We start from the raw sequence: 72,089 nt of genomic DNA on the forward strand, positions 1-72,089 counted from the left end.
GGAACACCATCCTGGGCCTTGAAAAGCAAGTCCTGTGGCGACATGGCACCCCAGAAAGAATTGAGTCAGACAACGGGACTCATTTCCGAAACAACCTCATAGACACCTGGGCCAAAGAGTACGGCATTGAGTGGGTATATCACATCCCTTACCATGCACCAGCCTCCGGGAAAATTGAGCGATACAATGGATTGTTAAAGACTACCCTGAGAGCAATGGGTGGTGGGACGTTTAAACATTGGGATACGCATTTAGCAAAAGCCACCTGGTTAGTCAACACCAGGAGATCTGCCAATCGAGCTGGCCCTGCCCAATCAAAACTTTTACGTACTGTAGAAGGAGATAAAGTTCCTGTAGTGCACATGAAAAATATGCTGGGGAAGACAGTCTGGGTTACTTCCCCCTCTGGCAAAGGCAAACCCATTCGTGGGATTGCTTTTGCTCAAGGACCTGGGTGCACTTGGTGGGTGATGCGAAAGGATGGGGAAGCCCAATGTGTACCTCAAGGGAATTTGATTTTGGGTGAAAATAGCCAATGAACTGAATTGTATAATATTAATTGCTTTATAATACTGTATGTTATCTCTTAACTATATGTTATCTCTTAACTGCATGTTAATATAATAATATAGTAGGTTAATATTAAGTATATAATACTATATATTATGATTGCTATATGCCGCATCAATGGTATTGCAGTAAGAATTGCCCAGCTTAATGAAAATGAACTTTGATGAAACCATGTTGGAATGAGAACTGACTTCAGCATGCAACAGTCCAACACTGCACACCACCTCTCCTGCTCTGAAAGACTGTGGTGACAGATGGAACCCAAAGTCATGGGCTAAATGAACTCAATGGACATTTTAGAGGGATGGGCCATAGACAAAGGGAATGATATCTGTGTGTATATCAAGATAGGGAAAGCGGTGGTGATTAATTAGAACACATTAGAAAGGGGAGGGCCTGTGCATGACGTAGATGGTATAGAATAAGGGGTGGATACGGTCCTGGTTTCGGCTGGGATAGAGTTAATTTTCTTCCTAGCAGCAGGCATAGTGCTGTGTTTTGGATTTAGTAGGAGAAGAATGTTGATAACATGCTGATGTTTTTAGTTGTTGCTGAGTACTGCTTATGCTAGTCAAGGACTTTTTCAGCTTCCCATGCTCTGCCAGGCACACAAGAAACTGGGAGGGGGCACAGCCAGAATAGTTGATCCAAACTGACCAAAGGGCTATTCCATACCATATGACGTCATGCTCAGTATAGAAACTGGGGGGGGGGGGTGGCCAGGGAGCAGCGATCGCTGCTCGGGAACTGTCTGGGTATCGGTCGGCGGGTGGTGAGCAATTGCATTGTGCATCACTTGCTTCGTGTATCATTATTATACTGTTACTATTAGCATTACTATTTTACATTAAACTGTTCTTATCTCAACCCAGGAGTGTTTCTCACTCTTACTCCTCCGATTCTCTCCCCCATCCCATCGGGGTAGGGGGAGTGAGCGAGCGGCTGCGTGGTGCTTAGTTGCTGGCTGGGGCTAAACCACGACAGTTTGAGGCTTTTCTCATTTCTGCACTGGGTAACAGGAGGTACAAGGGCCCCCAAACACAAGCAGCATGACAAAAGTGAAATTAATATAACTCAATGAAAACAAGTTATTTCTAGAAGCACAGAATAGTTTGTAAGTCACAGTGTGAGAACTCTGTTTTGTCTCATTTACAGATGGTCAAGTAGGCCCCCAGGTAGCGACCTCTAATTGTAAGAACGTAAGAGCACCAGCTCTCCCCTGTGTTTAGGAGAACACCAAGACATACAGGAGGTAGCAGGGCAGCTGGCAACAGCTAAAGCTAATAGCAAGCTGGACAGTGCACCAAGCTTCTTGCAAGACTACAGTGCTCTTCTGAAGAGCTTCCAAAAGCTCAGCAGCAGAACAAGAGGTGCCCAGCTGACATCTATAGCTTGCTGATTGTGTGCTGTTGTTACAGTACTGTTGAAGTCTACCTACTGCTCTTGCCTAATTGAAGCAGTCTTTTCCATTTTGTGTCCTTGTGTTCTCAGTTTCCCGTGTACTTGCATTGCAGCCAACCTCTTCATACCTCTCTTAAAAGGTTCATAACTCTTCTGCTATCGAGATGAAGTAAGTCTGCTCACTCGTTCATTTTAGGCAACATTCCTGTGACATTGAAAATTCCTGGATCTTTTTTAAGTTTTACACATAAACACAAAACATGCACTACAAGTTTTCAAATCTTTCACCTGAAACAGGGCCTGCAGAATATGAAAGGGAATCCACATCTGCTTTTTAGGAGTTGCTAATCGTCAACAAATATTGCTATATAAAATGCAATTAACCATTGGGCCTAGAAGAATGAACAGACTCATCCTTGAAACCAGTGAAAAGAGGATATGTCTTGCAGAAAAACACTACTTCTTACTCCAAAACTTTAAAAAATTATAGGAAAAGACAAGTCTCAGTTATCTTAGAAAGGTTAAGACTAGCTTAAGGCTTTCTATCTAAATCTTACCTAAACAATTCTTTAAAACCTTTCTGCTTACCTCTCTTTATTGCTTCCCTCTGCACTTACTAACATACCTTCACCTTGTAGTTGCGGAGAGCGTATCTATAACAAAGCTAGGTTAAAATTGAACTTTTGTGAAAAGTAAACAGCATGCCACCCCATAAATTGACGGTTGTCTTGACAAACACTAAAATGACAAATACTGAAAGAGATTATCTTCATGTAGGCCTTCATTGAATGTACTAAACAAAACCAACAATTAATAATTTCCATTTATTTTTCTTCCTAATAAATGCAGCTGAATGTTTTGTTCATAGTGTTGTGTCTTTGTAATAGGCAGGAAATGAAGCATACTGTAGTGGTAGTAGTTTGGTGCAGTACTATTGAAGACCTGGACTTTGTTTCCACAGACTTAAACTAAAGGCCAAACAATCAGATCACTATTCATTAAGCAGCCATCCTGAGCAGTTTTATGTTAATAATTATTGTGCTTTCCTGCTAAAGTTATTTTTCCTCCTAAGCAGCTAGTATTTTGCTTCACTGACTGGAGTTATCCTGTCTTCCCAGTTATTCACCACTACTGCCCATAAGCTGAAATTTATTTCTTGTAGAACAGAAGTCCTCAGGAGACATCACTAATTCAAAAGACTAATATGTAGATTAATTTAATACCCTTGGTTAAATTTCATTCTTCCTGGTGATGTTATTAATGAAATTTTGCAAATGACAGAAAGAAATCACCTTGTTTGTTTCTTAAATGGAATGCCCTCTTTGTAACTACCAGAATACCAGAGCACGGAAAGGATTCAATTGTAGCTGCAGACCTGTGGAAGCACCAGATCCTTCCTAGCAGTTCTACATTATGCAGCAGTGCATTTTGTTTCTTGCTTGGTGAGGAAAAAAAGTGCTTGTGCGGCTCTAAAGACTATACAGCTTCCTCATACTTCTTCATTCCAGCTCCTAAATGACCAGTTCCCATTATGATTACCCACTTTCACATACCATCAAGCCAAGCAAAATTGGGTCAAAAGGACACATATAAACAGGAGTATTTTAATTAAAACAACATGGATTAAGGCCAATGGAAGACAGAACATTGTGGGTTTGGGTACCCCCCTCCCCTTATCTCCAAGTGTGTAAGAAGCCATTAAGGCAGAGTACCTATGATTAATCCTTGATGAAATTTTAAAGTTTAAGGTCTCCTTAGAAAGAGACACTAGGCCTTTTATTATAAAGTCACCATGCAGCCAGGCAAGAACAGTAATAAAGTAATAGTCCTAAGCATAAGACACGCCTAAGCTAGGGACTGTATAAGACAGCATTAAAAGTGCTGTAAACCTTGACAGCGTTAAGCTTTTCTATTTTTAAACAGCAGAGTAGGTAAAATGGTATCCCACTAAAATAAATACTGCAGGTGTTTAGGTGTTGCTGCAGAAAAGTATCAACTGTTTATCAGCAAAGTTTTAAAGACAAATTTTGAAAAAAATATTTGGGCAATGTAAGCCAGCATTTACCATACTTGAGGGGGTTTTAATAAAAAAATTAAATACTGCACTTTCACGGTCTACATCTTTTCCATTCTGAGCTGTCCATAAGTTTGAAGAAATCAGGATACCACTCTACTACAATGAAGAATGGGTCTGAGTCAGCTTTTCTGATACTGGTTTTGTAGTCTGCAGGAAAACCTGGCCATTAAAGTGAGTATTTGAACTTTTACTTACTTTGTAATTCATGCTTAAACATAAGAGTTGACTAAAAGGACTTAAGGTGCAGAATCACCCTCCATTCCCCCAGATGAAGACCGGCATCTCCCACTTTCCTTTAAGAGAGTCATTTCATGTGTAACTTAGATAAAGCAAGGGTTTTGAAAGTTACTGGAAGTTGTATGTCACAAACCACCTTCCTTCATTCTCAAACATGAAGACCACTCGTTCACTGTCTTCATGGCATCTTCATAAATCACCTACACAAAAGGTACTACAACCATCTTTTGAGATCATTTGGCACAGATGGAAAAACAGGTGGACAGCCAACCTGATGTGAACAGCCCCATCACTGGTTCAGTGGGCTGATGGTATCTCTCTGCAATGTACATGTAGTGACTTTGAAAAGTGGGCCTCATTTCACTAAAGGTGAAAAGGACAAAATATAAAATGTACTTTCCATTACTGAAGCGGCATTATTGACAGGAATAGTTGTTAGGGGACAAACATCTGCGTACCCAAGGCAAGAGGAAGAAAACAAACCCACTGAGATGTAGTTATTCTACATCCACAACAGGCAGCTCAACCACATTCTCCTACCTTTTGATCAAAACAACAAAAGACAACAGATTTTTTTTAAAAAGGTCAGCTTGTATTGAAAATATCTCTGTAAAAACACCTGTAATACTACAAGGTAGTACCCATACAAAACAGATCAATATTAACTTTCTTTAAACTGTTAAACTTTATTATAAATTAAAATTTCTTTACAAAAAATTGCACATAATTGACCACTCTTAGGTTCTGATGCACTGGCATTTGCAATAGTTTCTTTAATCTTCAAGTTTAATAGTCTCTGCCGTGAGTCCAATGCAGAAAAGGGCAGTAAGCAACCCTCTTAGAGCCTTCAAGTGCAAGAAGCATACTTGTGGCCACGGCAGTTACACTTTCCTTAAGAGCGGCTGCTTTTGTTTTAAATCCTGTAATGAAAAAGTCTCAAAAAAGGTTTAAAAAAGGAAAAACCCAAAATGGACTATTTGCTTTTTACTGTAAACACAGCCCAGTAAATTAATCCCAAACACAGATCTCTCAGGCATCAGCGAGAGTGTCAAGTGAATCAGGAACAGCAAAACAAAGAAAACAGAAAATAAAAACAAAACATAGAAAAATAATGTCTGTCATTTTGATTAACTATACTTACGTAGATGATGTTATGAGAATCTGGCAGGGCCCAGAAGCAAGGCCAGACAGGGAAGTTCATTTTTCCAGAGGAGGGTCATGTTAATTGTTTCCAGGTTCAAGGAAAGCAGACTGGAGACTTGATATGCTCAGCAATACTCATCTGCCTTACACAGATCTTAGGCATGGATCAGCCTGAAGAATCATTCAACTGATTTTGGCATTTAATAGGACTTATGGCTGACCGTACCCAGCGTTCAGTGATTCTTGCTTTCTGTTCTGTAAGTGTTTAAATTTAAAAGCTCATCTAGGCTGACTCCAACCTCTTGGCACTTGGAAACTAGTTTTCTCAGGTTATCAGTTTTACCTCCTCCTGATGCTTCAAACAAGAGTTGCTGTAAGAGATGGGGAAGCAGACATAAGATTTAGCCAGAGCTTGAGCATCACCACATCTATGGATATGGGATATGCAGAAAATTTATATGAAACCTCAAACTGAATCATAAGGAGAAAACATTACATCTTTCCACAGTGTTGCACATAGAGGTAACTTCTGAAGGGCTCTCTGATATAAATGATGGACCTGTAAAATAAAAACAAGTATTAAAAGTCAGCACAATTTCCTGCACTGAAAATGAGTGATTTGAAGCATAAAAATCTCTTGCAGTGACTTTTAAAACCTGTTTTTAAAAAAAGTTTCAAAGTCAAGCATTGAATTGCTACTAAAAGCAAAGGCAAGTTTATGTCTGACCTTAATTCTGACCCTTGTATGCACATGATTAATTACATGAGGACATTCTATTTTTCTTCACAGGACTCTTGCCTCATTCATTGCACAGGACGGAACACGCTCAGGGAGTGAAGAAGCTTACTGAGTATTTCTCTTTCACCACTCAATATGTAGTCTCAAGGTCTTGCTTATTGCATACCATCCCAACACTGCAATGAAAATAACTGTTTCATAGACTTTTTTCCTTCAGCATCTATCTGTCTGTGCTTTAACAATCAGTATGTGTCTTTGCAACTGCCTAAAAAAAAAATGGTTTTACCATTTTATGGTTGGAAATAGAGGACCAAAATTTTTAATGCAAGCATTTAGTCAAGTATTTTTCAACTACTGGTATCTAGAGTACAAACTTTAATCAGAGAGTCATTAGGGGAAGTATTTGTTGGCATTTTAAATACTCACACTCACTTTTATATTCTTTTAACAAACCTTTACATGCCCTGCTGAAGGGACTAAGTGACAGGTTCTCCAGGAACAGGCGATCCAGAATCTGAATCACAATTCAATTTTAAAACAATACCCTACTTGTTTACTAGAAAATCCAGTTATCTGGAACGGTCACTGATTTGTGTAAGCAGTCATAAGTGCTCACTACATCCCAAACTAAGCACCCCCCCAAAAAACCCAACTGCACTGTGTGTGCTTACTTCAGTGATTTTACTCCACACCGTATAGTTAGTCAGGTGGTTGCAGAAGAAAACAACAAGATTTCTTCTGGGTGTAATACAGCTACAATATTTTACATATACCTTCATTCTAATTGGTTCATTTTCTTTAAGAACCCTCTTTTTGATTCTAACTTTCTAACCAAAGCAAGCAGGGATTTTTTTAAGTCACCAGCCTCACTATAGGCAGTGCCTTACAATATAGTCCATCTAATACAATGACTGAAGCAGGGCTCTGTGACTAATTACAGATTACACCAAACCATCAACATGGAGACAGAATTAAGGTTGAATAGGCAACCATGCCTTTGATATCTCCTGACTTTGAACTATTTGATCTTACAAACCAAGTAACTGTCTGCTTGGGGGGGTGTTCTTTTTAAACATTCTAGAAGACAGTAAAAAAGTAAAGAAAAGATTTTGTACTTGAGTCTAATAATAGCTATGCTACCCATTATGGATCAGTTAAAGCTTTAATACTGTTTCAAAAAAAAAAAAAAAAAAAAGACTACTGACAGAAAAGGATGCTGAGAATCAGCCACTACAAGAATGACACAAAACAAGATACAGCAGAGAATTAGCTCAGAAACACCACAAGCAAGTGGTGAGTCACAAACCCAGGGCCTCAAGATTCCCCCAATGCACAGCATCTTTCCACAGGCAGAAGAATATTTTGAAGGTGACAGCAACAATACCAGGAAGATCCATTCTGTTTGAACTGAAAAGTGACTCGGTTGCTGTGCCAAAAACCTCCTGTATTTGTACAGAGTGATAAAAAGATTTCCGTCCCCAAAGTACCAATGAGTAAACTTGCTATTTATGAAGAAAAAGAACTCATGTCTTTGGTGGGGTCGGGAACTACTCAAATTCTCTACATATATTGGCTTGGCAGACCCACCCTTCCAACTGCTAGTAAAGGTAGTCGTTAGCATCTTCCAGCACAATCCTTCCTTCCCTCTACTGTATTTTAAGTGCTAGCAATCTCCTCCAGGTAAAAAAAAAACAAACACAAAACCAAACCAAAAAAAAAAAAAACCAAACCAGAAGTGGGAGAATATAGACACCCCCCTACCCCGGTAAGGGCAAGATACACACAAACAGTATGCACAAATACTCATGATATAATCCATTCCACCGTGACTGCCAAAAGATATTTCTCACACTTGAGGCAAATGCTTCGGTGTTTATATGGAGTATTTCAACTATCTAGAAATCTTGGGTTTAAGAGACGACCATTGCTTTGGATAAAGCCAATGTATGAAAAGATTTACAGAATTTTATAATTACTCATTTTAGTAAGCTGTGTTGACTTACTTCTCTTTGTCCCATTAGAAAGCATTCGGCAGCAATGGCTCTGAGGAAAAGAAATATATAAAAATATTTATTCTTGAATGATTTTAAACGCCATTAGTGGCAGAATACTGACTATGAAATGGAATTACAAACTCCTTGAGAAGAAACTGAATAACTTCCAATGACGTTAATCTACAGTGAAAAGATAAAAATAGCCATTTTTTAAAAACAACCTTACATGAGCAAGACATTTCAGTGGTTCCCCATTATGAACAAACACTGAAGAAAAAGATCAGTTCAGCATCACTGGATAATGGAGATTACTGCTATTGTGATATATAAAGGGGAGGGTAGAGAGGGGGAGACAGAAGTCAATAGTTGAATTAAAAAGGCAACTTGTAAATACATCATTCATATTTATCTGCATAATGTCTGTTCACATAAGTTTCCCCAAGAGGGAAATTCCATTTCTCATTTTAAAGAGGTGACAGTACCTCTGTCTGTTGTACCAAACAGTTACTGTTTAAATAATAAACTAATGAAAGAGAGACTTCCAGTACAAGCCCAATCGGAAGGACATTTCAGATTTACCTTTGTGATGTAAACCTTATAAACAAAAGCAATATCTATGAAAACAGATGTATGACTGTTGCATTACATTTTCCAGATGGCCAGGCATGTTGGGATATTATATGTAAACATCTTGGCTTGCAGTTTCAGAATTTGAACATTGCTCTCCTCCCAGTATTGCAGAAGCAGTCTGTAAAAGGCATTCATGAGAAAGGAACACTGTTCTAATGACTGGGAACAGAAAAGTAATCCAAAGATACAAACACATTACACAAAATATATTATACTTAATCTGAGCCAAGAGTTGCAAGTAGGAAAAAAAACCCAAGCCACCATACACAATACTGACTGAACATGCTCTCAGAACAAAAGAAAACAAAAAAGTTAAGATACACTTTCAGAGAATGACTAAGAAGTGTGAAATCAGAGAGGAAAATATGATCTCAGCACATTACAAGATCCATTTTTAGCATGGACAAGCTAACTGTATATTTGAAAAGGAGACTAATTAGTTTTATAGTCATGTGGCTAGGAGACACTGTTCAGTTGGTTCTGCTCACCCATTTCATGTAGTATCAACACTGTCTAAGGAAGCTGCAAGTTCCATCTAGACAGAATCTCAACTTGGTTTAAAATGCAGCCATTGAACTTCATGTGCCAAAGGAAGGTGTGTCATAGTCTCCCCACATCCCCAACCACACATACATTTCAAGTCTTGCTTTGAATTCTTTGGGGTCACTGTTGGTGACGAACAGGAAGTGTTTGGGAACTTTTCAAAACTATTTAATCAAATGTTCATGAGTTCACTGCAGCTGAATACAGTAAAACATGGACTCTCTAATCCTGGAAGAGTACACTTTGAAATCCTGTTCAAGTAAGAATCAGTGCAATGCTTACATTAACTGTTTTTGCTTCCCGTAAGATTTTTTTCAAAATCAAGAATGGTTTATCATTGCTAAACAAATGTCAAGTTAAGCCTTAAGGTAGCGCTGTTATACATTGGTGTATCCATTTTTATTTGTTCTATGCTGGATCTATACTTTTAATAGATCATTAAGTAACAGTAAGATTTTAATACATATATAACATTTCTCTACACACTTGAAATTTTGACCATTTGTACTCATCATACACAATGCAGAGTTAATTCCTGTATAATTTAACCTTTCTGTAGACAGAACAGGACCCTGTCAAACACAAGAAAGATTGAGATGATATCAGAAGGCACAATATGCCTCAAGCAACATGCAGTAACAGAGGAAGTTTTACTTTTGTAGTAGAAAGCAAATCATGCATGTCTTGCACAAAAAAACCCCAGTAGTTATGTTACCAACAGCCGTTTGTCTTGATTACAAGTATTTTTACATACCTCAGTGCAAGTCCAGGATTACCAGGCATGGTAGAACAAAACCGTTCCAAGGTTTTGGAATGCTGAGATTTTGGAATGCAGCTCAAATAAAAAAGAATTACCTGTAGAATTTGAATTATAAACATTAATCCACTTTATAGCTGTCTAATTTTGCTAAGAACAATGCAATGACAAAACTATGAACATTGTGACTAAAGTGAGTTACCACCTACAAACCTTATCAACTACAAACCTTATCCCTCAAGGGTACAGAAATCAATTTGTGTAATAAATAGTTAGTGTCAAGTTGCTAACACCACATATTTTAGTCCTTCTATCCTGCATTTAGTGAGTAAAGAGAAATGCACTGGATGTTAGCAAAATGGGACCCAGAATCTCTATAAGCTTTATTCTGTCTAAGTGCTCAACCTGTTTTTACTCCTACTTCTGCTTTATTTCTTCTGTTTCTCAACCACTGTAATTTCTATGATCAAAACTGACAGCTTAAATACTGTTTCCATCTGCCAGTGTTACAGCTCTGCAGACCCTTCTTGCTCAACCATCTCTTCCCTCCATTACACATTTTCTCTTTTCTCTAGGAAAGAATAGTTTGTCCCTAACAGCTGTATTCACAGTATTAAAGCATACCATAATAAAGTTTCTCTTTGCCTTACACACCCTTTATTCAAAAGCTCACTACTAGATAGTCTTCTGCTCAGAACACTACTCTCCTCAGATGCCTGTTTCTTTTTCTACTAATTCCTAGCTCTCAGTGTTCATATACTACCTGCTAAAAGGTCATCAGTTTTTTGGTTTTTTTTTTAAATTAAAACTGTCCACAGACACATTTTTACCTTATTATGAAACTCATAATTGGTCCAGTAATCAGCAGTACTAAAAGGAATTGGGTATCGTGTGGGGACTGTAACCAGACATCTGTTCACTAGGTCAGTAAAAAGCTTGAATTCTTGAAGTTTGTTGTTGGATCCAACAACTTTGCTATTGATAAAAACAAGGTAACTGGAAGAAAAAAAAAAAAAAAAAAAGAAAAAAATATGGTTCTGGTAGCCTTCACTTAATAGTTTTGAGACTAATTTACTTTCCTGCCTTAAGAACTTACTCCAGCCAGATGTTCTGAACGGTTTCCTGCTGCATCACTGCCCCCAGAGCTGCTTCATAAGCATCCAGTGCTTCACCAACACTTGCATGAAGAGACTGGCACAAACTGTTTATATTAAAAGTTAAGAAGTGTTGTAGGTCATAAACAATTCATGTTCTTACATATTAAAGGATACAAAACAATGAAGAACTTCCTATTCCAAGATGCAAGAAAAAAACAGTGTTTTCAGCTTAGCAGTGTTATGGACTAATTTATCAGTCAACTTATTTAAAACAGGTAAGTCTCAACTGCAGATAATAAGGAATAATACAGAAACCGTGCAGTTTAAAATGCAACTCTTAAATAGAAATGAAATATTATGAATTGTCTTCTACTCTTGTAAAGTACCCTTTTACTAATCCTTTTAATAGGTATGCTCTGACTGCTACAGAATGGAGACAAGTCTTGAGTTTCTGTTTGGAAAGCTCCAGAAGAGTAAGTTTCAAAGTTGGATTAAAACCACTTGAGAAATGGTATCAGACTGTGGCAACAAAATTAGTGTTCTGAAACAACTACTACTGGGGATCCGGGGTAGAAATATGCTGATCATGTCAGGGGAAAAAAAAACCCTGACAAGAATAGTCAAAAAACCCCTTAATTTTGTTCCACAGCTCCTCAACGAAACGTATGGTCAGACCAAGATATAGGACCTCACCAAAGACAAAAGTAGACACATCTTTTGACCAAGATTCAGTGAACAATCCTTATTTCAAAGTGTAAAGTAACAGTAAAAAAAAAAAGGTAAGACTTTCAGTAAGTCATAAGAGGGAAAAAAACCACAACCTCATGAAGAGGAAGACTACAGAAATGCAAAATAAGATAGGGCTGATGATGCCACCTTGCTACAGAACCCTCCTAACTAGGGTCACATAATCAGAGTGCCTGATTCTACTCCTGCTTTCCCCAAGAACTACCAACTAAATCACCAATTTGCTAGTCTTTCTAAAAAAGTGTGTGCATATGTTTGTGCACACATACACATGTGTACAGACACACAATCATCTTTCCAAGTAAAACATTGTTCCTTGAGCTTTGAGGCTTTGCTCATTTCAATCTATTTTCACTCGGTAAAAGTGAACTTTTATGTCCTTTGTCCTCTGTACCTGAAAAAAAGGAGACAGATACATAGGCCCAAATACCTAGGCACTTACTGTAGCAAAACTCAACCACAGAAACACTCAATTATTAGCTCTGAAAGTAATTCAGGCACTTATTTCAAGAGCACTAATTTTCCTCTTAGAAGTAGGTACTAAAATACAGGAACATCTGAGCTTAAGTTAAGGTCCCTAATGACTAGACTAAGCAGTGACCTCAAGTGTCTTCCTAACAATGTTTCTACTGTGCAAATACCAAACTTAAAATTGAACTTGTGAAGAAGTATTTTCTAAAAATAAATAAATAAATAAATAAAAAATTTAAATTGGTATTTAATGGGCAATATAAAAAGAAAACATTAAGATACCTTAATCTAAACCTTATATAAAGATTTTTCTTGAAAACCATACATTTTGCCTGGTTATAAGTTGTCCACCAATTAAAAACCATAAGCAACAGTGCTGAAGGAATTCTAAGGAGTCCTCTCTCAGTATCTGAAGCGTTATCATCTTTGCCCCTTTACTTATCTGAAAAGCCAAATAGCTACTTGAAGATTGACAAACCCAGACCATGAAGTGGTAAACTTCTTAAACAGCCTAAGTCAACATCTCAGTAACCACAGCTATACTAGTATAAGTTATAGATGGCTAATATTTTGGTGCTTGCCAATCTTGGATATTGCTGCTATCAAATGGAAAGGTGGAAGAAACAAAAAAAAAGATGATCTTGTATACATGACAAAGGTCTGTCACCTTTGCAATGTTTTGCAGAGGAAAAGGTCATTTTGCTATATTACTTTCCTATAGAGGGGCGTCTATGGCTAGTTTGAACTTTTATGGTCTGTTGATAGTAGCTCCATAAACAGCTGAAACAGTGGGCCAAGAAAGGTGGAGAGACCAGGGCTAAATGAAGTTAAACAGAGTAGGGGAAACTACTGTAAAATAAAAGGGAGACAAGCCAGAAGAAAGAACACTACTAGCAGTAGCACCCTAAAACAAAAATTATTTTGTGGTATGAACACACCTGTTACTGTTCCCACAGGGCAGAATTTCTGAAAGATTTCTCAAGTGGAGAATTTAAGTTGATGTGCAATTCACTGTTCCATAAAATTGTCTCTGTTGTGCAGCAGGCAGGTAGGTTCTCTAAGGACTAGCAGATCATTTATTGAAAGAAGACAATTCCCTAAGTGATATACCCTTAGGCAAATAATGAATGTTCTGCTTTTGAAAAATGCAATTTAGTCAGACCCAATAGCTGTTTCTCAGAAATACTTTAGAAAGTCTCACCAGTAGATCTGCCACAGATATGGGATTTGCTGGTTTACAACATCATCTGTAAGATGTTCTTTATAGAGAGGTGATGTAAATTCAATTGGCATTGGAAAATTCAAGAGATATCTACAAAAGAAACAGTAGGAGCAAATGAGAATATCCCTCTACATGGAAGAGTCCTATGTGGATGTAACATTTAGTTCTGAAATCCAGTTTGTGGGACATACTAAAAAAAGATGCACTTTTCCTAGATTTTAGTTTAACTCTATACAGATAGAATTTACACAGAAAGCATTACACGGAAATATAGAAAGAGTTAATATAGAAAGTACCTACTCCCTCATTATATACAAGGTTAAATGTTGCTTTGTATCTCAGACTTCCCCCTACCCACATAAAATACATCAAGTAAGATACAATCATCTACATACCGTCAGCTAAGCTGCATTGAGAATACTAAATTCAATGTAGACAAATCTAAACAGGAATAAAATCTAACACCTAACTTGGAGATAAAAACATTTCAAAGCCTCATCCGCATAAGCATTAGCGCAGAAGGTCTTCCTTTAAAGGCTTTCAAGAGGCATCTATTTTGACTACAGGGAACTTGCATATTTCAAAACTTTTTAAAGTGTCTCAATTAGGTACTAAAATTCAAGTGGCAAATCAGCAGGCTAGATATGAACCTGTGCCTTTTCAGCAATAATAATCTGCTGATTAATAGCATTCTGGACCTCTAGATTGAAGTCTTTTGCAAGTGCCCAAATATAGTATTTTAGGCTCCTAGCTTTGGGGGGCGACCCAAACAAAAAAAAGCCACACCACAACTTTGGCATACATATGATTGATTTTCACTCCCCAACTCCAGACATTAAACTTGTTGTCTGTTTCATCTTTAAATGTTGCGGTTTTACAATTTAGTATATATGCACAAACAACAAGTATAAACCTTATAAACTACCAAATTATAATTCACTGAAGTTTTAGCAAAACATGCCAAGCTAAAAATAGAGGAGTTCAAAAGTTCTAGACTATCTTGTTTTTCAAGAAAATGGCAATATTACCAAAATTTAAATAGAAAAAAATTTTCTAGATGTACCTTAAGAGATCCATGGGACCATGCTGTTGGCACGTATTCTCAAAGAAAGCTGCCACAAAATCTTGTAACAGTGGAAGAATACTGCTCGACCGTTCCTGGTTTGGGGTTTTATTTTTTTAAAAACAAAAAAATTAAAATCAGACATCAACCTGAAAATGGCAAGAACAATTTGAGCACAATAAATAACAAGTGGTGTGTCTATCTCTGCAATGCTTCGTTGTCTTCGTTCTCTCAAGAATGAAGCCTAACTAGGTCAGTCAGCAGGTAGCAGAAAAAAGCTGAAAACATATTACAGGGTTTACTGTTAATGTCTATTATTCTTGCTTAAGGATATTTAACACTGGATTACAACAATCCAAACTGTAAATTTATGATTTTATGTAATTCCTTTGATTATCTTTAATCACGTCACTAATCTTGCCAATTCTATTTTTGCCATCTATATAAAGGAGTACTAGACATTACAAAAATACCATAAAGATTAATCAATTTGCTAAGTGTTTGAAACAACACACAAAACCCATATTTCATAAAGCCAGCAGACCAACAAAATGAGTTTTGGAGTGGAGTATTACCTGTGAAACAAGGAATTTGCACAACTGATAAAAAATTTCTGCATTCTGAGGATTCTTCTCAAAAGCTCCAATCCACACTTTGTAGGCATCGTCACTCTGCTCCATCTGCAAATACAAGGTGGCCAAACTCTCCAAGAGCTGACAGTTGTTAGGGCAGAGCTCCAATAAAGATCTACAAAGTTCTGCAGCAGACTCCCACCTTAAATAAAAGTACAGGTAAGTTTTAAAAAAAAGCAGTTGCATACTGCAATTAAAAATGTCTTGAAACAACTTACCTTTCAAGAAGTTTCAGCAAAGCTATCATGTTTCTGTAGAGAGGAAAGCAGATAGCTATTCTTTTGTCAGCCTCAAGGCTTTCATCAGTACATGTTTTGACCGCATCTTCAAAACAAAAGTATAAAATCAAATCTTTAGACCTCAAGCAATGTCAAAGTTATTTGAAGCCATAACAAAATAAAAAGTCTCATCTAACATACTGAAAATATGCAAGTGTGGAAAGATATTTCTGAGAGTGCTGCTTTTGCAAATTATTAAAAGGAAAGTTACCATCTTTGGAAAAGCTTTCTTAACACTTATCATCACAATGCAAAGACAAAACTCTTTCAGAAATTTCGTCCCTTGTTCATTTAAAAAACAGGAAACATCCCACCAATGAAATGTTAAAGCCACATTACAGATAGCAGTGTATCACTACATTTAAAACTACATTCCAGGATTTCCAATATAGCTGCTGAAAGCTATTGACACAAAAGCTAGTATAGGATATTATTTTTCTTGTCAGCATAATAAAAAGTTACCCAACAATGAACCGCCCATAATGAACGCCCCATTATCATGGCTAGACTGCCTTCACTCCCACAGTTGGGCTACTCAATCTATCCTTGAGTATTTCCACACTGCATTACCACCTGCAGTATAGATATATTCTCAATGGCAATTCAATATTGCTGCTGGCTATCATGCCAAGTACTGACAATGATACAATGCTATTACAAGGTCTACCTCTGGCAGCACCACAAGTCAAGAATTCAATTTCTTCTAGTATCTTCATTTTACATCTTTAGAAAAATTATTCAGTTCACTTAAACTTTGAAGACAAACACATGCATTGCTCTGCCTCTTCTAAGGAAACACGCTGATCTTCCAGGAATGTAACTTTCCAATAGACACATCCCATTGAGGGGAGGGAGGGCAAGAGGGAGATCAACAACAGAAGCTTGGCTTTATGCTTGCATAAGCCCAAGAGAACTAGCAATGTCATACTGTCATAAGCCACTGGTCTTTATCTTGCTAGAATATCATAGTTCAGAGAAAAAGCTATGGCTTTGAACCATAGATGAAAAAACTCAGTGTGTGTGTGTTAAGTACCCAAGAACATGGACTTTCCTCACAGCTCTGTTCAAATCAAGATGAAATACTCACTAGATTAATCCCAATGGCTTAACATGGTCATCAGTAATATTGCACTGCCTTGAAATTACAAAGTTGGATAATATTTCTTGATTTACAACAAGTGAGTAATGTATTAAGTAGTTTACCTCCTTAATCTTACCTTCAAACATAGCTAACAGCATATCAGGATCGGTCTTCACATCTTGAACTGTTTGCCATGGTATTAAAAATGGCTCTTTGTTCATGATCCTTGAAGGATTGACATTAGCTGGATCATAGAACTTGACTGGGAGAATGCCAAATTCAGTTAGATGTATGTAAGCCAGCCAAGCCAAGCAACGGTCACTTACAGTAAGGCGTTCCGATATTATCTTCTCATTTGCTGATTTTAAAGCATTCTGTAAAGGTTAAAAGAAATACATTTCAACCATGAAATCTTTAAGATCTAAGAATAAGAAAAGGAAACAGGAAGAATAAGGTTTAATCTCAAATCTTCTCCATAGAAAAGACAGGAACTAATTCTTTGTCAATCATGATTATATTTGGCTTATGTAAATGTGTAACTGTATTCAAATCACATGCATAATTTCTAGTAGCAGGTTTAGAAAAACTGCAGAAAATTGTTATTTTGAAAACTGAAGAGAGAAAGACTTTGAAAACATGCATCTCCCAGCATGTGTGCCGTTTTTCTGCTTAATTCTTGGACAATTACTTCCAGTTGCATAGAAATAATACATTAGTGACAACTCATCTACAAGTTGGATTCAGCTTGCTATATCCTACTAGGTTTTGGGGTTTTGGGGTTTTTTTGTTTGCTGGGTTTTGGTTTGTTTTTTTTTTTTTTAAATTAAGTTCTAGTTATACAGCTACTAAGTTACAGCTATCCAAGTCTACTGAAAGCATCACCATCTCTAGGCATATTGTTTAAAAAAATGTGTTGGAAACATTACTGAGAACAAGCACATTGCTTCAACTTTTCCTACCAGTCATATGCAAAACTAGAATAGCCCAGTTAAATTGGCAGATCCCAAATAAAATCATTAAAGCATGCAATTAGACAAAGTCTAAACACAATTGCTCCTAAAACAGAACCTCAGGGCCGGTGATGTGCCAACATTTTTCTGGATAAATGCAGTACAATCAAAGAATGCACTTTCAAGGGAATGAAAGTACTTGTATATTTAGGCAAAATTCAGCAGGACACTTGTCCTGTAATAGGTGAAAACCGAAGTTTCAAAAACATTTCACTTATTCACCCTTCATACTATTTACTTCAGAAAATTTGCTTTCAGGTTTTCAAAGAGATACATTGCTACATACTCTGAAGTAGCATTTACTTAGAAACTATCTTCTTTTAAATATGGTTAAATAATCTCTCCCCAATACATTCTTTTCAACTACACAGTTCAGATGAATATAAAAAAACAAAAAAAGTTTGATTTTGTGATGGTGCTTTGGGGAAAGGTAAGGGAAACCAACCCATGTAATTCTCCCCTACACACTGGATTTCTATGTCAATGCGACACAAACTGATTTTTTTCCTCCCTCTGTTCTTTTTGTTCATTCAGTCAAACATTCAGAATTACATTTATCAGTACTGCTGTGTTTAGAATAGCTTTTGGACGAAGTCAACACAGCATTACACTCTTCTATTTAAACTGGAGCTAGAAAAAAGCATTATGGCCTTGAACCACACAATTGAGAAAAATGCTTTACGGTGTGGCAAGCAACAGGTGCCACCTGCTGGTAGGAATGAAACAACTTGCAATTGAAACTACAGCAGCGCCCACTTTTATAGCAGCTGCTGTCAGCACTCAATTTCTTACCTTCGTCCACCACTTCTATTGTCTACAGAACCGTAGGAGTGACCTAAATTCTTTCCACAGTCACAGTAAAAGCCTGAGATAACTCCATGACTTTGGAGTTCATGGGATCAATAAAGTCTGATTTCACAGTCTCCAAATTTTGGAGCAGAGCAATACTGTTAGATAACATCATACTATGTTCTTTCCCAAGAACTACTGGCTTGATAATTTCTGTAGCAATAAACATTTGAGTGCCTGAGGCGATACATTACTCACAGGCCCTTCACTGCAGAAAAATGTTCTACAGCTTACCAGAAATCAGGTAAAGCTATTCCCTGGGAATTATTTTGAGACGTAGCGGCCTAGGCTATTAGCTACACAAGCAAAGCTTGTGTAAAAGGTAAAGTTTAAAAATGGTAAAAAAGAAAGGTAAAAAAAGGTAAAGTTTAGGTAAAAAAACCCCAAAGGTATATCTAAATTTTACGATGGCATCATATCTCAAAACAAAAGTCTCTAGGAGAATTCCTGCAGTAAATACAGGAAGGAACAGTTCTTCTAAAGTTGACACTATCAGAGTCACAGGCATTATAAAGGTGAAGGTGTGAAGACAGTTCCTGGGGTGGTAACCTGGAAGTTACCTGCAGCAGAACAAGAGCATTCTGATGTCTTCCTGTAAACAGGCTTAAGTGAACCCTGTACAGGAGAGTCTCCAGCAGCTGAAAGGACACAAGATTTGGATTTTCTTCTCCCCCTGTCACTTCCATTAGGAACTGTAGCATCCTCCCACATACATAGTCTTTCCCATCAAAGGAATTCTCCAAATTCAAAAACTAGAGAGAAATAATTCATATTAATAATAATCAGAATACTAGTAAAGCTTCTAGGTTAAAGTTTAAAATCATATGAATCACAAACTTCAGATAATGTCTTTCACCACCTTATGAACTATATTTCCCTCCCTCACACCGAATTTTCACATTAAACCTCAGAAAATGCTTTTTAAATATTAAATATAAAATAGTCCAAGTTAAATTTTGCAAGCTTAAGTAACACAAAAAGTGTAACATCTTGATTTTAAATAACTTTTATTACCTGAAGAAAAGTGATTATTTCTACAAATATCCTGCAAACAAAACTTCGAATCACTTTCTGAGCAACTACTGAGTTTTCAAAAAACTAGTTGTTTTCGTTTCACACTTTCCCTGTCATATGTACTGGTTTTCTACAGTAGAAAATGCACTTACATGAACATTTCACATATACTTTTTTTTTTTTTTAAACTTACTGTCCACCAGATTTGATAAGAGGGAGCGTATTCCACTGCTGTTTCACACATTTCCTGTATCTCCTCCTTGGTTCCTCTTTTTGAGAAGAGTTTGAGATAATGACACCAAATTTCAGGATTTTCTTTGTTGTTCTCAAGGGCTCGAGCCAAAACATTTAAAGTAGAATCTAAACACTCAGATGATGAACTGTAAAAATTAAAAAATGAAAAAAGCACTCACATCAGCTGTGTTAGTATTGACTTCCACAGTATCAAATATGAAAATGGATGCTTTTAAGAAGAATGGAAGTGACACGCAGCCATCTTTTTTTTCAAGATGTGCTGTCCTTTACTATGAAAGTTTCAGTTTCAGTAAGTTTCCACCCTTTGAATGCTATTATTAGGTGCCATTATCATAGTGCATGGAAAAATAAGTTTTCTAGGAAAAGAGTGCCATTCAAATAAGAGTCCAATTTAATTGAAAATGGGTAGGATTCATCTGTAAGCAGACGTGTCAAGCTGCAATCATATAAAGGCATTTATATCATATAGACTTAAAAGCTTAAGTAGACATTTCAAAGGCTTAGTAAAGCAAGTTAGAATATTTTTGTTACATATTTAATTTACTTTCAACAGTCAAATATAAGCCTTTATGTCATGTCATGCAGGTTTTCTCTGCCTCTAAACCAACAAAAGAGAAGGAGATTTACTTTTTGATAACTATCACGAGATGATACCAGCAAAATAATACAAGATTAGGCTCAACTAAATGACTATATTGCAAACCACAGAGATGAGCTTTAATTCATAAATAAACTTCCATACAACAGAAGAAAGCTTCTGAGGTCACATTTATTCTTAGAACATCTTTAGAAATTACTTTGCATAGACATTTATGAGAGGAAAAACACATGTCCCAAAACAAAACTAACATAGTTAACCATGTATAAGTCTGAAGCCTTCCCAACCCCTTTTATCACCACTGCCACCTCCTAAACGACTCAGTTTCTTCAAAGTACTGAGGCAGGGTGGGGCAGGAAGTGAATGGGGCAGGTGTCTGTTTTAAGAAAAGATGCATTGTCTTTCATTAGGTCTTCTCCATTCTCTTCCTGGTCTTTTTCCAAGTACACTTATATTTAGAAAGTGTGCTCTTCTCACCCTGCCACTTGCTGGTAGTATTTTCTTTGAGTACTGGCCTTTCCAGTTCTATCCCTTCTAGTGTCCAGGCAGGTACTGATATAGCTAAACTGATCTTTTGCTACATCATTTTCCATTATGCACAGTTTACACAAGGCTTTTAAAAGAGAGCTGCTCCTCTCCATTCCCTTTCCTCCCTGCTGCAGCTGCTTAAGCCAGTACCTCACTATTTAAAAAAAAAAACAAAAACCCAAAGTCAATCTTTAGAACAAAACCATCATGACAGAATTCCTACTGAAATTATCTGATTGCCAATAAAAACATGGTACCCTGTAGAATAACTTAAAAGAAACAGAAACTAGAAAAACTTAGAAATCCCAAAGTTTAAAAAATTATGAAATAAGAAACTGAGTGCTCAGCTGGACCATTTCTACAGGTATGAAACCATAACTGCTCTTACAAGAAAGCTTTCTGATGAAAGTTATTTCAAACATTATTCCAACCATTCACTTTGTAGAGGAGAAACTGATTTGAGTTTATTGATCCACTACTTTATCAATGGAAGTACGACATTGCACTGTAACCTTGGGAATACATTAGGTTGTCCACTCTTCAAACACAAACAATTATTTCTCCCACGCTACTTTCCATCAACTTCCATTCTGAATCAGAACCTACCTAAAGATAAACCGTCAGTGTAATTTATTACTCACATACTATACTGCATACAGTAGGATATCTAATCTATTTTTTAACCTACTTTTAAGTAATACATTGTTTGTGGCATTGTTGAAGAAAGTTCTTTAACATCAGAAAGAAAACTTGATCATAGCAGCATCAGTAAAGCACAAAAATCTAATCTAAAATGTAGCAGACTTACCCTTCATTTTGATTCAAGTATTTGTATGCAAGTTTAATCCAAAGCTGTACATCACAGGGGTTTTCTTGGACGCTTGCCTCCAGGTTGGAAATGTCATCAGTCTCACTTGTAAAATACCGGACATCATCTGGAGTCACCACGGCATCAAGAACTGGAACTCTTTTTTTATGTTCTGTGGGACGAGCTGCAGATAAAATGAAAAAAAAAAAAAAAAAAATTTAAAAAAGTTCCTTTTCAAAACAGAAGTGACCTGTAAGATTAGAACTCACACAAGGACTGGCATTTATATATTTCAAGTATAGCCAATGACCAGAGCAAACTAGGGTTATTTCAACATTCTCTAAAACTTAGAACTGTGTAGTCTGTAGAAAACTGGTTATATTTCAAATGTGAAGGCAAGAGATAAACAGCTGTAAAAGGCCGCTTTGATCAACAGACATCAATCAAGGCAGCTCATTAGGCAGCTATTAGGAAACAGGCACATCTGACAAAAAAATTTATCCGAGTTCTGAGTCTCTGAAGTCCTTTTTACAGGATTTGCTAACAAATCCTAAAGCTCCCACTTGCATGAGTCGCATGTGAAACACTGTTGGGTTACTGATGCTTTAGTAAGCCTCCAAGTCTCAAATGCCATTTAACAGCAGCTTTTTTTAACTCCTGACCTCAACACCAAATACTAACTCTGTACAAATTTAAGATAAACAATCACATGAAGTTTTACTACTTATAGTTCTAGGAGGGAAAAATAAAAATTAAAAAAAAAATTCCTAATGGCCTATAGGCAAAGCTGAAACATTCTAGGGAAATAGTTCCTTATGTTCCTTTTAAGAACAGGTAAGTAGAAATTCCACCTTAACTTCCAGTCACACATAATACTAGATTTTTTTTTTTTTTCCCTTAAATACAACAAGCTCAGGTCAAACTTTACCCCAAAATTTATGCAAAATAAAGTTCGCATGCAGGAAATATAAAGTCAAGAGAGCTATTAAAAGCACAGGTTTTCTTAAGAACCACTTTAAAAATTAGGCATTGGGAAGAGTTTGGTAGGTATTTCCCTCCGGTACTCTTTGTTAATGGATGCCACACATCTAGATTACCATATTTAATAGGTCCAATGAACTGCTCCTCTTCACTGCTGCTACTATCTAACAGAGGTTTTCTCCAGTACTTTGGTCTCCATTTCCTTTTATCCTTCCATGTTGTAAATGGAGGTGCTGTTAACAAGTAGTAGAAATTCTTTTACTTTTCTGTATTCAACATTAAAACATCTTTGCTAATAAAGATTTTAGATAAAAACATTCTGTGAGTGCAACACAAGTGTACAAGTTTCAACACAAGTTATTTAAAATCTATTGTGCTCAAGTGCATAAGTCACTTTTCCAAATTGGACTCAAAACTATTATATTATTGCCTTAAAGCAAACTCTGCTGCCTTTAATTTACCATAAGCAAAATTTAGAATACTGAGATAAATAAACTAAGCACCAAAAAAAAAAATACTCTTGGTTTACAAAATCATCAAGGTACTTAGATAATTAAAGAGTTTATATTGTATTTAATCTACCAAGTTACTTACTGTGACTTTTACTCTCATTGACATTACTGACCAGAAGAACAGCCATCTGATCCACTGACATACGGTCTCTGTTTATACCAAAAAGTTTTTCAACATATTTTTCTGAAACAGGAATATCCATGTCTTAGGTAAACACATAAATGAAAATGGATAGGTAACTTAACAGCAACTTAGCACAACCTATGCTGAATTCATCAAATAGGACTGCTTCAAGAGGTACAGTAATTTAACATACTAGAATAAAGAAATAAAAACCTGAAAAGTTATAGAATTCCAGCTCCACTGAAACAGACCAGTCCAGTAGTTACAAAAAGAAGTTAGGAAGGGGAGAGGGAAACATTCCATACCCATTGCTCCCAAATCCCCTGAATCCCAGCAATTTTTTTTTTTTTCTTTTGAGTGAAATGTTCCACAGATCAATGATTTTTTCTTTCTGTAAAGGCACCAAGGTAACTACCCACTACAAAGGACTGAACTGGACAGCTGCAGAAACCTATTTTTTCATACAGCTGTATCTTATAAATTGCTTCACATCAAAGTCCTCGCACCCAGAGCTTTTAATAAAAGCCATTCCCTTCAGAAATGAATCTTTGTATGCAAAAGTGAACAGGACTCTTAAAAACCTGTGGCAGTGCTGATTTCCTCATCCGTGCTTTTTTCTGAACAGCCAATCAGTTCTAAATTGTAAGACAGAATATCCTGAAACAGCTGCTTACGGCTAAGAGTGCAGTCTTTCATGTGCTGCCTAAAACAAACAAGTAAGAAATTAACATACTTATCACAGCAACAATTTAATAAGGTTTGTATCTAGAAAGTTGGTTTTAGTACACGCTAGGGTGAGGCATTAAAGAAAATGATACCCACAGAAAACACTATAGCCTGCTTTGAAATTTCTGTTAAATATGTCTGGGTCTTCTCTAAACTTCAGCCTGCATCAGTAACTAAATCCTGGTCTTCACTATTTCACTACAGCCTGACTCCTCAAAATAAACCTCTACACATTCGCTTCGCACTAACACAAAACCGCACTATTTAGAACTTTCCAGTTCAAACAAGGGAGTTAAAAGAATTAGGTATCACTTTGTATTTAAAAGACTCAAACTACTTTTTGATGGTAACAGCTGAAAGCTGATACAAAATGCTGTCTGCCACCAAAAAGGGCAAAAAAAAAAGCTGAAGTCCACTCCTATTATATTTTTCCAGTAGTTAGAAGTTTCCAAATTGAGTTTATTCCTGACCAATTCATATCCATTTTCTCTTGTACCAACTTAAGTATACTGTGCAACATTGTTTAACAAACTATTAGTAATATAATTTAACACCAGGCTTCAAAGAAACAAACTTAGCCAGTATTTTCCCAGAAAACTAGAATTCCACTACTACAGTAGTATTTTTTTTCATATAATCACATAATATTTGGTACATCCTTTATTTCAGTTAGCAGCATGATACATCTAATGTGCTTAACAGTATCAACCACGACCTGAGGTTCCATGATGGTCTGAAGTTATGCTGAAGCTATAAAGCAAGGAGTCCCATCTGAATTACAAGGCAACCAAGAGGTGAAATACTCTCTAACAGTCCATACTGCTTTTCTAAATTTACATCTAAAGAGCCTCCTTTCTTCATGGCTTAGATGAAAGCATTTTTTTCCTGCCAAACAAGTTTCTGCAATGGTTATTAAAAATAACTTTCTTTTCTAGAACTTGTGCATAGATCATAAATCCAGACCTTTTAAAGAAACGAAAAACATGCCTATTTTGGTCTTTGAGTCAGACTTCTAGAGGAGAGGTTTAGTTCAAACGAACAAAATTAAAAAGAACTCACCACTGACAGTCATCATCATTACATGTGCCCGTTAAATCAAAACGGCAGAAACACTGTTTTGGCTCAATCATATTGCTATATGTTACTGAACTGAGGTACAGTTTTTCCTTGGTTCGAAAATACGGACTAAACCTAAAATGAAACAGTGAATTATAGTGACAAAGGTAAGACATCAGTTTTACTAAACAAAACTTTAAAAAAAAAGAATCACTTTTTCTGTATTAAATCTCATTATTTCCAAAACCCTACTACTAACCAAAAGCATTGCTGACCTATGAGTTAAGAGGAAGGTGAAAACGGTGGGAGAGGGAGGGGACAAAACAATACGTCTCAACCTAAACAGATTCTGCTCTAGCATTCTCTTCTCCCTTAGGTGCAGAACTTCACCCATATAAAATCAGGAAGTGTAGTAATCATCCAGTAGGGAAAGCCAACTACTGAAATTGCATTTTATTTAGTTCTAGAAAAACTGCACTCATCCTCTAGTCAGCATAAGATCAATGTCAATGGAAGTATAAAGAGAACCATTAAAGATTAATCTGAAAAAACAGTGAAAAATCCACATCAAATTTTATAATGTGTAAACAAACAAAAACCAGTCTGAGTTGAGCAGACTAACACTTGTTTTAAATCTTTAGCTAAAGTCTGACTATGTCAATTTTGGGATTTCTAGCTCCTTAAGAAATGGAAGCCATAGACTACAAGAAGTTAAAATGAATACTCCTTTATGATGCATCCTCCATCTTTTGCTGCTAAGAATATAGAAATAAAAACAAACTGAAGCACATAGTAGGATTCAACTGCTCCAGTTTAAATTGCAGACTTTTGTTTTCTAGAAGTTAATGTGTAGGAACAAAGCTCTCTTTAGTGAAAAGACAGATGTGTCAAATTGATTACACTCACAGGTGCCTACTTTAAGTCAAGATGAATCACTGTGGTCATGCCTCTTTCCACTGAGCAGGAATCCAAAAATAGGTGATTGGCTCAATCTTGACTCAGACAGACAATGTAAATCCTAGCCAAGTTTAAACACTGCATAATTGAAATATGCTTCTGTTATTTTTTCCTGGATTTTAGATTGCTTCATGTAGGACATAAAAATCCTGTTTTCAAATGCTTGACTACTAATTTTTAATTTAGTTACACCAAACAACAATCCAGTTGCAGGGAACAGTATGCAATACAACATACAAGCAGCATACTGCACAAAAGCAAGGGACTCCTGCATACCAGAAAAAGTAATAAAAATCGTTAGGTTCCCTAAACTAGACAAAATTGTTTCAGGATAGTCAAGTTTCTCACTGCAGCTTGTCTTTCTGTACATGCCTGGGTATCAAGGAAGAGCAGTGAAGAATACTTGAACAAGAACACATATACACAGAAGTCAAACAGCTGCTACAGTCTTCATACCTGTAGGATTTAAATACTAGAAGAGGACTATGATACGGTCCAAATGGAAATGGTTTCACTTCTGTTTGTTTATTTTGCGATGTAACAAAATCCATGTCCACTGAAATTTCCTAGGAAATAGATAAACAGATATATAGCAACTGCAATACCACCTAATAAAGACAACCTTCATGTTTAGTTTTAAAGCATTTACCTGACCACACAACAGATCTTCCTTAGGTACTATAAAGGCAGTAATTTTCACTAGCAGCTCTTTCAAGCTGTCAGCTTTAGCATAAAGTTTTTTCAGTTCATCAACATTCAACCCAAGGAACAGCTCAGGCTCTTCTGCTGCCTTTTTAGAAAGTTTGTTTATAGTTTCTTGTTTTGGAGTGTCCATGTGTTTAAGATTTGGTTTAGTGAAAGAATTAGATTCTCTGAAAGATCTCCTTCGTTCTCGGTTCGAATTAGACAGAACTTCATCATCAAAGTAGTTTTCTTCACTGTCCAAAGACAATTTATCCTGTGTAAGATCATGAAGCGATGGCTGAGGTAATGCAAATTCAGATTCCTCTTCTGCATGAGGTGCAATATTTGATTGTTCCTTGGTTTGAAGCGCACGGGCCTCCTTCAATTTCTGAATCTTCAGAGCATACTCATACTCTAGTTGCTGTAGTCGTTTTTTCTCTAGTGCAATCAATTCTGCTGAATGCTTTTTTGGACTTGATGCAGGGGAGTTCTCCAATTTCAACATTTTGCTTGGCTGAAAAGAAAAAAGATTCCCTTTATTTCATTTTCACATTTACTGATCTATTGACAGGAGGTAAATGAAACATGGGCAAGATATTTAATTCAGAGTTTATAAAAACATCTTTTAAACTCTTGCCAGAAAATTTCAAAAAACAGCAGGAAAACCACAAAAGAGTTTGCCACAATTCAACTGGCATGTTTGCAGGTTTTTCAATAAAAATTACCCTACATCATGTACAGGGCTTCAACAGAAGTTCTGGCCACATTTAAAAGATGAGCTATGAAACAAGTATACACAGGGGGTTGGGGGGGGGGGGGACACAAAAAGAAAAATTTACAAAAATATTTTAGCCTTGTTTTTCTACATTTGTTTTTTCAAAACAACAAGATCAGATCCCCACTTCAGCATCTTTGCTAGATAGTTTTAACAGGAACACTGATGTCTACAGACAGTAAAGTATTTCCTTCCTTCCTTCACAGGCATATAGGTCCTCCTATTATTTATTTATTAATGACATTCCCCAGCACAGAAATGCAAGCTTTGAACAGCTTTCTTTTTTAAAATGCTTACTGCTTTTTCTATTGAGTTCTCAAAACAATAGGAAGCCAATAAGAAGATTCCTACAGCGCTTTTGAAATGTTTTCTTATTTTCCTGAAATCCCATTTGAACTAAGTTTCCTAATCAAAACTGCTACTGCTTTTGAAGTACAACATAGTTTAAAAGCATGCAACAGACTTACTCCAAGATGATCTTGCTCAAGTTTTCGCTTCCCAATTTCCTTACTTGCTACTGCTTTTGCTCGAGCAAGTTCTTCCCCATATTTTAATGCCAGAGCTTTTTTTACTGTAACTCGTTGTTGAACTTTATGAATCTGAAAAAAGAAAAAAAAAATTACTGCAGTAAGATGTAAATTCTCAGATATGACTACATAATAGAATATAATCAGAAAATACATGGGAATTAATTAATGATTAATTCAAAGAAAGCTTATTGCCTCCAAAAATCAGGTTTCCCATTTCAAGATTTCCAGCTCTAGGAAACAGAAACATTTCAAAATTCACGTTACTTGTTCCTGAAGCTTCTTGAGAAACATCTTATTAGCATTCAAGATCTTCTCTGTTGCTTGTAGCTGTTCAGCCAGCTTGTTAATCTTACTTTCAGCAATTCGAACATTCTCTCTCTTCTTGGCCTCTTGTTGCAACAAATGTTTCAAGACAGATTCATCCTTCATCAACAGAAGTCTAAAAGCAAAAAAGCCGTGTAACACATTTTTTTCCAGAAGGAAGTTTCTCAGAGCTGTTGCTGCTCCTCTGAAACCCTAGTTATTAAGAACCCAGCTCTTTTTCACTTTTCAAACAACCAACATTCTAAGTTTCTCCAGACAGTCTTAACATTTTTGAGACATTAAATATTGGTAGTACATACAGCAGATTTCAATATCCCAAGTTCAGCATGTCAGTATAAAGCAGATGAAAACATTCTAGTTATGAAGACAGGGGAAGGTAATCAAGTGGTGTATCTTTAATGCTGTTTTTAACGTTAAGACATCCAAACCACACATGTTCTTCCTTTCTGTTAAGTAACAACCCAGTTCTTACGGCACATACACACATTAGCAGATTACAAGCCATAGGTATTACGGCACTATAGCAGAGTAATTAAATATAAAAAGCTATGCATTAAAGGAAGCAAGATAAAGACTTAGATAGATAGGTGTGAATAAAGGCAGGGCGGAAGAATGTCCTTCAATTCATGTCTGACAAGGAACCAGTTTGTTCACAAGACCACACAGAAATTATCAAGTAGCAACGGAAGCAGAGAAGAAGGATGCAAAGCACTTATATTTTCCACAGTAGCTCCAAAGAAAGGTGAGAAACATGGAAGAGGCATGCCAAAAAAGAAAAGGCATACAGGAAAAGCTTCAAACAGCATACCTATTCTGCAGAAACACTCATTCATTTATATGTCAGGCATATCCCATTAAAACATCCCACCCTCAAACTGTACCAAGTAGTGAAAGGCACACTCATTTTTTCATATTTCAGAGTCATTAGGTGGCACAGATGATGTTCTAGTCACTGAATGTAAACAGAGCTGAAAACAGTTAGCATGACAAATCATACTTAAAAGTTACCATCAAACACCACACTGGCACTACAACATAATTGCTTTTGTACAGCAATAGAATTCAAGACTGAATAGTTCAAGACAACAGAAAACCAATCATTTGCTGTACTTCAAATGCTACACATTCAAAAAGATTATTTACAATTTTCATCCTGCTAAGCAAACAAGGTAGGACTTACGACAGTGAAATATTTACCTGTTTTTCTTAAGCTTTGCTTCTGCTTCCGTGACTTGTTTTGTCACCACTGCTATTCTCCCAATTCCATCAACTTCACCATCAGAATTTGCAGGGGACGAATTGTTCCTCAGTGGATCAGACTTAATTAAGCGTTGCTTCTCACGACTAAAACAGAGATGTTAAAAGCAAAGATGTTCAGTAGCTTCAACATTCATTTCAATGTGTACTCCCAAGAGTTTTAAAATCTTCAAAGAAGTAGCAGGACAAGATTTTAAGTTAAAAAGAACTTTCCACAACTGCAATCAACTACAGTCAAGTCAGTTCAAATCCAAGGACTTCCTATAGACTCCTATGTTGTCTTACTAAAAATTGAGTGGGGGAAAAACCTGAAGGTAATCGCAAGGTTTTCAAACTCAAATTTTCCTTCCAGTTACAAAAACAGACTAGTAAAGGACTACAAAGAATATGCATATACATACATTAACAACTAAACTCAGTTGTACCTGGCAATCTCTTCTTTTAAGAGTCTGTATTCTATCTTCTTATCTTCTGGTAGAGCCTCTGGAGTTCTCATTGGATCATTTTCTTTTTCTGATTTTGGAGGGGCTTTGATTTTTGAGGCCTGTTACAACGAGGTTTAAGTCAATACTAGTTTAAAATACAGCTATTAACTACTATTTTTAAAAGGCATTTCAGGACAAACTTAAAGCTGTTCAAGGCTAATAAGATCCTTTAAGCCAGTACTTTTTTCCTAGTAATTAAAGATGTATTGAATTTTAATTGAAAAAAAATGAAACCAAAATATATTACAAATTCTATCTTCAGGATGCCACCTTAACCAAAAAAATCATTTTAATTAGCTCGTGCAACCCAAATTACAATGCAATGATCCAGACAGGAGTAATGTACTCACTCTTGCCCATTTCTGATGTAATCCAGTATTTCTTGACCAAATTCTAAAGTTTAAATTCCATACACAAAGCAAAATCATTACAAAATAAACCTATTAAATGCTGATAGTGTTTACCTCAACATTTCTCCTTGCTTCTTTTATCATAGATTCCAGTCCTCCAAACACACTGTTAGTTGAGTTAGACGGCTCTCCATCAGACTCGCTATCATCCGAGTCATTTAATGTAACCACAACAGACTTGTGTTTTGGAAGCTGTGGGGAGAATGAAGGAATTTTTACAGCAAGAAGAAAAAGTTACAGAGACAGATACAACTGAGCACATATTTACTAGAATAGAAAAAGGAGGTTAACTCCTTTTGTTATCATGGCACACCAATTCCACATTGTAAGAAAAAAAAATTAGACATTTGTGCATCTCCACTACGAGAGAGATCCTGTACCCATTCTCGATACTGTAATATGAAAGGTACTCCATCATTTTCAACGTATTCCCAAGTATTTGCAGCATATTTAAGTCTCCATGGTCATAGCATACGAATCTCAAACCTTTGACTCCTATACTTAACGAATTATTTAAATTGTAATGAAAACTATCATCTGCCATTTGCAAGCAATTTTTTTAAGTAACTGAGAGGTAACAATCAATCAAGTCTGCACTAGAAATGCTGTGGCAGACATACCAGAGCTCCCTCGTCTTTCTGCCACATGGCTATGATGCCTCTTGTCCCACAGTTATACTTAGCTGACCTTACAGTGAGCTGCTCAGGCAGTTGAATTGGCAGAAGACCAACAGTACATAAAGAACAAATGAAACAAGATTAATCACTTTTCGCCAACATCACTAACTGAAACAGCTCACTGAAGATCAGATGACTGCCAATTCCAGCACAAAGAAAGATGCAGAAACAAGCAGACAATTTAGATTAACCTCAAATGCTCTGGAGTTACAGCCTGAAAAGAAGCAACTTAGTTCACATTTCCAGGACTGCTCTTCCTATCTCCCCATGTAGGTCTGGACAATTACAGTTATACATTTAACCTTTACCTCAGGACAGGACCTCTTCAAAGATCTAAGAGTCTTCTAAAGCACACACCCACAAAAAACCCCTACTTTTTAAAGCAAAAAACACCCAATTTCCACAATTGTTTCTCTTCGATATTCTCTTTCTGGACAGTTCTTAAAACAAGGATTATATCTACTGCTTCTGAATGTACTACAGCTGCATCATTTTTGCATCACCATAGCACAGGTAGGTGAAATTCCAATTTATATTGGTGCAAGAAACCAGAACAAGGCACTCGTCCTCTCCTCACAAATATTCTCTGGCTGTTGCTCCATGGAAACCTAAATTAATCAGGCAAGGCACCCCACCCTTCTCCTCATCTTCAGGTGCCCAATACATCCCTTCCCTCTCAGTGGCTCTTGGTATTAGAAGACCAAAGCTGCCAAGCTTCTTTCGGCACAGTTGCGTAGGGTAAACTGTCTCTAACTACCTTCCCCATTTTTCTTCTAGGGGAAAAGCTGATAGTGGGGAGGGTCAAAGTCAGCTTTTCTCCAGGTGTTTCTTCCCAGGTGTTATTTCTTGATGTGGTTCAGCAAAATGTTTAACAATCAGTAAAGTAGTACCAAGCAACTACCATCACACTGCCTTCAGTAAGATTAGCTTCTACTGCAGCTTCAGCTGTAACACAGGATCTCTCCGTAATGTTCAAAGATATATTTTCAATCTGTGGTGAACAGACCCCTGAGTGCCCATGAGTACTTTCAGAAAGGGTTACAAGATAATCTTGAAAAAGCAAACCAGTATCTGTAGGCTATTCCACTACGCAGAGGTCCTCAACTCCACAGAAGAAATCCCAAGGTTGGTAAATTTAAAACCTCTTCTGAAATATGGTACAGCATGCTCAGACATTTAAAAGCTACCAAGCCCCCAAAACTATGAAATTAGATTTCAAAAGCCTGAATAATTTGCATTTTCTATATCTTTGTGATTTTTTAATTTCTGGATATATCCAACAATGCTCACAGAAAAACTATCAGTTTTTGAGGTCAAAATTAAATTCTCACGAGTTCACCTTTGTTAGGCTCTAGTAAGAAATACCAAATACTACAAAAGTTAAAAAAATCATAAGCATTCAATACAAATTGTTTCTAAAAGCTTAAACTAACAGGAGCAATTGATATTGTTTTCACATTGAATTGTTTTCAGTGAGGACAGAAATACCTTGTGACTAGTCCCCTGTGAACATTATTTGGCCGTAAGTTCTTTAAAACACACACCTATTTCATACATAAATTTTCCATATCCCAAGCTATTTAAAAAAATTAACAAATGCAAAATGCTTTGTTTCTAATATTTTCGTAAAAAAGATGCAAATACAAGGTATTAATCTGTCAGCTTTAACTAAGCTAACCATCATTAGCAAGAGGCACTGAATTTCAGTTGCAGGTTTTTTACCATTTACAAAATGCCTTTCAACAGCACAGCTGATAAGAGACATTTATTATGTTACTAAAACAAACCAATAGGTCCCCAGTAACATGTGTTTTCCCTCATTTATGCAACAGCAGTTAATGAAGTCTCAGGACAACAGAATATGTGCTAATTTAAGGGTTTTTTCAGAACAGGTTTAGTATTTAAACATAAAAACACTTAAAAATGTAAGTAAACATGAAATTATTATAGAAAGGTTATAAACATGACCAAATTGAACAATTATTCTAGTTATATGTAGAATTTAAAGTAGATTGTGAAGATGGGTACAAACAAAAGTAAATACATCCACTTTAAGCTTAAGAGCACAATTTTCCTACAGAAAGGAAAGTAGGCCTTAGAATGACCAAAAAAGGAACATTCATATGTCTACCATCTTAAGCTTTTTTTTTTTTCATTATGGCATCAGGTGACCAAGTGATCACACAGTCTCTATTTACGAGCAAGAAAGCTGTTGGCCAGCTACAGCTAGATTTGATAGTGATATAATAGTCTCAAAGATACTATACATTCCTCCAAATTTAGTAAAAAAAAAAAAAAAAAATCAGTGTACTAAAGACACCATCCCCTGACAGAAAGGCAAAGGTATGGACTCAATCATACTATTCATTAGAGAATCTGCATAGGAAAGAGCTACAACAAACCAAGCTTTGTAAGATGTGTTGTTCAAATAATCACAAACTATCCACTATGTATGCTTCACTGCCATAAATAGAACAGTAGATTATATGGGCTTCCAGTCTGGCATAACACAGGCAAATATGCTTTTATAACACGTTTCCAACAACCCAAGGAGACTGCAGCCATCAAATCAAATGCTAGCTGCACATACCTCCCATGACCATTCAAATGAAGGTCAAGTTACAGAATACAGCTTGAGCTAATGTAATGAAGTCTGCTGTTGCCTGAAGAGAATACTCTCTCCTGTCTTCCACCTGCATTCACAGACATGCCATCTGCCACCACTTTTGTGCTAGTTCCGATGCTCACACTGTTGACTGAAAAAATGCAACTCCCCCCAGAAGGAAAAGCACTTTCCCCGCCACCCCACCCAAGGTTAGTTTTCTAACCAGTTTAGCACATCAAATAAGTTAAGCAACAGGACTGATGCTCCAGACCCCAGTTTAAAGTAAGGGAGACACCATCTGGCCAGGAGTAGGAGAAAGAGCAAGACCACCTCTTCTTTTTGGCAACAGCGATTAGATTGGCTCAGCTACCATTGAACAACACCCTTTAGTCTGTGCTAATGTGGACAAGAAATTAATGGAACTGTATTTACAGTCTCTTAATTCAGATGAGTGCTGGCATGTTTTGATGCTCTCTCAGGCTGTAAATTCTTACTTCAGTGTCAAATTCTTTCTAGAAGAGCATATGGATTATCAAAGTTACTAATAATTCAAATGTTTAATTGAAGCTCCACGATTCTCTGCTGTATCACTAGAAAACCTTAAGTCTGCTGTTCACTTGAACTGAGGAAAACTTCAACTCATAGTTTTATTAATAAAAAGCACCAATATTTCCTTACTGTGATCACTGCTCGTGGTGGCCTCGGTACTCTAACAAACTTTGTATTTTGTACCCGCGGCTGAGACACAGTGTTAATACTGACAGCAGACAGATTGCTTCTTGGCACGGACTGCAAATTATCTGGAACAGGAGGGGAAGGTGGACCACTGTTACTTGAAGTTTCCTAACAAAATAAAACAAAAATATCATCATAAAAATACACATTATACACAGGCATTTTAAAAGACATAAGCATAAATGAGATTGTTCCATACATGTCTTGGAACTTGGAATTCTGATTTAGGCAGACTATCCAAACACATCAGATAAATCTTGCAATGCCGCAATAACATCAAAATACAAGAACATGCTTGTTATTCACAGGTCAACTGCAAAAGATCCACAACCTTTTAATGAGGTCAAAAACAATCTAAATTTTCAAAACCACAAACTTTGCTTCTCACTCCAAAAAACCCAAAACAACAGAAAAAAAGTTAACCTAAACTCCTTTTGCTAGAAGGTTGAAACAAAGTGTCTTGTTCTCTGACAGCTGATAAATAACAAAAATTTTTTTGCAGAAAATAAAATCCCCATTCCCATGAACATACTCAATTTTCAGTATCTTGAGGTTTTGCAATTCCTTCAGAAATAAGAGACAAGCTGCAATTTACAATTCAAATGGTGTTCCAGGGTGGCTTTTGTTTTGGTTTCTTCTGGGGGGCAGAGGATGATGGAAATTCAGAGAATTTTTTTTTGTTTAAGTCATCAGAAAAGCAGTATAAAAAGCCTATAAACCTCACTTAGCAGGTCACATTTAAGTTTTGGTCAAGATTGCCATCTAGAGGTTTACATTCAAAAACCAATGGACTACCTCAGATCTGAAAGCTCGTTTGTTGGCTAGAGACTTGAGCAATTCTTCTCTTAAGAGCATCTCCTCTTCCTCTTCCTCATCAGCAAATGGAGGTTTTGGTGGCTGTTCAGGCTCTTCAGGGGGAAGAGGTGGAAGAGGTGGAGGCGGCTCGAGAGAAACACAAGAAATACCCTCCACATAAAGTTGGCTCAAAGATGGTACAGGCTGAGATAAAAAGGAAAACAAGGGTTTGAAACATGAAAATCACTACTACTTTATGATTATTTAGCAGAGGTTGAGACCTAAATTATTTCATGGTTTAAAACTAATTCCAACTGTAGTCGGCTGTCAAAGGCTGCTGCTAAACAGTTAGTAATTACTCAAAGACGATAATGGAAACAAGATTACATTTGGATAGTAAAGCAGTGCAGACATACAAAGTAAACATAAATGAGAATTCAGAACCAGAGATAGTCTAGCCACAGAAATATGGCTAACCAGATAGGTTCACACTGTTTGAAAAAACAGTCCTTAAAACAGTTTTATGAATTCGTCTTAGCTAACAAAGTTACAATTTCCCTTAGTCAAAAATTCAGAAGCATTCATGGCAGGGAATGGCAACTTTCTACTGCTTTACTAAAAAGGGCAGCAATCATTCAGTGAAGAACTGGCAGGGAAAAACAATATACTAATTCAATTTCCATGTGGACTCTTAGGTGAGAAGACAGACAGCATACAGTCAAAATCCACAAAGTTTGAAAGGAGGACTGTGACAAGCTACATTTTTGGTTGGTTCCCCCCCCCCTCAGGTAGCAAGTCAGAGAATAAGCATATCTACGTACATGGCCTAGAGATAAGAGGCAAAGTTGCCTTGTGCTAACAATTCCAATTCATTATTTTTCCACATGTGCTTCAGGCAATTTTTGCTTTCTGTTATGAAACAACATAACTCTAACAATGAAGGGAAAATTTTAGTTCAATAGGAAGAACTTCCATTACACAGGAACTGGATCAGCCAAAAAGTAGCTGAAACAGTGTTTTAAAGAAGCAACCACAAGTCTATCAGATAGTTCAAGGGAATCACTGAACAGAGAATTGTACCAAAAACGGAATCTAAATTTAATCCCAACTTTAGCATTAGAAATAAGACACACAATGAGAATTATCAACCTCTTCAAGAACACGCTCCTTTCAAGGCTACTTACTGGAATTGGAGGTGGCAGTGGCAACGAAATTGGTGGTACTGGAGGTGGAAAATATCCTACTGGACACTCAAAGAAAGGAGGCTGCACTGGAGAAGAAGCTGTAATTATAAAAAAACCAATTATCGAGTGTAAGAAATCTGGCAGGTTAACTACTAAACACCAACTCATGCTTATACTTCAACTGATTTAATGCAGCAGCAGGAGACAAACATTTTTACTATGCACCAATTTGAAAGGTAAGATGAGACACAGCACAGTGCATTTATTTCTTACGTATATGTATATAAAAAGAGTAGTTACCTGTCCTTTTTCTATTTTACATACGAAATGCAAGTACAGTCAAACAGTACTACTAAGCTAATGATTCAGCCCTCATTTAATTTGCAAGAATCTACCTTCTTAAACCAGGTATCTCAACACAGAGTCTCCTGATTACTGGCTACCAAAAATACAACACAAATGAGGACAGAAGGAGACCAAATGCACAGCTGATACTGAATTCTGAAACATAAAACTAGAGCCTGAAATGCTTCATCAAGAGAAGATTCATGTAGCTTACACATCCAAAACAGCAGGTGCAGTATTTTAGCAAACTAATGTATAATGAAGGCTGACAAGAAAGTAGAGTAAAAAAAAAAAAAAAAAGATAAAAAAATATAGAAGATGAAAAGCCAGAGAATAAAAATGGCCAAAAAATGCTTAATGAAGCTTTCTCAACACTCCACATGTTGAGACAGAACAAGGAAACCTGAATACCTTAAATGCACCTCCAACTCAGAGTCAATAATTATTTAGGCTGGAAGAGACCTCTGGAAGGCATATGCCCCAGCACAGGTGCTCAAAGCAGGGCTGCCCCCAAAGTCAGGTTACTAAGGGCCTTGTCCAGTCAAGTTCGAAGTATATTTGAGGATGGAGATTCCACAACATTTCCATTTAACCCGTTCTAGTGTTTGACCATTCTCTGTGAAAGTATTCCCTTATATCTAACCAGAATTAATTTTGTTACAATTTAAGTGTTGCCCCTTGTCCTTCTGTTGCACACTCCACGGAAGAGTTTGGCTCTGTCTTCTCTGTAACTGCCCATTAGGTAGTTGAAGACAGCAGCAAAAGCCTTCCTTAGCCTTCTCAACGCAAACAGCTCTCCCAGTCTCTTTCCATAAATCAAGTGCTCTAGTCCCCAGTGAATTTTATGAAAACCAGGCCTGAAACAGTTTCCCTTAGTCACAGAATCATAGAATGCTTTGGGTTGGAAGGGACCTTTAGAGGTCATGCAGCCCAACCCCCCTGCAGTGAGCAGGGACAGCTTTAACTAGATCAGGTTGCTCAGAGCCCTGTCCAACATGACCTTGAATGTTTGCAGGGATGGGGCCTCCACTACCTCCCTGGGCAACCTGTTCCAGTGCTTCACCACCCTCATTGTAAAAAATTTCTTCCTTATATCCAGTCTAAATCTACCCTCCTTTAGTTTAAGCCATTACTCCTTGTCCTGTCACAACAGGCCTTGCTAAACAGCTTATCCCCATCTTTCCTGTAGGCCCCCTTTAAGTACTGAAAGGCCACAATAAGGTCTCCCCACAGCCTTCTCTTCTCCAGGCTGAACAACCCCAACTCTCTCAGCCTGGCCTCATAGCAGAGGTGCTCCAGCCCTCGGATTATTTTGGTGGCCCTCCTCTGGACCCGCTCCAGCAGGTCCATGTCGTTCTTGTGCTGAGGGCTCCAGAGCTGGATGCAGTACTCCAGGTGAGGTCTCACCAGAGCAGAGCAGAGGGGCAGAATCACCTCCCTCGACCTGCTGGCCACGCTGCTTTTGATGCAGCCCAGGATTCGATTGGCTTTCTGGGCTGCAAGCACGCATTGTTGGTTCATGTCCAGCTTTTCATCCACCAAAAGGTCCTTTGCTAGACTCCTTCTAGTACATCACTATCCTTCTCCTACCATGAAACTAGAAAACTGATGCAGTCTTGTCAGTGTTCAACAGCCCCCTCCAACCACCCACCCATTATAGTCACAGTGCTACAGCCCAGGCTGCAGCCACCCAAAGCCACACTGCTGACTTACGTTTCACTTAATGTACACTGGGACCCCCGGGCCCTTTTTTGCAAAGCTGCTGTCTATCCAATGCCCTGAGGCCCTTACTTTCTACACAGCTGCTTGGGAATGTAAAAGAATAAACTCTACAGTACTGCAATGAGAACAGTATAAGCTTGAAGACCATCAAAATACCACTACAGCAGAGATGGAGAGGAAAGAGAGTCAGCACTAAAACAAGACAGAATTAGCTCACCTTAAATTGTTAGTTCTAGAACTGCCACATCTCAGAAAAAAGACTTTTCTTCTAAAATGATAGTTCATTACCTACTTCTTAACAATATTTACCAGTCAACATATAAGAAAACTGTAAATAAGTCTTACCTGGAGAGTTAGTTTCACTATCTGTATCCATAGCAACTTCATCATAATTGTCATACTGATATATACCTCCTGCACTATCTGTAGACTGCTTATCCAAAGACCACCTCAAGTCCGTATCTGAAGACTGAACATACAAAAAAGTGTATTTTATTTAGCTGGTTTTATGTTATTCTTTTAGAGCACACCAGTTAAAAGCAAATTTCAGAATCAGGCCCTTTAACTTTGTCTTCTAATTGCTTTATAAATACAATTTACTTAGCTTGTACAAAAAGAGCAAACTGAAGATTACCTTTTAAGCAAATCCATTGCAGGTAGTGACTTGACAAATTAACAGGCAGTTTTAAAACTGGATCTCTTCAGGGAGAGGGAGGTGGGGGGTATCATGATACATAGAAGCAACTGTTAAATACCTATTAGGTCATTATGTATCTAGTAAATTGCCATGGTTATATATTTCTGAAACACTGAAAGAGAATTAAATACTTTATTATTTCTGTTAATCTGTCATGGCAATTACCAAGAGCGCATGAACTACCCTTGTTAGAAACAACACAAAACTGCACAACGATCATCTTCACTATGACAAAGGTTGTGCGTTTAGGTGAAACGTGTTCTGATTGTTCTAAGACTGATGTCTCAGGTGGAGAATCCTTTTACTGTCCCAGAAGGAGCCACATACCACACTGAAACATGCCCAGAGCCTGTCAACTAATAAATCAGATTGTTTAAAGAATGCCTAACACTATATGGATGCCAATCAATGTTCAGTGAAAACTGAAATATGCAGAACAGGTAAGTATGACTTCTTAGACCCCTCAATTTGTATCTTCCAGAGGCATACAGTAGACATTTTGGTAGCTTTTAGAGTTTCTACTGTTTACAGTTAAACACTTTTAGCCTTTATTTTCCACTCATTATTATAAATGGGACTCTTCTATAACATGACCTCAAATAGGGAGTCCCATTCCCTTAGTTGCAGTTTCATTTCTCCTTACATTTCATTTCTCTCTCCAAACCTCAGATGACATTTTGAAAGAGGCAGCCCACAAAAAAATGTGGAGACAAAACTGCAATCTAAGAGAAGAAAGCTAAGAAAGTTTGGATGATTGGTTTGTGTTAAAGATTGCTCTTTGATCACAACATTCAAAATATCTTTAGGAGGAAAATGCTTTACCACTGACTTACAAATGTACAACTCATACAGAACTAATACTACCAAACTCAAAGGGAATGCCTGTCTAGCATGGGATTAAAACACTGTGAACACTGAAATACTTTGAGCTTTTTTTTTTTTTTTTTTCCAAAGGGGGGGGAGGGAGGGAGGGACATAGAACCAGGAGGGGCAAGACAGAAATCACTCATGAATTCCAAATATAACACCTGAACACCATATAACAAATTTGTTACCCTGCTTCTTGATCTCCTCTTTCCTCCAACTAGCTTCATAAATCGATTGTACTGCTCTTCTTGATTCGAGAGGTCCCTAATTTTTCTGATTTCTTCTTCCCTCTTTCTTCTCTCCTCTTCCTCTTCTTGTTTCCTCTGGTCTTCCTCCTTCTGACGCCTGTCTTGTTCCTTTTGCTGCTGCATCTTCTTTGATGTCTTCGTCTGTTGTTTCCTCAAAGCTTGCTTGGCTTTAAATAAAAAGTATGTGGTTAACTCCACCTTAACCTAAATGGTTCCCCCTAATCCTAGATTCTTCAAGAGCTCTGAGTAGATGTATGGGGTTTTAGAGGGATTAAAGGCTCATTACCCAATGTTTCACATAACATACTATGTTTTTTTTTTTTTTATTTCAGAGGTCATGCCATTGATAGCCACTTCAGTAACATTAAACTTATTACCTGTAGCACTAGTTTTTTTTGTTGAATGTGCTTTTGTACTGGCTTTGACTTTCTGTGTTACACTTTTCGTTTTTGTTAATTTTTCCTTGCTTTCCTTCATCACCTGTTGTTCTTTTTGCTGCCATTTTTTACTAGCAGACTGAAGTGCAAGAAGCCTAAGCTGCAATTCAGACATCTCCTCCTCATCATCAAGCAGCTTCTTGAGAAGAAAAGAGAAGAAAGGATAAGACAAAAAGTCAAAAAACATCATCTAGTAACAAAATCTTTTTCGAAAAAGTCTTTTGAAGTCTGTCCCACAATTTTTTACCAAGAGAAAGCTTAAAAATCCTACTGTACTGGTAAGTGTCATTCCTTAAGAATGGACTGCTTCTATTACTGAAACATTTCTGGCCTGCAATTTGAAAAAAGCCATAAGAGTATCGCAATGCTATTAAGCCTCATCTACAGAGGAATACTTTCTTACCTTTTCAGATGTAACATCTGAACTACTAAGCTTTCGCACTGATGTTTGTTCTTTGTCTTCTGTACCTTCCAAAAGAAAAAATACCATACTTTTGAGCGAGCTGTTTCTCATGAGACAGAGCTACATTAAAATGCTGTGCAGAATTTAATCCATACAAACATATTTTATCAGTATCATTGGCACACAGTGCAAAATATAGCAGAATAGCAGTTGTATGTATAAGATCACATTAAAACATTAATATAAACGTGGCATGTCTGATGAAAGCTACATCATAATGATGCCATAAGCCTAAGGAAAGATTTGTCATTTTTTAACAACTCTCTGTCTTAAGGTTGACACGTACTTCCCCAAGAAGCAGAGAAAAATTTGGAGACAAGAAGACTTCTTGCCATCTGTTTTATGCTACCATCTCGTATCAGCTGTTGTCCTGAGCATCTCAGATTCCACTGGCAGCTATTTTGAGTAACTGGTCAGTCTTTTGCAGAATTAAATATAAAGGCCCAAAGCTGCAGTAAGAACACACTTGCTCCATTTCATGCCACAGGAAAATAGAAAAGAATTATCCTGTGGAAATGAATAGTAAATAGTAATGCTTTCCCGCTAAACATTAAAATGTTGACATATTAATTTGTTAGACTGCCCAAAAGCCACATATCCATCTGATTATTCTATAGCATACATATACACACACATTAATGTATTATATATAATATAGATAATGCTGTATATTGTATTATCCTATTACATAATTTAATGATTATAGCTAACAACTATTAATATAATTGATAGCAAAATTATAATTATATTATTTATATATAACCACACATATATATGTTTATCTGTATCAGAGGAAAGAAAAACACATTTCGAGAGAAGATTGGAGATCTTTTCCTGTATTAGCCTTTCTTCAAAGAGAGATTCCTTCCCACAACTCAAATTGGTAGAAAATAAGTCTGCACTGCATACATCTTTCACTCTTCCTAGCATTTTATGAAAAGTCACATTCAGAAAGGTGCTGTTTAAAATATACCAAGACCTTAAACCTAAATAAAAGTGGTATGTAGCAGGAGGTCTTCCTGCTTGCACATGCATGCATATTTTAAATGCACACATACAAGAGGAAGAAAAACAGTATCTAATACCCATAAGTATTCTAAAAGAAAATTCAAAAAAGTTATTATACTACGCAAAGATCCTAACCATTCAGTCCACGGGATGGAAGTGGGGAGACACAGATGATACAGTAGTTTCTGTGATGCAGACAGACATATGCATGGACATACTACACAAACTAAAACACACTTTCAAACCAGAAGGGGACAACACAGGCAGAATAGACTAATGGGCAACAAAGGAAAGAAAGCACGGCATACTGTAAAGGATCTGTTAGAACAGCTGAACCACAGAGAATTAATTCTAGAATTAATTGGCAGCTCACGGCTTAGACAGGCATACTCTTCGCTGGGTAAAGAACTGGTTGGGTGGCCGAGCCCAGAGAGTAGTGATAAATGGTGTTAAGTCCAGTTGGCGGCCGGTCACGAGCGGTGTTCCCCAGGGCTCTGTTTTAGGGCCAGCCTTGTTCAATATCTTTATCAATGATCTGGATGAGGGGATCGAGTGCACCCTCAGTAAGTTTGCAGACGACACCAAATTGGGTGGGAGTGTCAATCTGCTCGAGGGTAGGATGGCCCTGCAGAGGGACCTGGACAGACTGGATCGATGGGCCGTGGCCAACTGTATGAGGTTCAACAAGGCCAAGTGCCGGGTCCTGCACTTGGGTCACAACAACCCCATGCAACGCTACAGGCTTGGGGAGGAGTGGCTGGAAAGCTGCCTGGCCGAAAAGGACCTGGGGGTGTTAGTAGATAGCCGGCTGAACATGAGCCAGCAGTGTGCCCAGGTGGCCAAGAAGGCCAACAGCATCCTGGCTTGTATCAGGAATGCTGTGGCCAGCAGGAGCAGGGAGGTGATTGTCCCCCTGTACTCGGCGCTGGTGAGGCCACACCTGGAATACTGTGTCCAGTTTTGGGCCCCTCACTACAAGAAAGACATTGAGGTGCTGGAGCGTGTTCAGAGGCGGGCAACGAAGCTGGTGAAGGGTCTGGAGAACAAGTCTTATGAGGAGCGGCTGAGGGAACTGGGGTTGTTTAGCCTGGAAAAGAGGAGGCTGAGGGGAGACCTTATCACTCTCTACAACTACCTGAAAGGAGGTTGTAGTGAGGTGGGTGTTGGTCTCTTCTCCCAAGTAGCTAGCGATAGGACAAGAGGAAATGGGCTCAAGCTGCGCCAGGGGAGGTTTAGACTGGAAATTAGGAAAAATTTCTTTACGGAAAGGGTGGTCAGGCATTGGAACAGGCTGCCCAGAGAGGTGGTGGAGTCACCATCCCTGGAGGCGTTTAAAAAACGGGTAGATGTGGCACTTCGGGATATGGTTTAGTCTGGTCTACCCTTGATTAGTCTAGAGTGGGCTTGGTAGTGTAGGTTAATGGTTGGACTGGATGATCTTAAAGGTCTTTTCCAACCTAGATGATTCTATGATTCTATTCTAGAAAGAGACACAAACTTCCCTGAGTTTTAAGACAAGTTCTTCAACTTAAACAGGTCTGGAGAAACATCCAGTACACCATTTAAAAATAATGGGAAAAACAAATTTTGCTAATTTCTTAATATATGCGTAATCAAGTAGTATACATTCACTTGATACACATGAATCTGCAGTAACTCATATCAGCTGGCTTTTTTTTTTTTAAACTTTGGAAGCCTGTATTACACTGTCATAAACAGTCACTCATACATAACGTGTCTGCTTTCAGATCATTCTTATGTCATACACTTGAGTGGTGTGCAAAAAATAAGACGCTCTTAATGTGCATACTATAGCATCTATTTTCACTATCACATGAACTGTATTTTCAACTTCAGTGCTTCTAAGTTTTGAACTTGGATTTTTTTTTTTTTGAGACTGTTTTGCTTTTTAAATAGCTCTTTTACTCCTGCCTTGCTATGTTCTCTTCCTGCAGGCTACTGGTTTTTCTTCTATGGTCAAGATCTGTTGTTTTTCCTCATGTCTCCCATCAAACACTACATTACCTCTTAAAGAATACCAGAACTCTTTTTTTTTTTTCTTTTTCTTTTTATTAATGGGAAAGACACAAGAGGAAAAAAATACCTGGAATGAGGTGGTTTGACTACTAATTACCAGTTTTCTCTTTTGGTTTCTTTACAGGGTTTTTCTTCTAAATTCTCATTCTGAATTTATGAATAAATCATTCTGACTTTCGGTGCTCTAGTCCTACCTTTCTTCATATTCCTACTAATTACTCACCTGTATTCCTAATCAATCCATTTACTACTATGTCTCTTCCCACTCAAATTACTAGTTTATACACATTGACAAATTAGCTAACATAAGATGACAAGTGATATCCACAAGCACACCCTCAACCACAGCAAACACTTATTAGAACTAGATGAAGACTCAGAATAGGAAGTTTAAGCTAGCTGCCTCATTTTGCTGCAGACTTAAAAGTAAGCTCAAGGACTTTTACCACAGGTCAGCTGGACATGATAACTTGCTTCTCCCTAACCAGTTCACGCATCTGAGCAACTCTGCTCTTTGGCCTGCAGTCCAGAACTACCTGGACAAGATACTCATTCTACCCTTCAGCCACATTTCTTCTACAAATCCTTTCTATTTCTGGCCCATGATTTCTTCAATATTCGTGAATAGCAATAACAATCAAGCTAATTCTGGTGAAAAAAAAGAAAATCTCATAAAGGCTTGTTAGTTACATTGAAGAAAACATGTAACAAAGATGAAATGCAGGAAAAGATGTCTCTAAATGTTATCTTTTCAGCTAAAAAAATAACCACATTTTGCTTCTACAAAAAAGAACAAGGGAAAAACAGAAGGAAAACTTTCAGTGAAAGCCAACAATTTCTGCTGTGAACAGAATAAAACCTTCAAGTCTTGTCCTCATGCTTTCTGCCAAATTATCAGTTAGTCTAAGAAAACACATTAGCTAAAAAAACACAAACAAAAAACATGCTTCCAAGCATGTTTATGTAATTCAAGGAATTACATAAACCAGGAGTTAAGTACATTAAATACATAACTTAAAACATTTAACATTTTAATTAAAATTAGTATTTTAATGAAAGTAAATTTTTTCCCAATGCCTAATAGATATGATAGATAATGGCAAGCAAAAAGAACTTTACAAGTATTTACCTGGGCCAGATTCTATGACTTCAGATTTTTGTGATGACTGTTTTGTTCCTTCTTTGCCTTTTTTTAATCTGCTCCTCTCAGCTGGAGTAGGCAGTTTTTGTCTGAGAGGTTTCAGTTCAAATGCCTGAAAGGCTATAACCGGATTTTTCTCCTCAGGAGAAACTTCTTTTATAGCATCCGTTGTAATACTGTCATTTTCTACAGTTATTTGGTCCTCAGTGTCCACCGCTTTATCATCATCTTGTTGTTCATTTTCTTCCCTGTTGCTCAAAGCCAGTCTTTCATCTTTATTAATGTATTCAAGCTCTAACTGTATCTGCTTATACTTCAAGAGCAGATCCTCAAAACTTTCTTCCACAGAGTTTTCATTTTTAGAAGAATAGTTCTGCTTTCTAGATGGGGACCTTCCAAAAGTTTTGGCTGAATTACTGGTCAAGAAAACTAAGAGAAGAATATGTATAACCTTGTAACAGTGGCAATATTACCACTGAGTTATGACAAACAGAACTTAAGATCATTCTCATGTATTATTTTAATTTTACCTTAAGGCTAGCTTGAAAAATATCCCTTATAAATAGGAGAAGCATGCAAAAGATGTATCCATTATTACATACTGACAGCTTAAACAAACATTTTCTCAAACCAACAATTTACAATATCCTACTTATGACAAGAATTTCATGAATTGCTGAGAAGTCTTGTCTCTTTCTCACACTATCCTCCCAGAAACAACAGCTGTAATGCTGAGAAGGTTCCCATCACAAAGAGTAAGTCAGACTTCCAGAGTTCATAACTCAAGTATTGACTCCCCGTGTGACATTCTGAGAAAGGCAGGTTAAATTCATTCACACTCATTTTATGCTTTCATAAAATGCTAAGTCTAGCCACAGCACAATTACACACTGCAGTAACTGCAGCTCAACAAATGAGGTAAGGCACAGGATAATCAACAACTGAAGGGAATAAAAAATAAGTGGCTAAAGACTTGCAATCAAAACATTCAAAAAATGCTAAAAGAGGGTTGGGAATTACTAATTACTCAGCAAAGGTTGTCTATACACACCCAAGGGATAGATTTTCTTGACAACATGTTGTCAAAGGCAGGCAATGGAAACATTCTTACTCAACTGTACCCAGAATAAAAGTTCTCACTGTTAGAGGTTCACTTCCTCTTACCTTAACCTGACACTTGAAAAGCTAAACTATCCTGTAAAATAATCATGCTTGAGGGGAAATCTTTTAGGATACCAAGTCAGGTTTGACTCATTCGACTTTCAGTATCAACCCCACTGTGATAACAGCTGACTCACACCCAGTTATGCGAAATGCTTTTTCATCAATGTCATCTCTTAAAACAATAAACTGAGTAAAACTAAAAGCTAAAACAGGTGTCCTCTGAATGCAGACATACTGAATCCAGAGGAAGATAACTTCATATTTGTCTTCTGCTCACAACATGCATTAACAACTTGGATGTTTCACTATGGTAACTTCTAAAATAAGTATGAAGAATCTTGGTCTGTCGTATCAGGAGATGTTTTGCGATACAATGCTTTCTTAAGCTTCAGCACAAACCCCAGAAACTAGTAAAGATAAACTACATAAAATCTGGAAGGCAATCAAACAATCTATAAACATGCTGAAAATACTAAGAGCTGTGTGCAGTATAACACCAAATTATGTAGTAAGTATATTTGCCAAATTCACTTCCAACACACTTCTAAAAAGATAACTACATTAGCGATCTTGTGAGTCACAGGAAAGTCTGAAGCCAATTAAGTGATTTAACATCATTTTATAAAAATAAGTCTAACTATTATTCGATATTGAAATACTTCAACAGCTTCTGGAGTCATCTAGAGTTGGGTAACAAGACAAAGCTTTGAGATGTTTTTTGTGCTCAGGATAATACAATTGCTAGAGCTCCCACAACGGTATTAATCAGAAATTGTGTGTTCCACATATGTAGAAGGTTTTTTTTATACGTGGTTCTATACACAGAATGCAAGACTATGTGGAGTGCTATGAAAGGCAGACAGGCACATATACATTAAAACAACCATTACTCTTCAATCAACTCACAAGACACTTCATCCTACAACCAAAAAAAAGAGACCAACTGAAGAAACTGGGGGGTTAGAACTGAAGAAAGATGTACGCTGTGAAGACTTCAGAATTCAACAGAAACAGAAAGTCACATTTTGGTCCCATACTTCAGACTCAAAATTCCACAATTCTCTATGCAAGAATTTCTGCAGAATGACTACCCAACAGCTTCATGTTAAAGTTGCTAGGAATTAAAAGAGAAAAGCCTATTAAAAGCTAATACCCAAAGAAAAGTAACAAGAATTCCTGAAGTGCTCCACTGTGTCATTTACTCCATTTATACATATACTTCTACAAAGCATTGTGCAAAGTTCTAGTTCCAAGGATAAAGAAAAAAAGACATCTCTGTCTTAGCAGACACTTAACATTTCACTTTCCTGGGGGAATTCCAAATACCACTCCAGACCACAAGCCTCCTTGTACCAGTTGATGTGAAGGTCTCTTCTGAAGTCACACGCCCATGAACTATGTCCCTACTCCATTAATATTAGCAACATGGAGGTACCTTAATATTTAGGAACTCCTTTAGGTGGCAAGGGTATGAAAAATAGAGAAAAGAACTTACACCAAGAAAAAATCATGGGCCTTAACTATACGATCCATAAACAACTGAATGTCACTTATTAAAGAGCAACAGTATTAGAACCTTCTCTATCATGTTTAAACAGAACAGTGCATCTTAAGTATTGGGAAGGGAAAAAAAAAAAAAAAGACTGCCTCATTTCCTCATTTTCTGCTTTTCGTTTGAAAATGGAATTATCAGTTTCTGAATGCTCTTTTAATTAAAACGGAGAAGGAGACACTATATCATTATTAACGAGCATTGCAAGGTCTGTTTAAGGTGATCAATACGTTTGCCCTGCAAATTACTCATTACACAGAAAGTAACTATTTTCTGGTACTCAGAGCAACACTGCAAATTAGGAGACTTAAAATCTGTTTTCAGCACTAGAACAGTCTTACTGTGCAACCTTGGGCAAATCACATCTTCACTCGCTGCCTCTCAAGATAAGATACTTGAAGGAAGAGTTCTTATGAAGACTTCAGTAATGCTGTAACTTTACCAGATGAGACTAAATAAAAGTATTTCTTTATCACTAGTTTACATATTCTATCCACATTAAAAAAAAAACCAAAAAAAGAGACACTGATAAATAATCTTGTATCTAAAATAACACAAGGATCCCACGAGTAGCTTTCAAAGCCTTAAGTCCTGGCACAAGTAGGAAAAATTCCTGTTCCTGGGATCAACCAGCACAGTCAAGCAAACAACACACACCCTTTGACTTGGTAGGGAGGACAATAAAACACTGTAAGATTTTGGAAAATAGATTTTAACCACTAGTTCTCTCACTCAGTATTTTTTACACTTGCCTACGTTTTCAGTTAGGCAACAATGCAGCTACATCAAGTTTCAGTACCAGGCTGCCCCCAAGTTACACTTGGCATCAGTTCTTTATGGTTCTTTCTATAGCAAACCTAGAAAGTGAGAGGAGCTTTTTCCATCACTTTTGCAGTTCCTACTCCTAAAAGGAGGAAATATTAGAACTCTATTAAAAGTCACCTAACCAACTCTAAGAGCAATCAGTGGAGAACATTCTACAAGGAAAGCTGGATATGGCTTCATAGACAAATAGCACTTTCCTATGTTACCCAAACTCCCACATAAACCACATTCTGCGCACACAGGCCCATTTCAACTTAAGTTTAGCTTTAAAGTTAGCTTTAGCTATGTGTAACAGCCTCTGAAGAGCTGGAAGCAAAAATGAAAAAAGAGTGGATCCTCCATTGCCCAATAAGGGAAATTAACAAGCTTAGGGTTTTAGCTTTACAACTGTGACACTTTAATTACATACATTAAAACTGCCGCACCAAAGACTGACCCTGCTTCACAATACTCGCACTTCGGGCTAGAAAAGCAGCCACCTGGGATCCAATCGACTAAGGCTTTGTTTCAGGCTACACTTTTTCTTGTTCCCGAGATGGGGCTGATCGGCCAGGTTGCAAGCCAGGTCAGGGCAGTAATCCGGCTTCCCAGCAGCCTCTCCTTGCGAAGTAGGGCCCGCTGCCCCAGCCAAGCCCCGGGGGTGGAAGAGGAGCCTCCCTCTCCGTTACCCCTACGGGAGTCCTAGGGCCAGAGCGGGAGGAAAAAGCGTCCCTTCGCAGGGCTTTCGGCCGCGTAACGCGGCCCTGACACACCCAGGCCCACCCCAGCAGCACGGCCTCCCCGCCTCCGCTCCCTCTCACGTCTCAAGGATACATTTTCGAGGCGAGGGCTCCCTCCAGCCCTGGCTGCTACTGAATCCGGCACCGCCTCCCCCTCCGGGCGGCCTCCCCGGCGGGTTGCCTCCCCGGTCGCCGTCGCCTCGGCTCCTACCCCAGCGCCCTCCGCCCCTGTAGGGCCGGCCTCGGAAACGGAATCGGTCCAGGGCATTGTGGCTGCGCTCCCAGAAGGAGAGCCGGGGGCCCGTCTCCGAGTGCGAGCCCGACGGCATCCGCGGCGCCGGCATGGGCGGCGGGTGGGAGCGGAACGAGTCCTTGGGCCGATACCCGCCGTGGCCGTGCAGGTGCCCCATCTCCGGCGGGGGCTGATGCCGCGAGCGGGGGAAGCGCCGACCGGAGGAGGAGAGGGAGATGCCGCCGCGGAGATCGGGAGGCGGCCTGCGCCTCGAGTAGGGCCTGCTGCTGACGAGGCCGCCGCCGGGCTCGGAGCCCCCGCCGCCATAGGGCCCGAAGCCGTTGTTGTCGTCGTCGCTGATTTCGCCGTCTTCCAGCTCCCCTTCTTCCTTCGGAGAGAGCCCGCTAGGATCCAGCGCCGCCTCCGCAGGCGCGGCCGCCATGGGGCCCAGGCCAACGGTCTCGGCGAGGCAGAGCGCGGCCCGCCCCAGCCGCACGGCCGCTTTCGCTTCCTGCGCAGGGCGGCCCCGCGCCGCGCCCCCTCCCCGTCGCCGCCCGCCGCCGCCCCGCACTCTCGCGAGACCGCGCCCCGTCCCGTCCCGTCCCCCCCCGTGCCCGGTGCCTTGCCGGGGGGGGGGGGGGGGGGAGAGGGGGGCGGCAGGCGCAGGGTATCCTGGGTAATGTAGTGTCCAGCTGGGGACGAGGCCGTGTGATGTAGGGGGCGGGGAAAGCCAGTGGCTCAGCCTATAGCGGGGCGGTGGCGGGGCGGTGGCGCCAATGGGGGTTCGACCCGCCATGTCGGTAAAGGAGGCGAGTGGGAAGGCCGCCATCTTGTTGAAGGGAAGCGAGCTGTGTGGAGGGGGAGGGTGGTGAGGTGGCGCTGACCGGCGGCACGGTGGCGGGCTGCGCTGCTCTCTACCGCAAAAGTGTATATGACAGCTTCTCTTAGCTCCGTCTGGGGCAGCGCCAACCACGGCGCTTCTGGGGCTTGGGTCCTCTTGGGTGCTCATCTGGGTGCTCGTTGCCCCGAGCCGCAGATTCTGTCTGCTTTAGTGGGTGCTGTGTCCTGCCGCCCCCCAGACGGTGCACAGGATTCTGAAGAAGGAAAAGCAGCGGCTGTCCTGGCGGTGCCCAGCACCCTGGTAGGCACCGTTGACCTGCCAGCTCCCTCCCAGTAGTTGAACTGCTGTTAAAATTTTTAAGAGGGAGGTTTCTGCAAAGCTCTCCTGACCTCTAATTGCTTTGAAGTTCAGATTGGCCCTAATGGCTTCTGTGACAGTAGTGAAAAGTAAGCTTTGGAGAGGGTAAAGCAGTTGCATAAACTTGTAAAATAATTTGTTTTAATTCCACTTACTCAAGTTTGAGTATTCTCGTACTACCTTGTTGCCTGTTTCAGGGACTTAGCCTCCTACCAGGGTGTTGTCGGGCCAGCAGTGATGGCTTTCTTGGGTAGAATGAGAAACCTTATTCCCAGTCTCCTGGAAAATTCACAAAACTTGACTTTTAAAACTTCTAGCACAGTCCCTGAGAATTTCTTTGCAATGATGATGCATGCTGAATGTCTTTGCAGACTTCACATGGTTCTAAAACTTGGAGAAAGACTCCTGCCTTTTTGTGCTTTTTCTGAGGGTGAACTATAAAGGGTTTTCTTAAGTGAATAATGTGCTAGGAAAGCACAAGTACCAAAAATAAAATTCAGTGTCATGTTACTATTTATTTTTCTTCTTTGCCTTTCTCTTTAGGTTCTCTTTAGATCCAACAAGAATAGGAGAGCAGATAATGCATATGCTTTGTAAAGTCCAAAATGTTGTGCCAACAAACTTACTTTTCTTTGCTCAAAACAGTTTGCATCCTGTTGTTTTGACCTAACTGGACAAACTACATGGCTTCGAATAGATAATGTTCCAGTGACTTCACTTCATACAAATCTCAGGGTAGAGTAATGGAATGTGTATATCATGTCCTAGATTTCTCTTAATTTCCTCTGTTTAAAGCTTTGTGGGTTTGTTGTGGTTTAACCCAGCAGGCAGCTAAACACCACACAGCCATTTGCTCACTCCCCCCCAGTGGGATGGGGGAGAGAATTGGAGGGTGAAAAGAAAAAATAGTAAGATTTGTGGGTTGACGTAAAGACAGTTTAGTAGGACAGAAAAGGAAGGGGAAAAAGAATGACAAAAGGATATACAAAATAAGTGATGCACAATGCAATAGCTCACTACCTGCTGACCGACACCCAGCCAGTTCCCAAGTAGCGGCCACCTGGCCATCTTTCCCCCAGTTTATATACCGAGTATGATGTCATATGGTATGAAATATCCCTTTGGCCAGTTTGGGTCAGCTGTCCTGGCTGTGCCCCCTCCCAGATTCTAGTGCATCTCCAGCCTTCAGTCGGTAGAGCATGAGAAGCTGAAAAGTCCTTGACTAGTGTAAGCAGTACTTAGCAACAACTAGAACATCAGTGTGTTATCAACATTCTTCTCCTACTAAGTCCAAAACACAGCGCTATACCAGCTACTGGGAAGAAAATTAACTCTATCCCAGCCAAAACCAGGACAGGATTCTATTAAGATATTTGCAAGGAAGAATGAAGCAAGTTAAGAGTTTGCTTTTTTTTTTTCTTTTTTACATGTATCCAACATACTACAGTAGTGTGTTATTTGTGTCGGTTCTTCTATTCAAATAGATGTTACCTCTGGAAATCATGCTTCGTTGGTGGCTTATACTATCTTACATATCCCACAGTACTAAAAACATCCGCCAAGGGCTGGCGGATATGACACAGGACCTGCTGAAAACTTTCTGAAGTAGCAGGAGGAGGTCAGGCAGGTTTCTTAAACAGTGCTAGGTGCCTATGTCTGTGTCTGAAATCTGATCTGCTCTAGTTAACAAAGAAGTTTCAGTATCACTACATCTAAGTAGTGCAGAAAATCCCCTCCCAGCAGACATTTGCTTACTTTGGCATCTCAGAGTTTTGCATATATCTGGTTCCAGTTTCCTTTGTACAGTTACCTTTATTTCTAAGTGTTTCCACATACCAGTAGGAAATTAGTATCAGCATCTTTTAGAGTGGGAAGGAAAATGTTTATAGAACTGTAAGGTATTGACAAAAAAGCAGCAGCTCTATAGGAAATTAACCTGATGTGGCTTATTCCTACTCTATTGATTGTTACTGTGTGTTTGCCTACAGCTCATCCAACAAGTGTGCTGAATTATTCAACAATGCTATATGATCTGTATTATAAATTTCTAGCTGAGATACTTAACCATCTGAAAAAGAAGATCCTGAGAATCTCCCAGTGTTTTTGCATATCCTGTGGTATCATATGTCCCTTCTTTTATTTCAGTCGTCTGATACTGCCTGCTTTTTTCTCTCACCTAGGGTTATCAGGCAAGTAATTTTATGTCTAAATTTTCAAGAATTGGATTCATCAACTGTATTCATCACTGTTAATAAACAGGGAAATTTATAGTGTTAAATTCTCTAAAGGGAATAAAATGGCATGTGTAAAAAGAGCGTGTTGATCTGATGGGTTTGGTATCTACACATTTGAACAAGAGGCCATAAACATTTAAAAACTGCAAGGGAGCTGCCATTCAAAGAGAAAACATTAAGAAACTTCCTTGCTTATGGCATGGGTAATAGATGAAGAAGTTTTTTGTGAGGTTTCGTTGCAATTTGTAAATTTAAGACAAAATCCAAAGTAAGGAGATTTTATCTTAGCTGCATTTGACTTCATTTCTCTTTGAAAGACATCTTATATTGCTGCTGGAGCACCAGTTTTTATGTTAAATACTGAATATGTTTTCAGTAAAATACAAATGGCATAATTTAAAATACAGGAAAGCATATGTCTTACACTGGAGCACAGAATTTGATTTATTCTTTATCACGTTCCCTGAATATTATCTGCACCTCTAGACATGGGCAAAAAAGCACTGGAGAAATAGCATGGTTGTGAAGATGTACTTGAATTACTGAAATTTGTGTACATAAGCAGCTAAGGCTCACTGAAATAAAAGATATCTTCAAGATCTTTTCCTGCGACTCACCTCATGCAGTTGGTAACAAGTTCTGTATTTAAAGGTAAATAGCAAAGGTTACGGGATGGTTACACAGCTTTAGTGCAACTAAGACTCATTTGCTTATTTTACAAATGTGAACTATGACCATTAGTGCAGCTATCCTAATCCTAGCAGTATTATTTCTGTTAATGTTTTAAATATGCCTAATATAAAAAAATCACTGTGTTCTCATTTTTCTTATGATACGTGTCTCAAGCTCTTTATCCAGAGCTGAAAAACAATCCTGGAGTTAGTGGTCTTAGTGAGGTTTTTGCTTTAACTGACCTCATTTCTGGTCCACAAAACATTAAAACCATCAAATTTTCAAAGTTTGAGACAGAAAATTAGTAACATGTTTACCACATAAAGTAAGTTAAATGATTACAGGTAAAGTGGAATCTTGTTTTTCAGAAGCACAATCTGAGCTTTAAGGACTGGGCCACATTTCAGAATATAAAAGACGTTCGGTATCGCTATAATGTTTGGCTGAGGCTAATTATATGATTATTTTTGTTCTGTTCCTGCTTTGTGTCAATTACAATTGTCTGATACCAACACAAGACTTAATCTAGACAAGTTTAAGTTTAATTCACTTGACGTTAAATTGAAACTTGTGTTGGTGTATTTGGTCTGGCTGGGATGGAGTTTCTTCATCGCAGCCTGTATGGTGCTGTGTTTTGGGTTTGTGGCTAAAATGGTGTACGTAACACACCAGTGTTTCAGCTGTCGCTGAACCCTGCCTGCACAGCCTCAAGGCTCGCTCTTTTTTCCACTCTGCCTGTGCCCCTGTGAGTAGGCTGGGGGTGGGCAGGAGATGGGGAGGGGACACAGGCAGGGCCGCTGACCCAAACTGGCCAAAGGGATATTCCACGCCATGTAACCTCGTGCTCACCAATAAAAACCAGCAGAGGAAGAAGGAGGATGGTGGGGCTTCCAAGTTGTCTGTTGCTCAAAGACTGACTGGGCATCAGACTGCTTGTGAGAGGTGGCAAGTGATTCCCTTTCCGATGCTTGGTTTTTTTTTTTTCTTTACCTCACCTGTTAAACTGTTTTTTATCTCAATCCATGAGTTTTCTCGCTTTTGTTCTTCCTATTAACTCCCCCATCCCACTGGTGGGGGGAAGTGAGCGAGTGGCTGTGTGGGTGCTTAGCTGCTGGCAAGGGTCAACCCAGCACAGATGGATACATAAACTATATGCACAGTGTATACCCATGCTACTAGTTAGTGCTTATTCATACTCACTGTTTTTTCCCACCCAAACTTGACAGGTTGTAGGCTTTTTCTGTTGAGTTTGTATTGTACTTGAAGCTTGTACTTGTATTGTACTTGTGCTTTTACGTCTAGCCCAAGGTTAGCCCCAAAGACTGGTGAGTGTGTAGTGCTTTTTTTGCCCTTTGATGGGATGATTTGTGTTCCTTAATTCTTCACGTTGTGTACATGGTTGATCAAAATAAAGAACTAGAAATATCTCGTGTTTTCCTTTCATTTCCCATTCTACCATATGCATGTATTTTTACTAATCAAAAATATCTTGGGAGTTTAGTTTCTCTTCAAATAAAAGTTTAAGAGTGTCATTATTTATAGTGTGTGGATGCTACAGCCAATTTCATGTTAGAGACATTTAACAGATCAAATATCTGTGGTCATTTTTTACCCTTTAATAGGTATGCAAGTACATATGTAGATGATTAAGTGCAACAATTTCCATTATTTTGGTATTTTCATATTTTTCCTAAATGCTTTTTAAAGACTTCCAGTATTCCTTAAACCAGAAAATCTGAAACTAAGGGCTCAAATTAGCATGATTTAAAATAATACAAGCAATCGTACCTTTTCTATTTGACAGGTAAATACTGCCGTGGGTTGTGTTGCACGCAGAATGTTGGAAGGAGAAAGAAGCAAAAAAAATAATCCTCACGTTAACTTCACATGAGACTTTTTTTTTTAAAATCGGGTGGGTGAAACTGTACTATAGCATTTTCATCTATATCAAGGTACAATATCTTCCTTTTCCTTAAAAGCACTTTAGAACCATAGAAGCAATACCCTATTATGTCCTCCAGTTTTTCTCAGTTCTTAAAATTCCTCAATATAAACATTTTTTAAGTACTATTCCCTACAGCGTATACTCAGAGCAAAGGATAATGAAATTGGTCTTGGACACAAGTCGTAAGTTAGTTGTTGCAACAATAGAAAGAGCCTTTATTAAACATCTTTTTGGATGGAGGAAATGAAGGGTTACAAGAGGGTGCTTGTTTATTTGTGTTGGTCACAAGTGAAGATCTGAGCTGTTGGAGACACAAGAAATAAGAGTAATAATTCCTCCTTTTTGACCAGGAAAGAAAGTTTTCTTCATCTTAACCTGCCCTTGAGAACTGTGAGTATTTTGGATGACTAAGACTGCATTTTTTTCACTAGGAAATAAATTTCTTGTCATTTCACTTTACATGAATTCTACATATTACTTAAAGAGTACTTTCTCAAGTATAAATACTGCAGAATGTATTACCCACTTCTTGTGTATTTTAACAAAGTGCTTTTCAAGTGAACCAGTTTCACTGGTGTTGCATTGTATTGGGTTACGTGGCAAGGTTTTGGTGGCGGGGGGGCTGCAGGGGTGGCTTCTGTGAGAAGATACCAGAAGCTGTTCCCATGTCAGACAGAGCCCGTTCCAACTGGCTTCAAGAAGGAGCCATCACTGGCCAAAGCTGAGCGGTATTAGTAGCACCTCTGTGATAACGTATTCAAGAAAGGGTTGCAATTCTTGGGTTGTTTTGCTTTGGCTGCGTCTTTTTTAATGTGTTCACTCAAATCAGAAATGGTTTCAGAATTGTCTAGGATAGAGATAAAACATTATTTTCCAATTAAGGTGGATATTTTACCCTTATAAGCCAGCATAAAGTCAAGTGTTAACCTGTTTTGAAGGGGGACTGTACGGATAGTGGTCATTTCAGTCATTATTTGGTAAGAAGAATCTGCAGTGTTATTACCCATTTGCTTTAATAATAGCTAATAAACAATTTTTTTAATGGTTCTTGCCACTTCATATACGGGAAGCATAATAGTCCCAAATTTTTCAGGCTCTGAGATAGCTTGCCTTTTCTGAGAATATTCAGAGGCAAATAATGACAAATGTTGAACTGCTGGGGTTATATATATATATATATCCCTGATACAACATGATCTAGTCCCATGGGAACCACAGGTATGCTAGTATACCACAAATGAAATAGGGTCCCAAGGAAATATGTATAGAAGATGATGTCAACTCACAGTTTTGTGAATTACCACATAAATGTCTAGTATCATTCTGACCATTAATAGTTTTGGTACAATTACTCTGTCCCATGTAGCATGTTGCATTTGCTTTCAAGTAACAAGTGTTCCCAGGGACAACTAATGGCAGGTGGTGGGTAGGAGCTGGAGCTTCATGCACACCTGTATTGGATCAACTTCAATCAGTTCCCATTTATGGGCAGTGGGGATGATCTTGGACAAGGAATTTCTGCCCTCTGGGGGTTCCAGACTGGTCTTTTTACTGATGAATTACATGCTATAGGAAGCATGGTGACACCTTCACTAGAGTGATGAGGGATATGGGAACACACTCAACATTTTGAAACATCTACATCTTTAGCATAATGGTAGGCCAGCTGAAGAAAGGTATTTTAATAGTTTATGTGATGATATAAAGACTTTCAACTCTGGAGGACAGGGCATCTTTATGAGTTCTATTCTGTTGATTTTGAGTTGTCTGTGTGTCACCTCAGTATCGACCCAAGTCTCCAGGTTCCCCAGAGTGGCATGTTCAGAGGCACGTTCTGGAAGGGCTTCTTTTACCTGTGAATGAATAGTCCTCACACATTTCATTAGAGTCTTGCAATAATTCAACATAACATCATCAGTCATCTAGCGTGGATCAATGCAGTGGCTTACTTGGTGTACGCAGTAACCTTATGGGTTTACCCATTAACAATTTCATACAGGGATACTGCATAGTTTTTATTCACGATGCTCTTGATGTGTATTAGGGCCTGTCATGGTTTAGCCCCAGCCAGCAACTAAGCACCACGCAGCTGCTCGCTCATCCCCCCTGCCCCCATGGCATGGGAGAGAGAATCGGAAGAGTAAGAGTGAGAAACTTGCCTGGGTTGAGATAAGAACAGTTTAATAATTGAAATAAAGTAAAATAGTAATTATAACAATATAATAATAATAGTAATAATAATATACAAAGCAAGTGAGGCACAGTGCAATTGCTCACCACCCGCCAACCAATACCCAGCCAGTTCTCAAGCAGCGATCGCTGCCCCCCAGCCAACTCGCCACAGTTTCTATACTGAGCATGACGTCATATGGTATGGAATAGCCCTTTGGTCAGTTTGGATCAGCTGTCCTGGCTGTGCCCCCTCCCAGTTTCTTGTGCACCTGGCAGAGCATGGGAAGCTGAAAAGTCCTTGACTAGCATAAGCAGTACTTAGCAACAACTAAAACATCCGTGTGTTATCAGCATTCTTTTCATACTAAATCCAAATCACAGCACTATGCCAGCTACTAGGAAGAAAATTAACTCTATCCCAGACGAAACCAGGACAGGGCCAGTGGTAAAGTGTTTGGCCATTTAAGGCCAGTTTCTTCACATATTTTGGCCAGGCTAGTTTTAAAACAGAATTCTTCCTTTGAACAGCTCTACAGCGTAAATGCTTTTGGATTCCTAGGGCTTTACCGACCACCTGGACAACTTGTCATGTGAAGTGAGTCCCCTGGTTGCTGTGTAGGACCAGGGATATTCTGAAACAAGGCATTATCTGAAGCGTTTCTTGGTGACGGTAGTAGCATCTGTGTATCTACATGGGTAGACCTCTACCCATCTGGAGAACATAATTATGATTACAAGAATGTATTTGTAGTTACAGCGTTTGGGCATCTGTATAAAATCCATTTGTAAATTTACAAAGGAACCCCATGGTTTTGGGTGTGCTGCAGTTTTGGTTTTGACCCTTTGTCTGATGTTATGGACCAAACAAACAGGACAAGTGCTGCAGTACTGTTGTGCTCTTACAGAGAAATTTGGAGCAAACCAATCTGCCGCAAACACCCCCCATTTGCCAGTGTGAGCCACCAGGTGGGTCGCACCAGCAGAGTAAGGGAGGAGAACCTGAGGTGCAACGAGGTGGCCATCCAGGGAGCGCCACAAGGAATTGAGGTGCAACTGGCAGCCCTGGCGCAGCCAGGCAGCGTTTTCATCTCCCGGGGCTGGGTCTTGTAAAACAGTTCTGAAAGAGAAGTAGGTGGTGACTGCTCTGTGGAAAGGCTGATGAGAGCATGTTCAGCAGCATGCCAGCCAGAAAGGCTCACTGTCCTAGCTGATTGAACAGTCAAGGCATTTTCTTGTGTGTTACCATCACAAGGAAAAACATGAGTTTAGCATTTTACTATTGCTAAAAGAGAGGGTAATAGTAATGCTAGCAGAAGAGCTTCAACATAGCAGCCATTCAAAATACGAGTGCCAGATGATGTTAAGAAGCTGAGTTGCGTTTCAGTTTTGTCCTGGTTTCTTCTGGGATTGAGTTAATTTTCTTCCTAGTAGCTGGCATAGTGCTGTGGTTTGGATTTAGTAGGAGAATAATGTTGATAACACACTGATGTTTTAGTTGTTGCTAAGTACTGCTTATGCTAGTCAAGGACTTTTCAGCTTCCCATGCTCTGCCAAGTGCACAAGAAACTGGGAGGGGGCACAGCCAGGACAGTTAATCCAAACTGACCAAAGGGCTATTCCATACCATATGACGTCATGCTCAGTACATAAACTGGGGGGAGTTGGCTGGGGGGGCAGCGATCGCTGCTTGGGAACTGGCTGGGTATTTATTGGTGAGCAGGTGGTGAGCAATTGCACTGTGCCTCACTTGCTTTGTATATTATTATTACTATTATTATTATATTGTTATAATTACTATTTTACTTTATTTCAATTATTAAACTGTTCTTATCTCAACCCAGGAGTGTTTCTCACTCTTACTCCTCCGATTCTCTCCCCCATCCCACTGGGGTAGGGGGAGTGAGTGAGCGGCTGCGTGGTGCTTAGTTGCTGGCTGGGGTTAAACCACGACAGTTGTGCACAACCCCAAAGGCATGTGGGGAATTGGTATAAACAGTGTCTGACTGCCCTTGTGCAAGTATAGAGGCATGAGTCAGGACAACAGGTTCTGCAATTTATGCCGAAGAGATGGTTGGCAATGAATAAGCTTCTAGACCATTGGTGGAAGCACAGACAGCACATCTTGAAGCTGCATGCCCTGTGGAGCCGTGGGGACAGGACCCATCAACAAAAAGGATTGTGTCTGGCTTCTGTAGGGGAACATCTTTGAGGCTGTGGAGAGGTGCCAGGGGTTGTTCTGTGACAGAAAGACATTTGTGGCAGTCTCCATCAGCAGGGGCAGGACGTAATGCTGCAGGGTTAAGGACAGAACAGCAAGAGAAATGTTGGCTACTGACAGGAGTTGTTTTCATTGGAAAATATGTTTGTGCGAGTTGGAAATATGCTGTGTTTTCCCTTTTAAAAGGAGGGCTGCAGCAGGGTGGGGAACAGCAACAGTTAGGGAATGACCCAGGACCAGAGAATCCGTGGGTTTTTTCAATCAAAAAACCCAGCAGCAGTGACTTTCTGTGATTTCTTTTGTTTGGGATTTGTTTTGTTTTTTCCATTGGATGTCTTTTCATACCAGCTGAAAAAGACATCCCATTTGACCTGGTGTGGTGGTGCATCCCCCCCTTTCTCTTCAACCACTTTACGACCTCAGGAATCCCAGACCGCAGCCTTTGTGTAGTGAGTTAGTCAGTTAAGCGCCCCTTAATTGTACCAGAAACTCCTACATGGCTGAAGCAGAGAGCGGTCCTGTCCTTATCAAAATCTCCGTATTATGGCTAACGAGGGAAGCGATAACAAATAACTACCCCTGACAGCCTTGAAATGGAGCGGTATCATCATTATTAGAATTCCAGCAACTACCGACCTGAATTGTGGCTTGGATGGAAATTTACTGGTGACTAAAGTCAATCATCTCACAATCCTATAAACAGCAGTCCTAAGCGAGGCCCTTTGAGCTCTCCTGGACTGCCACGGGCTGCACCAGCATGTCCCTCTGAGTAGGGTGCCTCTCAGAGCTAGCAAAGCTAGCAAACTCTCAAAGCTTGCTACAGTCAGAGGTCCATTGCCAAAGACCAAAAGTGGACCCTGGGCTGAAACCCTTCACTCCTTGAGGCTAAACCCTCGCCTGTTGAGAAATGCCAAGACATTAGACGTATTTCACTGAACTCAAGGGGAATTTTTAACAGGTATACCATTTTTATATATGTATTCATGTTTGTGTGTATGCATGTGTGAATCAGTTTAAGTAGTCTGTAGATGTACAATTTAATTTCGAAGTGAGTCTTATACTGCTGCATTATCCTTATTCCTATAAACCGTTGACCAAGTCTGAGACTAAGATTGGACCTAGCTGCACATAGACTCCTCTCTGAGAAGGGGTTTAGAAAGCAAGGGGGTCTATTCTGAACCTTGTGACTCAACGGGAGGGTCCTCCTTGTCCCCTGCATACACAATCTCTTTGTGAATCACTCCAACTCAGTGTAACTTAATTTTCCTTTATGCACTTCCATGTAGTAAGAGTGAACCTTGCCATCCTCGAATCTGTAACTAAGTCACTGTTTTGACCAATTTTGTCTAATCACTTTGTTGATCACTGATGACTGAGTGCTATTAAAATATTACAGTCAAATCCTGCGATATGCTACAAGTAAATTCTAAACTGCTACTAAATCAAACTGTGTAAAGCCACTCATTCACAATAAATTAACATAATCAGCAGGATTCACAAACCTGCATTCATGACGCCTGGGCCACCAGGTTGCCTGAGTATTTATGCTATTAAATATATCAACAAGGGAGCCAGACTTTCAAAAATGAATACCTTATAAAAGTTATATTGAAAAAAAGGAGTATGCATGTTCCTTCTCAGTTGGTAGCTGTGAAATGTGTTGGGATTGCAGTCCTGGAGAATTAAAACAACATATAGAGTGGTGTGACATAACCCTCAGTGCCAGGACAATTTTTTCAGCTTTTCTTGCAGCACTTTACTGTTACTCTTCAGCCTAATCTGAACTATGAGTATGTAGGAAAATTAAAGAATTGGAAGTGTTTTGTCCAGCTGCAAACATCTTTTCTTTACACTATCTTCAGGACAGCTCTGGAACCTTATCTTGGCAAGAGAACAGAAGTGGAAGGGGATGATACTCACAAAGGCCCCAATTTAAAGCACAGAAGGCTAATATTTGTCTGTGCTGCTAAATAAGTGGGCTTGGGTCCAGTGCCTGGCCTCAAGGCCAACCAGTCCTTAGGACTAGCCCACTCTCTAGGGACCCCCTGGAAACAGCTAGTTGGAGCAGTCCAAATACAGCTGGAGAGTAAGTTTACAATTAAGCTGTGTCGATTATGGAGAGGTCAGTGCTTGAGCTGCACCCAGGTCCTGTTTATTTATTTAGCAGTATAAATTTATTTCTAAGGTCTTCTCTTAGTTAATGGAGGAAGAAAAATTTCTCTACCAGTTGTTTCAGTTCACCTAATGCCAACTGACTTCAGAGGGGGTACACATAGCGGAAATCTTGTGTTAATTAATAGGAGAGTGGCTTCCATGAGCTGAACTTAACTTTTATATATACAACACAAGTGTCCTAAGACAATGAATCGGTGAACATCATGCCCTTAGCTGTCTCTGCCAAAGTGTTAGTACCTTAAGTCAGCCAGCAGCTACCAGTGGCCTGATTGTTATAACTCATGCAAGTACTTTGCTCACAAAGACTGGAACAGCTCCAGCTTGCCTAAGGCTTACAACTAAATCAGTGGCTGATGTAAGAGACATTAAACATACAAGATTAATTCCAGATAGTTGAACAGACTTAAAAGTGGGAGGCTCAAATAATTAACATAAAGCAGGCTGGGTAAAGTCTCAAGACAGAAGAATGCAAAATATATCAAAAAATCATGATCCATTCTACTAAAATAATCATGGATGTTAAAAATACTTACTTTTTATTTATGTCTTCAGATTTCTCCTCAGCAGATTTTGTTTGAATCCAAGTCATTCTCCTTTCTGCACTCATATTACCCAACATCTATGTCATCAAGAAAAAATATCAAATGTAGCAAGACTTGGCAGCCATGAGACAACCTCCTGTTGTGACAGTGATGTCCTAGACTTCCCAAAACTGAAGTATCTCAGATTTATGTGGAAAAGCAGAGCACCAAGCTTTGTTTATTTTTGTTATGACCATGCTAGGGAATAAATACAGACTCCTTTCACAGATTAAGAATGCGTCTTTTTCTTTTTGTTTTTTCTTCACAGCTAGTCAAAAATACAATCCTTTCTGAGATCAAAACAATGGTATCTTAGAGTGTTGTGTACAGTGATAGGGTGCTCTGCAACTTCAATACCAATTTATGACACTGGGTGGATCTCTGAAGTCAGGAGAACAAGAAAAGAAATCTTTAATCAACACTGTCTTGGCAGGAGGAGAGTGGATAGGTTCCACCCAGTTTGTTAGTGTCTTGATTTTTCCATTTTTCATCTGCTCCATGACATGATGCTTTGCTGTGGCATCACTGTACTGTTTGTGACTGAAAGAATGGGAATAAATTATCATGGCAAAGCAGCAGAATAGGCAGTTAAATATTCCTTCTGATAAGAAGCTTCAGTTGCTGAAAACGTTGGGAATCTGCAATTCTTCATCATAGGACTTAAAACTCACCTTGCTTTTGAAATACTTCTGCACCAGTTCTACTGCATCTGGACTGAACAGAAGTCTTGAAAGGTAAGGGATATTTCTGCTTAACGTTTGAGTGCACATTGTTATAGCCACCAAACTTTCCTTCCTTACTCTGTAGTTTTAGTTTTCCAGGATGTCTTCACATTTCTTACATAATTATCCAGTTTCTAAAGTGAAAAAGTCTTCAGCTCCTTAGCAGTGGTTGAAGTTAGATGTGCAGGTGTTTGTCCTGGGTGAACCAGGACTAAAATTCTGTATTGCCAAAATCAAAAGTATTGTATTTGCATGAATATAGTATTTAATGATACAAACATTGTTCTTTATTAAAAAGCAAATCTCCTGAAATCCAGTTTGTTGGCCACAGAGAATGTGCTGCTTTCGTCTGTCTGCAAAATGCAGCTAAATCCGTAGTGCACTTAACAAGTGTTATCCTCTAATATATATCTCTCCAAGGAAATAATATTTTTCTGCTTTAAATGAAAACTGAACAACTGTCCAGGTACTACACAACATATAATTTTTCAGATACAACCTTACAAGTACATATTTACAATCTGCTGTAAATCTAAGAATTATGGGGTTTAATTTATATTATAAACTTTGTATCTTTATAATAATGCTGCAGTGTAGGTAAGAAAAATAACCCTTTTTAAAAACACATCAGACACCATTGCTGTCTGCAGTAGTTTTTAATAGGCTACTACTAGTGTGTAAGGTCTTCTGCGTCCTGAGACGAAATCAATACAAGGCTTCTACAATGTATGAAAAGCATGGAAGGTCCTGTAGTGCTGTAGATTTGAATCCTCGTACGCTCCTCAGATGGATAATTCCTGCAAGAGCTTTCCTTACAGTTTCTTTGGTAATTATTGAGCTAAGCATTGAAGGATGATTTTATAATTTATTTTATTACAGGATCCAGAGACTCTGCTTAGGGCTTACAGCATCTTTTACGAATGTTTAATAAAATGCTTAATATATCATTTCATTGTGTATGAAAGAACTCGCAGATCATCTGGTTTTATGTTGGTCTCGATTAAGTTTCCCATGTGGTCTGGAACAAGACATCTACCAATATTATTTCCGTCCCTTAAACTGTGCCAAAATGTAATATTTGTGAAGTTTTTTAATCTCTTATGATTGAATGGCTTTAGAAGTACAAAGCATGTGTTACTAATTCAGAGAAACAGAATGCCCTCAGTACTTGTGTCTTCATAATTGATGCTCCTGCCTCTCAGATGCATATAACATCCAGCCGTAATGTTACACTAATAGTGCCTTCATACCATAATCCATTCAGTTTAAAATTCAGATTGCTTTTGATACTTCACTTTCAGCTATCACATACTTTTAGTAAAAAAGTGAAATAAAGTTGCTTTGAAGTTGATTTAAAATGTGTTTTACATGCTTCACTAGATTTTATATAATGGTTTATAAATTTAAGCTAAGAATATATAACTACAGAAAAGAGTTGTGAAAACTGTTTTTCTATACTTCCTTAGTCAGACCTGAATTTAGTACATATGCAGTAGCTTCTATTGTACCTCTAATCTTAATCAACTGAAACAAATACAAATGAAGACTACCTTCAATACTGGATGAAGCGATGGCTACTTTAATTCTTCTATCAGAACTACCAGGAGCACATCAGTATTCATCATATGATTCAACTGAAATGAACACACTTATCACTGGAAATATGAATTGTATCACTTTCATACATGTATCTAATATCCAAACTGTAATGGCTTAAGCAACTAAAGCAATATATACTAGCAGGGACAGTGCCTTTGTCATCTGTTCTTCACTGTCATCTGTCTTTATCAGCTCAGCAAAGGCTGGCTTTGTGGCCCATAGCTTTGCTGTCTAGTAAGTACCTAAGCATAATTCTTCTGCTGGTTTAAAGGAGATATATCTACAAGGTGAGGTAACCCAAACCCAGGCATTTTGTGATTTACCACTCTGAAAACATTTGTCACTAATAAAAAACACCACTTATTTCTCAGAAGCAATGAAAAAAAAAATTGTCAAGTGGAAATTTAATAATGAACAACTGGCAAAAAAGTAAAGACAAGAAAATAAATGCATTTAAGTGGTGTTTGAGAACCAATTTCTCCTTTAATAAAAAGCAATTCTCACTGTAAGTCTGCTTTTGAAATAATAATTAGTGAGAAAATATATCCATTTGATGGTGTTAACAGGATCTAGCTTGAGTTTTTGGGTCAGATCTGCACATTGTATCACCACATCTTCACTGACTTGCATGGCATTGCAGCATCGTACAGCCACAAAGGGTTCATCCCAGAATTTATGTAAGTCTGGTTTGTTGCAAAAGCACCCTGCCCTCCTTCACATGGAAAAGGCAGAGAACTGGAGTCACTATAGCTTAGATCAACTGAAAAAATGTTGCAAAAAGGGAGTAGGAGGAGGTATGAAGTCATGCCCTGATTGGAGACCTGGCAGGTGAAACACTGCCACCCATTGATTACACTGGCAGAGTTCCCCCTGCATATAGTCATAGTGTAGTTCAGTGCTGGTTTAGTTCAGATGCACATAAAAGACATGATGAGCAACTGCTTGAAAAGTCTTAGTTAAAAGCTGTTCACACAGACACAGCATTTTGGTATTTGAGCCATTGCTCAAGGAAATCATAGTCTACCATCCTATTACAGAGATTATTTCTGAAATGTGAGTCACATATTGCCCCGTTGCTCTTCATCTTCCAGCGGGTTGTAGATTGGTCTACTTTTTGCCTCCACAGTGAAACGTAAATTTAACAAATAGTTGGGCTTGATAGACTGTTGGTGTGGTTTCTCTATCAGGAAGAAATGTTTAGGAATTTTACACTTTTTTTTTTCTTTTTGGGAGGTGCTGTTGTGCTAAAATCGAAACATATTGGTTTTGACTAATTATTTGTTGCAAAGGTCTTAAAGTCAGAACAGAATATGGACAAAATTCTTGTAACATGGACATCCCTTACAAGAGCTAGTAGCCTGATGGTTGGAACAGTCAGTTAAAAGTAGTAAACCCACTTTCAATACTTGTTCTGCTTAATTCTGTAAAGATGAGTAAAGACCAGTAAACACTGGTCATCTGCATCCCCAGTGATTTCCAAGCTATTAAATCATTTAGAGGTGAATCACTTGATTTTTTTTTTTTTTTTTGAGGAAACTGTCATGTCTGCAGCCAAAAATCTCTTTCCAAGCTCAGTTCATTTGATCTTGCCGACAAGAAGACCAAAAAAAAGGATTTCCTGTCTTCACATTTAAGTCTGAAAATTGGTGCTGGAGCATCCTCTTTGCACTTGTGCATCCACTTATTATATTGTCTCTTCTACCTTCCTACCTATGTCTTTTTTCTTGCTGGCATCATTCAGCAAAGTTTTTTCTACCTCTTGTGCTGCTTGAGGGTTCTTCCCATGTTCCAGTCTATCTCCACCAGTGTTCCCCAGGCATTCTGCCTGCCCTTCTTTTCTTTGCAATCCTCTTTTTTGCCCTAGACTTTTTATTAATTTTTTTTTTTAAACCTGAAGCCACCAATCGTCTTTTATATAAAGCCCCAGCTCATCAATTTAATAACTCCCATCTGCCCTTCCTCTGGACTGCATTTTCAAGTATTTTCCTTTTAAAGAACTACAGCTTGTGTCTTCACAGATTATTTGGGCACCCATTTCCAACTAAAATCAATGTGAGCTTGGCAAACCTGTAAGAATCCAGGCCTAGTCACTATTAACCTGGAGAACAATATTTTTTATTAAGACTTTTTTCCATCTCTAGATTTAGCTTTGGTTCATCCCCCCTCTCCCAGTATCTCTTACAAGTTATTTTAAACACAGTAAAAAGTTAGTCATCTTAAATCTTGAGCAGCATTTACCAGAATTCTCCAATTCTGCTAAATACCCTAGAGGTACGTGAAAGTTCTTTTGCTGAAAATCTTAAATCTAACAGTTTGATCTATGTAGAAAAATATATATGTGTGTAGTTCTGTCACTTCTGCACAGTCTGCCTAAACAAGTCAAACTGCTGATTGAATCATGTATGACAACTCACACCCACTTGTGGTGAGGCAGACATTGAAGCACTTGTGTTTTCACAGGCTAAAAATGTATGTAACTTAATGATTCTGAGTAATTTAAAAGTTATCTAAATCTAAAAGCCAGGTAATCCTGTTCCCTTGCATAACTATTACTCTGTCAATATAGACTATGCTCTACCTAGCAAGGTGATACAGAACAACGATGCAGCTTTGACGCCAGTCCCGTGGTTGTTCTCATCCACCATATGTTGGTATTCATTTCTCAAAGCAGTTTTGGTGTACATGAGCTAGATTCCTCCTGGAGTAGCCTAACCTCCCAGTTTCCCTCCAGATAGACTCAAAGGCTTGAGGGGTCTGACCCTACATGAGGACCACGCCATCACAAAGTCCTCCAGCATGTACCTAACAGGTGCCAAAAGGAGGCTCTCACACAGGGCAGAGCTCTCGAACACCCTGGATCCATCTGATGCTCTAGAGAGCCAGATGCCATGGGAGCATTTGCCTCATCTGCCAGCTCTCAACTCTTTCTTGAAACTCTGCTGATCCTTCCTCAATCATTCACATTCCTTCTGCATAGTTCTTTCCCATCTTTACCTGCCTTACTTCCTGTTACTCTTCCCCAATCCTGAACCCTGTATTTTTTTATTACCTTATTTTTACAGTCTAGTTCAATCTTTTTAACTTTCCTGCTGTGTAAAATGCCTTCTGCCTCCCAGAAATCCACTAACAACATTACTTGTTCATCTGAAAGTGACAAAGGTATCATGATAACAGTAGGATAACTCAGTGACAGTGCCAGGAGGTTGCTAACCTCAGGACTGCTAGTACATACGAGAGGATCGGTGAGCAATAATTTATTAAATTTAAAGCAGGTGGTCTTCTCAAAGAACTGAACACTCCAGGGGGATCTGTCTTGGGCGGGGCACTGGATGGTAATGTGGATCCCCTCAACACTCTCACTTTTGGGGAACTCAAAAGGACCAAAGGACAGAGTACTGATGGAACTCAGAACCATTATTCAAACAAAGAGTGTTTCATAGATGGCCTTGAAGACTTTGATCACTATTTTGCGCACAGTGCTGGTTAGCCACTGACTAGTAGGAGTTGGGGGTTGCAAGATTCCACAAGGCAGTGGGTACTCTTTTGGACACAAGTATGGATTCCAGAATATTGTGCAAGAACGGTAAAAGCATGGAGCCAGCTCAGAGACATCTTCAAAAGGTGTCCTTCCACATCTGAAAATTTCACACCCATCATTGACTATCCCCTACGTTATGATCATGCAGTTCCACAAGTCTGAGGTTGCCTCCCATTCCCATGAGCTTCCAGTCAACCATGGGCAAAGCAGCTGGAGCAGCAAGGTCTTCAGAAGCACATTCTTCCATTGCTTCCTCAGTGAAAAGGACATGCCAGAGGACTGGAGACCACTTTGTGCATGGTGTCTTCCTAGCATTGCTACTGCAGGTGCTGGATGAAGTCTACTATTCCTCCCTCCGTCCTCCTTGCAGCACGTGTTATTCAACCTTGGACAGAGAAGGTAGATCAGGCAGCACAAGCACTTGTGTCACGTGGAAATGGTACAAATAGTAACACGAAAAGGGCTTTCATATGCAATTTTTTATACTAGTGATAATAATATGGGCACTGGTATGTTAATGCCATTGGTGTGAATTAAATGAATGAAGAGGTTGGTATTTCCAGAGGGATCCACAGAAAGGTTTGTAGGCTATCTTCCTCTCAGATAGTTTCAAACTACAAGTGTAATAGAGATGTGCAGCACTGGGCCAAATTCTATCTCAGCCAAAATAAACTCTCCAGATCAAATATACTGGAGGTATCAGAAGCCTGAACACCCGCTACTTTCAATGTATTGATCCTTTCCTATTTCACTGAATTACTGGTTCTTGGTCATTGAAAAGACATATTTAACAAAGAAGAATTAAAAACCCACTTAAATTAGTATTTAAGTTTCAAGCTATATTATTCATAATGCATTCTATCAAGCACAAATCCTATAAAGGCAACTGATAAAAACCAGCAATATTCCTTTAAGTAAATATATGTAATATAAAAATTCTTGTAGAGTGTAACAAGGAAAGTAGAGCATAAAAATGTTTTCTCCAGTAATAAGTAAAAGAAAGTAAAAATCAAGATCACCAAAGGGGTTTTTCTTCTTTCATTGCTGTATTAGCTATTAGACAAATAATACTTGTCTCCAAACAGAATTTTAATAATGTCATCTGTTCAGCTTTTAAAAACCAATGGCCATCTCCCTTCATGTTTCTTCTTGCCTCTGCTATAAACAATATTTCTTATCCTGTAAGAAAGACTACTGAGGGAGGTGAAACAGATTATTCTATGGTCAGATCAGCATTTCCTGTTAATGTTATACCACTAAGAAAAAAGAATAGCATAACAAAAACAGCCCTCACAAACATGAATAATGTTTTAAGCAGTGAAGAGAAATGGAGAGTACTATCTCAGAGATACAAAAAAAGAGGCAGAAAAGCAAAGCAGAACAGAACATCTACTTCTAAAATCTTCATGAAAAATTGGAAATTTTATGCTATATTGTGGCAAATCTACTAAATTCTAATGTATTCCTAGAATGAATGTAAAAGAGTGATTAGCATGCTATGTACAGTAACATGCTATTATCTTCAGTTTGTCATGCTGCCTTAAATCATCTCACATTCCTGTCTCCTATTAAATCATATTTATTTTTACTTCTAGACTCTGTGCTGGTCGTGCTTTGCATCCTACAGATCTAGGTAAAAAGTAAGAAGAAACTCTTCTAAATATTGGGCAGTTTATAATTCTAACTTTTTTTTTATTTAAACTTCTCAGATTTTTTCTTATTTCAAGTATGTATTTGTATGGGAAAATGTGGGGAAAGGCTTTCAGGTCTATTTGTCTCAAATAACTGTTACTTGCTATTTTTTTAATTATTAAGCTTACCAATATTATTAAGTGTGAATGAGGAATGTGGTTTTTTACAAGTAAAAATTGTTTATGAAATGTATGTATTGCATGTATTGAATATGCGTAATAGTCTTCTTACTGATTCAAGATGGCCTTTTAAGTATGTGAATTCTAAATCTACAATGTTGTAAACATCTAGATGGACATTTAAATTTTAAAAAAACCCCTTTGCTCACTAGAAGTATTGTGATTTTTTTTTTTTAATTGCAGGAACTAGTAAAAACAAAGGGCAACATCTAGAAAAGAGGACTTTAAACATAGTATTTGAGCCAATGACAGTAACTGCTGATGCTACTTTCAAAAATGTGGTGGCTACTTTCAGTTTCTAAATGTAGAAAGAAGTCTAACTTCGGGTTCCTTGCTTTTTCATTTTCTACTCATAACATTTAATGTGTACCAAGCAACTGCAGGGAAATCTGTTGGTTTCCTATAATCGAAAACACTGGAAGAGGGATGTATGAAGCTGCATTCAACAAAAGTCCCAGAGCTGAAAGGGGAGTCGAAGCCAACATTATTCATGTGATGGTCATTACATATTTCATGACTACAACCACTTTTCTCACGCCAGGCACTGAGAGCAGTACTGTCTTTTGCTTTTCTTGCTCACGTGAACTGCAGCAGCAGCAGCATCTGTGGCTTTAAGCCAAGATGCAAGGTCTGTGGATAAACCATTGCAATAGTCTGGCATGTCTCCCTAAATCAGCACAAGTGCTACTTAACACAGTTATGGGATCTATGAAGGAAGCTGAAGGGTCCTTTAGAGCTCTGCAAACTTGCCCCCTTGTTACCTGTATTATAAAATAACTCCTGAAACACACGAAGTATGTTTAGAGAGGAGACATTGCTTTATTCTGCACAGGGTGCAAGGTGGAATATCTCCACAAATCAAGCACACTGCTCAGTCAGGCAAGTACAGTACTTACACAATTTGATTATACATATTCATTTTCTAAACTCTTCTTAATAGTAAGTAGCTATGAGACGCTTCTCATTAGTCTATATTTTCCTCGCTTTGATTTAAAGCTACAGTGTGATTTTAATTTACTGCACATGCTCAGGGAGAGTAGGGGGGGTAGTCCTTTTAGTCTCCAGTTGAGTCAGTGGTCACAAACTTCCCCTGCCATCTTTACATTTCCCCTAGTTACTGTGACTTCTGCTGACTTCATGTTTGTG

General features: G+C 38.5%; 1 protein-coding gene across 8 annotated transcripts; it reads right to left on the reverse strand.

Annotated features, from left to right (window-relative positions):
• Positions 1 to 5,043: 5,043 nt before the first annotated feature.
• On the reverse strand, positions 5,044 to 50,460 carry ZFC3H1 (zinc finger C3H1-type containing). 8 transcript variants are annotated; one of them, XR_012831988.1, is made up of 36 exons: positions 49,881 to 50,460; positions 45,515 to 45,934; positions 41,281 to 41,345; positions 40,818 to 41,016; positions 40,381 to 40,607; positions 38,974 to 39,097; positions 36,562 to 36,659; positions 35,378 to 35,581; positions 34,526 to 34,690; positions 30,620 to 30,757; positions 30,096 to 30,214; positions 29,611 to 29,757; positions 28,354 to 28,528; positions 28,027 to 28,158; positions 26,750 to 27,298; positions 26,557 to 26,666; positions 25,147 to 25,278; positions 23,943 to 24,064; positions 23,320 to 23,421; positions 22,842 to 22,958; positions 21,745 to 21,928; positions 19,749 to 19,935; positions 19,102 to 19,293; positions 16,819 to 17,056; positions 15,542 to 15,647; positions 15,267 to 15,465; positions 14,692 to 14,786; positions 13,608 to 13,718; positions 11,188 to 11,292; positions 10,922 to 11,087; positions 10,089 to 10,189; positions 8,808 to 8,909; positions 8,171 to 8,210; positions 5,925 to 5,987; positions 5,427 to 5,799; positions 5,044 to 5,205 (listed from the first exon to the last, which is right to left on the reverse strand). XR_012831988.1 is itself a non-coding variant. In XM_075727666.1 (35 exons), exons 1-35 carry the CDS (start codon positions 50,458 to 50,460, stop codon positions 5,662 to 5,664), a joined length of 5,952 nt encoding a protein of 1,983 aa, XP_075583781.1. In that variant the 3' UTR covers positions 5,044 to 5,661. The 8 variants fall into 8 exon arrangements, 6 of the variants coding, with proteins under 6 accessions (XP_075583781.1, XP_075583916.1, XP_075583869.1 ...); XM_075727666.1 differs by having other exon boundaries at positions 5,044 to 5,799; XM_075727801.1 differs by lacking the exon at positions 49,881 to 50,460 and adding an exon at positions 41,627 to 41,847 and having other exon boundaries at positions 5,044 to 5,799; positions 40,818 to 41,013; positions 45,515 to 45,552.
• Positions 50,461 to 72,089: the final 21,629 nt, after the last annotated feature.

The sequence above is a fragment of the Pelecanus crispus genome, chromosome 1 (assembly GCF_030463565.1).
Source record: "Pelecanus crispus isolate bPelCri1 chromosome 1, bPelCri1.pri, whole genome shotgun sequence".
NCBI classification, from domain to species: Eukaryota; Metazoa; Chordata; class Aves; order Pelecaniformes; family Pelecanidae; genus Pelecanus; species Pelecanus crispus.

Bases quoted from the DNA above. Each gene is read 5' to 3' on its own strand.
- ZFC3H1 (XM_075727666.1), bottom strand. From the start codon at position 50,460: ATGGCGGCCGCGCCTGCGGAGGCGGCGCTGGATCCTAGCGGGCTCTCT. The intron at 29,758-30,095 runs GTACAACTGAGT...TCTCTGTTTTAG, and splicing joins TTAAAAGAAGAGATTGCCAG to TCGTGAGAAGCAACGCTTAA. The intron at 8,910-10,088 runs GTATGTAAAAAT...TGCCTTTTACAG, and splicing joins AATCCTGGACTTGCACTGAG to ACTGCTTCTGCAATACTGGG.